The following is a 58,714-nucleotide window of genomic DNA, read 5'->3' on the forward strand; positions in this document are numbered from 1 at the left end:
ATAACATTTTTTCAATTTTTGTCTGTCTGTCTGTCTGTTGCTTCCGACTAATATGTGAAACGGCTGGCCAGATTTTGGCGGGACTTTCACTGGCAGGTCGAGAGCAAGCTCTGCAAGCGGTCTGGTAGGTTATGAATGATATATGAACCATATATTATGTGGTACACAAATATGTCCTAAATTGTTTTAATATAATGATTATACGCTACTTTTGCCTGTCTTTGTAAATATTATCAATTTCTACGCAAGCAATGCCTCGGACAACTGCTAGAATTCAAATAAATGCACCTAAACGTCAATCGCAAAATTATATAAGTCACGTTGTCACACTTTATTTACTGTTTACCTTTCGATTAAGTTAATTAGTTTCACTATTTAGTTTTAAATTACGCAATTTACATTTAGGTACACATTTTTCTTAGGGGATTTTTATAACTACGTCCAATTTTTAGAAATATTATTACTATTGAATGTACTGAACTCCTGAATGTATTATGTTTGTCCTAATTTCTAAATATTTAATTTTAATGCCTTTATTCTATAATATGTACAAAGCGGAATATTTATCGAAAATTATATTTTCCTCAAGCAACTCAAGTCACGAGTTTGTTAAACCGAAAAAAAACACTGTTATCCCGTGAAAAGCCTTATAAGTGACCCTCATTAGCCTCATTGTTGTACTTTTATCGTTCCCGGCGCCCTCGGCTCGGGCTAGCATAAATAAATCAAATTTAATTAACTCAGATTAATTTTCGCGGCGCCGTCTCACCCACAGATGAACGTCCCTTTCTATTCGCCCCGAGGTTAAATTTTTAGCTATACAAGTTTATACGGATTCCTTAATAAAAAGTTTACATTTAACAAATTATACTTGTCGTCCAATACTTACAGCGGGGAAGCCGCACAAGAAATGTAAGATTGAAATCACATTGATTTTTAACGCCACATGATTCAGTAATCATGAAATAAACTAAGTTCTTAACAATAAGAAATTAGTTTATTTAATATGTACAATTTTATTTTTGTGTTACCCACACATTAGGAATTCTAAACATTTTTGAATATCATATCAAAAATTGACCGCTCTAGCGGGACTTTTTAAAAATAGCATGGTGTCGTCTCCTGTCAAAGATTTTCATTGTAATATGAAACTTTGAATAGTCACGGGTCTCTGTAAAGAACTCACTATAGACTGCGCCACGGTTCGCTTAAACCGAAAATATAAAAAAAATCATCATATCAAAAATTTCGCTCTAGCGAGTACATCGTTCCATAGCTTAATTGGCTAGAGCGCCGACACGGACAGTCGGAGACGCGGGTTCGAATCCCGCTGGAGCGGTCAATTTTTGATATGATATTCAAAAATTAGTTTATTTACTCAATGGTTATCTATTTGGTGTCCAGGAACTGAATAATACTAGATACTATTATTATTATAATAAATAATGAAACATTAAACGACTCAGAAACTAAATTTAGCATTAGTATTCAGCCCGTCACATCTTAGTGCTGGACACAGGCCTCTTTCTCCATATAGGAAAAGGATTGGAGCTTAATCCACCACGCTGATTCATTGCTGGTTGGCAGATACTGCGGATATACTAATTTCACTTTCCAATAATCTTAAATAGAAACAGTATTTTTAATAGCTAAATCTTATATAATATAACATTCTCGTGTCACAATGTTCGTTAAAATACTCCTCCAAAACGGTTGGACCGATTTTTATGAAATTTTGTGTGCGGGTAGATCTGAGAATCGGCCAACATCTATTTTTAATACCCCTAAGTTATAGGGGAGGGGTTAAGGGGATTAATAACATGGCAAAACAACGTTTGCGGGGTCAGCTAGTACCAATATAAGAAACAAAATAAACTATTAAAATCTTTATTATTTAGTCAAAATATTGATCGAAATATCGAAACTCGATATAAATTCTAATTTTTTTTTTCTATTTCTATGCACATGCCTAACGTAGTGAAATGATTAATTACAAAACTATAATGGTAATAATATTGTGTACCTAATGATAATACGACCTATATTTTACTAAGTGCATGTTTCACCACCTCCCATTAACGCTATTGGACAGATGGCGGTATCCAACGGATGAAGCTTTATGACACATTGATCTTTTCCACCATCCAATTTCACTATAGTAATGGCATATTTCTATTGGCAATTGTAAGTCTTAAATGTTATAGTTACTTAATTTAAGCAAAAGGGTTCCCAATGAGCTATCTCTTGCTGTTTAAGTCTATTCGTGACTAATGTGCGGAATTAACTTTACGACAAACGATAAACAACACTCTTAATAGATACATTAGAAAACAGCACTAGAATTTGATTCTTAAATAGCCTGTTCATTGATTAAGGTTATAGACTATGTAATATCATATAACTTGTTACAGGAGCAGAGCCGTTTTTCTAACATTTGCACTAAAATATATTATAAGGCGAAGTCATAGTAAATTAATTTTATGAATGAGAATAAATGTTATTGTAGATATATATTTAAGTAGAGGTAATAAAAAAATACTTGTTGCTAGATTGTCTTTTAGGCCTTTGAAAAGCTTATTCTGAATAACAAACATGAAACTTGTCACTATTTCCGTTTGCCGTTAAAGCTTTCTGACGTTTGACGGTATCCAACAGATAACATTTTAGGGCGTATTTTTCTTTTTCACCATCGAATTCAAATTTACTTATAGAATACTTCTATTAGCGATTGTGAATCTAAGTATACGTTGAAGTTTATTAATTGAGGTGATACAGGCCTTTAAAGATTTATTGATTAATCGATGGGTTTAACGAAACCTGAAAGATTGTTATAAAATATAATTTGTGGCATCTTTCAGCATAAAGTTTTTCGCTACATCTACTGACGTTTTCTCCTTTTCAACATCATAAAATGAATCATCTCATAAAAGATGTCATATGTAAATAACACACCTGAAGATGTTCAGAAGACTTTTAATGTCAATATTATAACTTTCGAGTTTCTATACAATGTCGAAATATTAAGTAAAATTATGAAAATAAAATACTAATTTAATTTATGTTAAACATTAACTAAAACAAGTATATACCTTATACCTTTATAAAAATATACAAGGAATGCTTGTAAAATTAAAAAAAAAAAAATATTTTATTGCTCTTGCCGTTTTTGTGCCTAGTCACAACGTTGAGTTTGCCGTTTCTGCATCTGCGGTTCTTTTTAATGATGCAACATATTATTATCATACTGTCTGTTCGTATACTTTGTACAACGTACGACGTTATGATGAAGCGGAAGATTTGCTTAATAGTTTAAATGTGTTATTCTCATGTCTAAGGTTATTGGTTGTAAAATATGACGCTATTAGGTACTTATATGAGAAGAATAATAAGCGTTAAAGTCGACACAGTCGAGACTGCGCGAAGTGCACAGTAGTACAAAACATTACCACCAAGCTGAGCCAATCTGGAGATTAATGATTGATTAGGCTTTAACCCTTCACCTTTACAGCAGAGTCTTTGGTCAACAGTGGGACGTTTAAAGGCTAATGCAGTACATTAGATTACAGTAGGCATTATAGTTTCACGGATTTCATGATAGATAGTAGGTGATAATTAATTCTATTCGCTGAAGAGATTTGTCGAAGCGGTTTATTTTTAAAGGTCTCATACTATATCTTCTGGCCTAATCAGCTTGAGTATAAGAATATTACAGTAATTCCTTTTATATTTTAGTTTAATAGTTTTCAAAAAATATTACAAAAACAAACAAAATTACAATATAGTACCTAATATTTACTTTCAGAGGGGTGTTTATTTACATTTTTTATTGAACTGTAAGTATTTCTGCCGATATCTAAAATAGTCTGATTATATTTCCTGTTTATTTGTTAATATATTGTATAAGACCTTTAAAAATAAACCTCTACGACAATGTGACGTAAGGCACAGCAAGAGATTTTCTGCTCAAAATATGGAGCAGCCCGACTGGGTTAGTACCTCGACCTTACAGAAGATCACAGCTAAATAATACTGCTTTCAAGCAGTGTTGAGTTCCTGTTGGTGAGGAAGGTGACCAGAGCTTCTGGGAGGAAGTGGGATTAGGGTCGTCAACGCGCTTGCAATTCTTCTGGTGTTGCAGGCGTCTATAAGCTACGGTAATTGCTTACAATCAAGTGAGCCGTACGCTTGTTTTCTGATCTAGTTATAAAAAAACACTAAAACTTATATTCTGTCAACCCAGTTGAACTTAAATGTAGATAAGGACTCTTTATTCTGTCTGTATTAAAAAATGCAAATTAACCATTAAAGGGTACAAGATGGTTGATGAGTTATTAGTTATATATTAAATCGTAGTGTCCTGTAAAAAATTATAATTTGCGCAACGGCACAGAAAAAAGTGGGTATGTAAACAAACGATGAGCTGACTGGGTGGTAGTGACGCACTGGAGTGGACGGTACACACTCGAGCAACACCGGTAGCCCGCAAACATCTCGGTAACAACCGTTGGCCCAAATACTGTTCGGTCAGTTAAACTAGATAAATACATTGTGTAACAGTTTGCTTAACACACTGGATGCCAACTATTAGTAGCAATATTGCTTCATAAATTTCGTGTAGTACCTACGTTAAAAGAATGGCAATTATAACGACGTTAACCTGTTTACCTACTCGTTGATGGTGTATTTTTGAAGTGTCTGTAGATTTATTACCTTTGATTAAGATTTCATTATTTAAATAACAACAATTTCATAGTACTATGTACCGCTAATAATAGCTAGTACGTTTAAACAATGTGTTTAAAATAAAATCATAATCTACGTTTATTGATGAAAATCTAGTATTTAATAATTAGACTAACTCTGAACAAGTTTGTCTCTGTAACTGTATAGATGACTGATTTACATTCTATAAAATACTGATTTATATATTTATTTAAAATACATAATCACAAAAAAATCCGAAATAAAATTAACTGCTCATTTAAACGTAATTTGTAAAGTGAAACACAACACCTACTCCTTTAAACAAATTAGAGATTACATCTAACTAGGGTACTTTAACCGGGATTTATTTTTTTGTGCGGGCCACCCACACAATGTTGGCACACAAAATGTCGCGTCAGCTCTATTGACACTTAGACCCCTTTGCTTCTTCTAAACTTTCCGCCTTGCTACCGTAAGTTTATAGGTGCAATATTAACATTTGAATGATTACGAAAAGGAATTCAGTTATACACATACACAGATCATAACACACACACCTATATAATATCAACATCTAAGTCGTGTCTACGTGCAAATTTACCGTGGGAATCATTATTAAGGGTTGAAAAGGTAATACAGAACTACAACATAATTCTGAAAGACATTATCTATATATGTCTGCACGTAATCTTTAAGTTTACTACTTTTGTTTATAAGTATAAATTATGTACATAGATTATACGATTATATATATTTAACCAATTTATTTATTTGGTACACCAACGATTGTTGCAATGTAACTTAGATCGAGAGTATAATATTTAATTTATTTCTGCCTATGGGCAATTACTGTTTTAAATTCAGATCCTCCACACCTATTTACTCGTATTATAGAGCATACAAATTCGTGAGATTGGCGAGTTTGCACCCAAAACTGTTTTACGAAATGGACAAAAGAGTGGCTCAACCGGCCTGCGAGGCATCCGAAGAGGGATTCTAGACATAAATTTTTCCAAAAAAGCTGGGCAACTTAGATATTTATCATAATTTTATAAAAAAAAAACAGAGATCAAGTAAGTCTCGTCGGCTGTTTAAACTTTGCATTTTCAGTTACTCTAAAATATTATTATAATATACAGTAATGCCTGTGTTTTAGGTAACGGCGACGATATACATACAAATTTAGTTAAAATTCAAGTTTCTTCTACACGAATACAAAGATTAAATTAAATCACTTCGACATTGGGAGTGAATTGTCTATGAGAGATGAACAGTTGCATCAAAGTCACGAGTGGTTATGAATTAATTTTTTTGTTCTATTATATCTCTATACGTTATATGTCCATTATATCTATTCTTTATATCTTTTTTTTTATGTCACTAGGTCAGCAAACAAGCGTACGGCTCACCTGATGGTAAGCGATTACCGTAGCTTATAGACACCTGCAATACCAGAAGCATCGCAAGTGCTTTGCCGACCCAATCCCCAATCCCTCCAGGAGCTCTGGTCACCTTACTCACCAACAGGAACACAATACTGCTTGAAAACAGTATTATTTTGCTGTGATCTTCTGTAAGGTCGAGGTACTACCCCAGTCGGGCTGCTCCATATTTTGAGCAGGAAATCCTGCTGTGCCCTACCTCAGTTAAATCTATTTATTGATATACTAACACAAGGCTCTTACTGGCTGTTTCCTGCAGTATTTTTATTATTATTACCAACATGATGAATTTTGAAAATTAAAAATATTCTTGTGTGTGTATGTGTGTATTTTTTATTTTACTATATTAAAATAAAAAATAATATATGTAGTTTGTATTATAAGAAAAATTTTAATAGCTGCTAAGGGTAACAGTTAGATTATTTATTTTAATCCTTAAGATCCATTTTATAAAACGAAACATTAGCGAAGTTATTTTTATTATCTCTTACATTGACGCTGGGCATTAACATAGCTCATCATTTGGATTAAAGACTTAATTAAAACTTTATTTTTATTTGACCTTAGCCTCCCCGCGTAAAATGGACCTGAATACTTTGTTATAAACTCGTACAAGATTTGTCTTCATGTTAGATCTGAATTACTAAGGGTGGCCATATCTCATCGATCTACGTGATTATAAAGGAATTATGTGTTTACAATACGTAATCAGTAAAATATATACAGAGGTATCTTAATTACATTACATTTTCATTGTTGAACTAAATACGCTCGTTTAGTCTTCTGCGTAAATTGCTATACTCGGTTTTAATGGGTTTATTGCTACCGCTATTTTATACTTACCGCGTAAAAAACAACTGTATTGGGCATTCAAATGCTTGTACGTAGTTAACTATTTGTGTTCCTGTTGGCTATTGACAATGAGTATAATATGTTTATTTATTAAATAACTACATACCTCAACCCGTTCTTCTTTCAAGTCGACCCTCAACGCGAGTTGTTCTCTGAGAACAACGTCGGGATAATGCGTCTTATCGAAGGTGCTCTCGAGCTGTTCCAGCTGTTCTTCTGTGAAGATGGTCCGGTGTCGGCGCTTGCGTTTTGGCGGAGGGCCGGATAGACCAGCTAGGGCGGCCGCAGCGTAGCCTCCGTACAAACCCGCGTAGCTCCCGGCTGACGTCACCACGTTTCCTACACCTGTTTAGTTTAGTTATGATATAAATTGTGGCAAGAAAAACATGATTCTAAACTACTAAAGTTTCAACAGTTGTCATGTAGTCTAAAGTTTCAACATTTTCATCACTATATCACAGACAATTATTTGATAAGTAGGCGATTTCATTATTTGATAAGTGGGCGGTTCAGCAAATGCGGATTTTAGGAATAAAAAAATTCTAATTACGATTTTGAAAATATGGACAAATGGTAATATAAAGATCTACAAGAAAATGGAATGACCGTTGATATATGTTATTTATTAAGTTATAAGTATACTATTATAGTATGCTATACAACGAAAATATTTCTCATTATTATTGATTTTTAAGTTTCTAAGTTTAATTAAATTTTCCTTTTAAAATATTATAAATAAATGATAGTTATGTAAGATAAAATTTTAAATACATGTATAGTAAAAAAATATTGAATATTGTATTATATATGTATTTTGACAAATGTTAATTCCGCGAATAAACTGCCACGCAAATTGGTGGTTAAGAAATTGTAACGTATAAAGTAATAGCGAACCGCTCCAGCTTTGTGCTTCCATGTTTTATACATATAAATCTTCCTCTGGAATCACTCTATTTATTAAAGAAAACCGCATCAAAATCCGATGCGTAGTTTTAAATATCTAAGCAAACAGACAACGGGAAGCGGCTTTTTTTATAGTATGTAATGATTCATTAAGTACTAAGCATAATTATGCATATAATTATATGCACTTTCAGCAAAAATATTAAGGTATAATTCATGACGAAAAATACTATTATACTTTACTTATTTTAAATGCGTAGGTATATGGAATAATATCTTATTATATATACTTGTTTCTTAATCTGAGAATATAATTATAATTGTTAATATAATTTGTTTTTACCTCACAAACGTAAGTATAAAAAATGAAAAAGGTAATGAAATACAATTAACAAACAAAGGATTTTGAAAACAATAATTTTCATAAAGGCTCACTCTCAGCTGGTAAACAAATTTACGTACCTCTGATGGTAAGCGGTGACTTTAGCTATATATGACCAAAATTCTACTGATTATAATGCTTTCAACTCTCCCCAGGAGCCAGAGTGGCTACTTTTCTTACTACAAGATAACAACTTGAAAGTAGTATTATTTTGCTGTGATTTTTTATATGATTGAGATATTTTCCCAGTCGTGTTGCTCCGAAACTTCGAGCAATATACTTTTTCTGTAGCCTGCCCCAGTAATAATGGTGTTTGCTTCCAAACGAAAAAAAACCGACTTCAATTACTTCGACCAGTATTATAACGTGGATAGACGAAAAATTTATTAGGTAAATATGCATCCATAATTAGAAATAACTCAAAAAGTGCTGGTCAGATTTCAATCAAAATGAAATGGACCTACATGAAAAGAGCCAGCTTTTGATTAAAAAAGAATTATCGAAATTAGTACTTACACCTAGTAAAAAGTTATGAGGTCAAAGTGGGTCGACGAAAAAATAGTCAAGCAAATACGCGTTATTAGAGATAACTCAAAAAGCACTCGCAAAGTATCGATTAAATCAAAATGGGACCACTTGACAAGCATTATCTTTTAATTAAAAAAAGAATCATCGAAATCTGTCTACCCAGTAAAAACTTCTGAGGTAACACACATAAAAAAATATAGTCGAATCGAGAACCTTCTTCTTTTTTGAAGTCGGTTAAAAATGCGATATGATTGTCACCTGTCACTCAAAATTTTTAATAGTTTCTAATTATAATTAAAATAATTTCATAGCTTCTGGACTTTTAGAGTTTATTATTCATTTCACTCTTTCTCTTTACAAGGGTTTTTTTCAAATAAGGTATCCCTAAGTTTAATGTAGGTAGTAACTAAAGATGGTGCATGCTAATGCGACCCCATCTCACTCCACTCAGGTGGAGGTCTGCTCACATATGATAGTTTTTAGTCAGTATGAGTCAGACACACCACTCCGGTGCCCCCACGCCGGAATGTGTCCATAAGGATTTCCCCACGTAAAAAAAAGGGTAACTAAAGAATCCATAAAACTAATTAAATTTCGCGTATATAATAATTATATTAACATGTTCAAATATATTCATCACAATTATCCTGAACGCAGGTTTCTAATTAGGAGTCAGTCCCACCTACTTCTACACATGGCATGTTTAGAACATCAGTCAGTTAAACCTATCGCAGTCCACTACTGGACATAGGCCTCGCCAAGCTCGCGCCAGACATCCGGTTTTCCGCAATCCTCATCCAGCCTACAGTCCCAGTGTTCCGGAGGACGTCCCACAATGCATTTGCCAAGACGCGGTCTCCATTCCAGAACACGTCTGCTCCAACGGCCATCGGTCCACAAGTGACCAGCCCACTGCCACTTCAACTTGCTAATTCTGAGGACTATGTCTACTTTCGTTCTCTCGCAGATAGTCTCATTTCTAATCATATCTTTGAGAGACAACCCAAGTATAGCCCGTTCCATTGCATATTATATATTATCTATAATTATATCTATATATTATTATTTCGCGGTGTGGTTACGGCAGTAAAGAATATAGCCACCCCCTCTCAATCTTCCCGCGGGTGTCATAAGAGGCGACTAAGAGATAACACTGTTCCACTACCACCTTGGAACTTAAAAAGCCGACCGATGGCGGGATAACCAACCAACTGCTGGCTTTCAAATACACGGGCCGAAGACAGGCAGCAGCGTCTACGGTGCGACAAAGCCAGCCCTGCGCTCACCGACCCGCCTGCCCAGCGTGGTGACTATGGGCAAAACACATGAGTTGGCGCCACTTTTGGCGCGAACTTAGAGAAGTCTATGTCCAGCGGTGGACTGCAATGGGCTGAAGTGATGATATCTATATATTTATAACGCGACTTATACGCGATATTCACTTTAACAACGTCAACATAATTATCAGTACCATATAAACTACATACGTACTTGCATCTACTAATATGAAGATTTTAAACAAAACTTAATGCGTTGCTCAACATCCGACGCAGGAGGTCCAAACATTATTTATTTTATAACATTGATGCATCCTTTTAATTTTCGCTACGTAATGATAACAAAAAAAAAATAATTCCTTTTCGTACAAAATAAAGATTTAAATTCAAAATAAAAATATGTTGAACACGTCACGGTCGATTAGAATTAGCGAACAGCAAAGCAGTCGACCCGTGAATATCCGGGCTTAAGGACCTATAAGCGCTCCCTAGACGCGGTTGAAACTGCCTGAACGATTCCAAATATAACGCTACGAAGAAAAATTCAATATTTTTGCATGCTTCCGGCATCGGTGGGGTATTACATTGTATTACTTTTGGTAGAATTGTAAAAGCTTTTAAGGCCGCCAGCGTATTTTTAAGGTGCTATCGATGGTTTTCGGTTTGCCGTCTCACATTTTTACGAGTGCGCGCCTGGCTAAGCCATATCGATTTGCAAAACACTAGCTAGCCTACTTGTAACATGACGCGAGCAGACGCATGGAATCAAAGACTTAAATTATTTCCATATCCTTTTGTGTTTGTCGCACTGTTATGTGATTTGTGGAATAAATATTTTATTAATAAGCTGAGTATTCGAATAAAAGTAGCTTTTTTTAGATTTATAAAAGAAAAGTAAAAGTAGTAAGTTATATTTAAATTTAGGTTTGATTGTGATTTAGCTTAGATTGTAAAAATTAACTTTGTGAAAGATCTAATGTGCTTTATATTACTTTTCGATTTTGACACTACGTATTTAAATGAATCATAAAATTTTACATAGAATAATTAAAAGTAAACTTTCCTAATCAAAAAGTTTCAATAAATTTTAACAATTGTATGTAAGTAATAATAAGGTTTTTATTAAACTATCTGTAAAATTTCCGTAGTCCGCAGATTAGACGGATGAATACAATCAGCCTGATGCCTTATTATTTGTTGGATTCCTATTTCCAAAAATTTTTGGGAAACTCCAACTGTATTTTCAACCGTACATATATATATTTATGTGTGTTCGGGGATAACTTCGTCGTTTATGAACTGATTTTGATAATTCTTTTTTTTGTTAGAAAGGAGATATTTCTGGTGTAGTAACATAATAAGAAAACCAGGATCTGATGATGGGATCCCAGAGAAATCGAGGGAAACTCGAAAATCCGCATAACTTTTTACTGGGTATGCCGATTTTGATAATTTTTAATTTAATCGAAAGTCGATGTTCATCATGTGGTCACATTTAAATTTCATCGAGATCTAATTACAACTTTTGGGGTAATATTTGATAATGCGTATTTACTTGACTAATTTTTCGTATACCTACGTTGTATTACTTGTCGATATAATTAAAGTCAGTTTTTTTTCGTTTGCCTGCAAACACAATTATTTATTTAGTGGACTGGCCAATTTTCATCAATGTAGGACGTAACAAAAATGTTATTGTTTACATTCTTAATTTCCTAAAAAATTTAAATTTAGTTAGAAACAGAACGGCATAATAATCCGGAGCAAAACCAGTCGGCCGTATAATTTATTAAGATTAAATTTTAATCGAAATGTAAAGTACCTAAGTTACCTACAACTTTTTTTACCGATATGATAATAAAATAAATTTTAAAATAAAAATCGAAATTACTAAATATATTTTATTATTTATCTTCTTTATCAACACACTAAAGTAATCAATAACGAAGAAAAAAAGAATACAGTATTATTTTTAGCTCGCTTATTGTAGACTTCATAAGATGAGGAGGTTCTCAATTCGACAGCATGTTTTTTACTAGTTGTACCGATTTTGATGACCCTTATTTTAATGGTTTTCTGGTAATTGTTGTGTGGTCCTATTTAAATTTAATCAAGATCTGATGAGTACTTTTCAGTTAAGTATCTCTAATAATGCGTATTTATTTGACTGTTTTTTCGACTATCTACGTTCTATTACTTGTCGATGTAAATTGTAGTCGATTTTTATCGTTTGCGACCAAACACAATTATATTATTTTTTTCAGTCATACATTAAATTTAGTAATTATTTTCGGAAACAAAACATTTAATTCATAATAATAACTAAGAAAAAAGACCAGTAAAATTAATTTAAAATACTGTTTACGAGAAATAAAGACTTTTAATTGGGATAAGCCCTGTCTTCGCCGATCCCTTCGCGTGGGTAGCTCGTAGCTAGAGGCGCTTTACGCTTCTTACCTAAGGTGTGTATTTTGTTCACTAAAAATATCTTTAACTAATAGATATTACAAAATAAATTTAAAAATCTGTAGAGTTACGAAGTGATTTACAAACTACTTGCATAGATTATTAAAATTTAATATCAATTTAAGTATAAGTAGTTTATTACGAAATTTACTTTACCTAAAAATTTAAAAATTAAAACGTGGTAATAAAAAAAATTAAAACGTGGTAAAAATTTAAACGTGGGTCTCCCCACCGTGCCTCGGAGAGCACGTTAAGCCGTCGGTCCCGGTTGTTATCATGTACACCTGATAGCGATCGTTACTCATAGTAGGGAATATATCCGCCAACCCGCATTGGAGCAGCGTGGTGGATTAAGCTCTGATCCTTCTCCTACATGGGGAAAGAGGCCTATGCCTAGCAGTGGATTATTACAGGCTGAAGCGAAAAATGTAAACTATTTCTTATAAACTATAATAACATTTATCCATTAGGTATTTAATTAAGTATCAATTAATATATAACAAGGGGATGGACGACGGCAAGTCCGACTGTTTTGTACGTTCTATTGTATCAAAGTGCCATGCGATAAAAAATCATCTGTTTAAACACTTCGAATTAATTTCAGCTGTTTCAGATGGTTAGCTGACCTAAATATCAAACAAATAAAAGTTTACGATATGTTTTTTTTCCATTTAACAATAAAACACCACTTTTTCTGTCAGATATATTTATTTACAGACTGAAACTAAATGAGATAGTTTATCTTTCACAAAAAGTATTGACAGGCTATCACAGAGGAAATATATCTATTATCAGAAAGTAAAAAAAACCCTAACACTCAACGAATTTAAAAACAAACATAGAACTAAGAACCGTACAACCACTCACGGTTAAATCTCTGATATTGTCACTGCAGATATTCGCTTTGTAGAATTATACTCATTATACTTGCATTTGTAATACTCGTCCTTAGGTATACAAAGCAAAACTCAACTACATTTCGAAAGAACTATAAATTCTTTGTTTTAATTTATAATAAGGTTCAAAATTCTATATAAGAAATCGTGATGTTAGTGACTTCAGGATATTATTTTATTTTAGTTTTAGTTACAAGATAAGAGGTGATACTTGCAAAGCCTAAGAGGTTGCGTCTAGGATAATAAAAATTAACCTTAAAGCTCTCTAGGGCTAAAGCCACTTACTAAATTGAGGTAAACGTATGTTAAAAATTGAAGACTATTTTTTTTTACAAAAAAAATTAAAAAAAATTAATAAATGAAAAACAAGAAAAAAAGGTAAAGTAAAAACAAATTTACAAGATCTCACAAGTCAGAGGCCTTACAAGGAACGGGTCCGTAACAAGGCAAAATCGGTCAGTTCAAATGTTTCTCATTTTATAATTTCGGCTAATTAATTTTACGTTGAGGTAGGACAGAGCAGGAAATATCCTGCTCAAAATCTGGAACAGCACGTCTGGGGAAATACCTTAACCTTACTTCAGAAGATCGCACCTAAATAATTCTGCTCTCAAGTAGTTTTGTTGTTCTGTAATGAATAAGGTGGCTAGGGCTCCTGGGGAGGGTCATGGGTAGAGTCGGCAACGGACTTGTTATGCTTCTGATAATGCAGCGTCTACAAGATACGGTAACCGCTTAATATCATGTGGGTCGTAATCTTATTAGCCGCCTTAGTCGGATAAAAATAATAATTATAGATATTAGTCGCTCATCACTTCAGCCTATCGCAGTCGACTGCTGGACGTAGGTCTCCACAAGTTCGTGCCAAAAATGGCGTGAACTCATATGTGTTGTCCAAAATCACCACGCTGGGCAGGCGGGTCGGTGACCGCAGGGCTGGCGTTGTCGTACCGAAGACGCTGCTGCCCATCTTCGGCCTGTGTATTTGAAAGCCAGTAGTTGGTTGGTTATCCCGCCATAGGTCGGCTTTTTAAGTTCCAACGTGGTGGTGGAACTGTGTTATCACGCAGTCGCCTCTTACGACACCCACGGGAAGAGAGGGGGTGGCTATATTCTATATTGCCGTAACCACACTGCAGACCACATAACATTGCTTTCAAAATATTTTTTTAAAAACATAATAAACGTAAAAAATAATTGTTTTTTCTATTATTAAAAATCAATTAATTTTTAAGGTTGACCTACTAAACCATGCTGCATCCATTGGTCCCCGCTATTTAATAATTTTGTCACTAATGCTTTCAACATAAGTCCGAACGCTGTCATAAAAGAAAATAGCTTTGTGTTGTCTTTCCTAGTGGGTATACTTGACACTTTTTTCGTAAGACCTAGTTCAAACGTGTGCAATTTATAACGAATGCCTTTGAATTAATATATAATAATAATAATAATAATAATAATAATTTTATTTCAGACAAAGTCCATACAATTAAACAGCAGAATACAAACATAATTAAGAAACAGAGAAAAAACCAAAATTAAACATAGGAAAATAATAAAACATAGGATAATTATATCAAAATACACACAAATATACAATATTTAGTAATCGATTAAATAGAATTCATGTCAATAATATATAACAAACAATACTTTTTTTTTGTCCCACCAGATCAAAAAACATTTCCTTAAAAACGTGGATTTGGTTTTGGTGCTGATATTGGAGTTGATAACAATAACTGAAGGGCTTAACGTACTCCTTTTTTCTCCTTAGAATCGTCATAGAATATCCACTTTATATTTTTGTTATTATCAAATGAACAAAACCTGTCTTTTTGCCTTTGAAGCAGTTGCTTACAAGTGAAAAATTGCATCAACTATTATGTTTAATTTTTTGTCTTTGAATTTTTGGGACTCGGTGGACCAGGACTTTTTACAACCTTAAAATACCGCTCTATACAACCGCTCTTGAAACAGCGAAACCTCTGTGTAAATTAGCAGTAGGAACATTGTCAGTGTAAGGTTCTATAAGCATATTATGCGCTTCAGTTGCACTTTTCTTAAAATAAAAGTAGCAAATTAAAATTCCCCGCAAATGCCACTAATTACAATAAATTTTATACAGTTTCAAATAAATAAAAAACAAGTATTTTTTCCAAAACTCAATTCAATATGGGTACATATTGAGTTGAGTATAATTATTATTCACAGATGTGTAGCCTCTCAGAAACCACCGCAATCTTTTATCCCTGAACAACATACACAATAAGCGAAGCCATCTTTCAAAACCGTATTAAATTGTACACCCAATAATTACACCGCCTTCGCTAACAGATTATCAATAAATTAAGGAAAGAATTATATTTAACCCAGTTACAAAAGTAAGTCATGTCATGAAACCAACCATAAGGATGCATAGTATCAAGTGTCTTCAATACTAGCAAAAGAAACTGTAGCTGGCGTAATTCATGAACTCTTTGATCATAATGATGTAAGAAAATTTAATTATTATTTTTTTTATTTCTCAAGCACCTCTAGTCTCTGACACAAAAAAAAATTAAGTCACTCTACTTCCATCGGCACGAAATGTAAATTTGAGAAATGTCAGCAAGAAATTCAGTACTTAGTTATTTTTAAAAACTTAATGAAATATGATAATTAAGCCAATACGTATGTGCGTCTATGTATAATTCAAGTAACTAAGGTTAGGTAGGAATACTATATTTTGTGGGATTTTCTAAAATAAATTTTAAGCTTATTTAAATGCATGTGAAAATATTTTGACTGAATTTTATTATAAAAAAATTGATAATAGCATTTAATAAAAAAAAAATTAAATTTTAAGCTTATAAAAAGACGTACCAAAGATATCGTGCGCCCTTTGAAAGGGGGAATGGGCCAAATGATGAAGCTGCAGCGGTGGCATCGAAGGCTGGGGTCTCGGCGCCAGGATGCTGTCGATGGTGAAGAGCGGCGGCGGCGGTCGGTCGACCAACGAGGCCGCTCCGCCCGCGCCGCCTAGCAGCAGCGCCGTGCTGAGCAGCGCGGGCGCGTCCCGCGGCCAGCCGCCCGGCCCGCCCATGCCCTCGCGCCCTCGCTCGCTGCTCGCGCCTTCCGCCACGCTGCTTCACCGTGTCGACCGCGGCTCGCACCACTCCGCACACGGTATCCTCTCGTAAACACCGCACCGCATCATACTCCCTTCGCGCTACTTGCGACCATTCTTTGATCACGATAACACAAGATTAGTCCCTACGATACGATTACGTTCCGTCAATCGAGGTTTTGTTCGATATAAAAGAACTTATCACAGGAGTTCTCTCATGACGGCGGCGACCGGACGAGAGACCAAAGACTATGATAACTATAACTAAAATGATAGGATAATGGGGTGAACGCGTGATGCGATTGCGAGCAAATCGTTTTAGTGAGATGTCGCGTTGTGATTCGAGTGGAGGGCGAGCGGCGCGCGGTGTGGGGTGGCAGCGCCGGGGGCGTGCGCCGGGGCGTGCCGCGGCCCCGCCCCTCGGGCAACTTAATGGATGTGACAATACGACGCTCCCAAACACTCACTAATAATAGTAATCTTTATCCCTCCCTTTCGTTAATATTTATATCTGCTCTGCACTTTACGAATACCCGTTTGAGACAAATGTAAAATTTAAATTTATTGAATCAAATATATTTTCCTTGCGTGTTGCGATTATTTTGTAAAAGTTGCAATGGGACCTGCGTGTCCTTGTAGGACAAAAATCCCTAAAATCAGTAAAAGAAAAAAATATATATTTTCTTTGTTTAACGTTTTTTAAAATTAAAATATCATTGAAACATATTACTTCAGCTATATAAGTACACATTTGCAATGTTTTGAAATTAACAATGGCATATTAATTTAATAAAGGTATAATATTCGTTCCATAGCAAAGCGCCGACACGGTCAGTCGGAGACGCGGGTTCGAACCCCGCTGGAGCGGTCAATTTTTGATATGATATTCAAAAATGTAAAGGTATAAGGGCTGTAGGTATCGCAGATGTAGATGCTAAAAACGAGTATTTACGTAAATAAAAATACTTAGATATACCTATAAGGGTCAGAAACTGATTTAATTAGTTTTTTATGAGTCTTACAGCTCCTTTCATCACAGGAAAATACGTAAGATAGGTATATACCTATCTTAGGTATTATATTATTAATTTACGTATTATCTTACGTATTATTACCATTTTGTAATGATTATAAATGCGAGTAGATATAATAATGGACATCGTTTTATACCCACTTTTAAAACAATAACTAAGAAAAATAAAAACAACAACGCCTAATATTCCCAAAGGCCAAGTGCCGAAAATTTCAAAGTGAAGAAAAAATTCAAAAGAAAAGAAAAACAAAGTAATGCCTAGAATCCGAGATTTTCTGAATGTTACCTATCAAATAATATATTAGATTCCATTTAAAATCAGACTCCACCACACACGGCTTATTGTCAATAGTAAGACGCGAGGATTAACATCGTCTAACAACCAACAAATTGAAAGCTTAGTTGCTGAATGTTGCGCCCCCGGCGTTCACGAAGTGTTCGCCTTTTTGCAGCTTAAGAAACAACAATATCTAAAATAGACGTACCTTCATGTCAACACATGACACATGTCCTTTTTAACAAATGTAGAATCATACCTTAAGGATTAACGTAAAAAATGCCTGAAGAACATGGCAACACTTGAAATGCTTTTTAGGGAATCATGTTGAGTATAATACAACACCTAAATATACCTACCACGTTATTATAATTGACTAATTGTGCCCGCGACTTCGTTCGCGTGGAATTTGACAAAAAAGTGATTGTTAAGTTCGTAGAGCTATAAAATATATATTTTTTAAACAAAAATAGCCTAAGGTACTCCTAATTACATCAGCTATCTACCAGTGAAAGTCCCGTTAAAATCGGCCCAGCCGTTTCAAAGATTAGCTGAAACAAAGAGACAGACAGAAAAAAATTATAAAAAATGTTATTTAGCTATATGTTGGTTATGTTTTGGAGTAATCTTTGATAAAGCGTATTTACTTGACTATTGTTTCGTCTACCTACGTTGTATTACTTGTCGATATAATTGAAGTCGGTTTTTTCTCGTTTGCCTGTAAACATAATTATTAGGAAAAACCTCACAATTACAACACATACATTTTATATCATTTTATAAATAATTGCTTGCCCTAACGACATATACAACTAAAAAATTTACTATTGCTTATATTTTTGTAAATTAATAGATTATTAAAATAATATATATGACGGCTTTAATTTTGAAATAACGTCACCATGATTGACGGTCGATAAATGTTTTGTTCAATTTCAAATAATTAATATACTTATAATACTTATTATTATACTTATTTAGTTCGAATTATTCGCACGGGTATTGCTAGTAATAACTTAATTTAATAAAAATAATCTAGAATGACTTACAATAGTATTTAAGATACCTGTGCTATTTTAGTACGTAACATAAACTACTTAGGTTAGGTAGGCTTAACATAATAATGTAAGTAAATGTACTTAAATCTTAATGGAGCTACGTCACGACATCTTTCCTACAATATTAAGCGTATAAATAAACGAACTGAGCACATAATAATTTAAGATTTGAAATATGATTTATCTCTGATGAAATAATTAACATGTTATCGAGGTTAAACATGATGGGACAAAATTAAATAAATAGGCACTAAATAAATAGAGATTATATATCGTATGTAATAATTGTGTTTAGGTAAGTATGTTAAATTAAAAACTTGCTTTTTCGACATTATTGTTACATGAATAAAACATGCTAATAACGCTGTTAATCCAATTTAACTACTAAGCTTTTGAAGTAAAACTTCTTTATGCACGCTGGATTTGAAGAGTAAGCTGGTGAATGCGTGACGAGAGAATTACGAACAGTGTGATCGGAGGAGGCGAACGAAAGTTGAGAGGGAAATGTGTAAGATGAAGCTAAAGCAGTTTTACTTCAGTTGTGTGGTCTAAAGCACTCTCGTTTGTTTTTTTAAATAATAGGCACAAAAGGTAATATTTTTATGTAGAAAATATTAGTAAAATATATGTAAAATATTTTACTTATTTTATTAATGTTCATTTCGTTCTAGTTCTTCGTAGCTGTGTGGCTACGGCACTAAAGAATTTAGCCACCCCATCTCTTCCCGTGGGTGTCGTAAGAGGCGACTAAGGGACAACAAGGTTCCACCACATCCTTGGAACTTAAGAAGCCGACAGATGGCGGGATAACCATCTAACTGCTGGCTTTGAAATACACAGGCCGAAGACGGGCAGCAGCGTCTTCGGTGCGACAAAGCCAGTACTGCGGTCACCAACCCGCCTGCCCAGCGTGGTGACTATGGGCAAAACACATGAGTTCACGTTATTTTTAGTGTAAACTTGTGGAGGCCTATGTCCAGCAGTGGACTGTATAGGCTGTAATGATGATTTCGTTCTAAACTTAACAAGTTAGAAGTTGGACAAAATAAGTCTAGATGAGTAGGTAAATTAAAAAAGTGAAATTATAATGTGTTTTAGCACCGAATTTCTTCAAATTCATAATGAACACTCAAATATTAAAAAAAGGATTAGTACTAAATATTTTAAAAGTTTTAATTTAAATGCCCGACATATCTAAGTTATTTTTGAAGTTGACCGCAATAAATAAGTATACTTAACTGACTGTTGATTCAAGAAAAAAAGTAATCGAATAGATTATAAAATTTATCGAAAAGTCTCATAACTGCGGAACGATGGAGAGGCGCAAGGCGGCGACGGGCGGCGCAACTCTTCGCAAATATTTACAAAGGTGGGAGCCAGAAACCCGAGCGCGGTTCTGTTTGCCTATAATTGATGTAATTAGTCGTGTCGACCAGCTGCCACGATAAAACCTCACATCTAATGTTTAAATAGTTAATACGATACTTTCACGGACCGGAAACATCTTTACGGTGTCCTGTTCTGGTAAATATTGGTCACCCTCGACGATGCGTGATAACTACCGAAAATAGCTTAGACGATATACCTCCGCAGGTGAATAATATAAAGTTAATCGCTTTGCAAACATTCGTTACGATTAATAACATTTAATAGTCACTAATTTATTTATTTATTTATTTATTTAAGATTATATTAATAAACTATATTTTAACTTCACTACAAGTTTCTGAAATGGGAAAATTTAGAGAAAACTTTCGTATAATCATTAAAAAATCTTTTGTTTTTTAACCGATTTCAAAAAAGGAGGAGGTTACTCAATTCAACCGTATATATTTTATGTATGTTCGGGGACGTCATGACGTGACGTTCGTGACGACTACTGCGTTAGTTAATTTTTTTCGTCTACTCACGTTGACATATTACTATATACGTATTACTTGTCGACGTAATTGAAGTCGTTTTTTTTTTTCGTTTGCGAGCAAACACAATTATTATTAATTAAAACTTTTAGATTATTTGTTGGTATATATATATATATATATATATGTTTTTTTTTTATAGTAGTGTCTTCGCATTTTTTCCATCATTCTGTATGTAACTTTAAATGTAAACTTGAGTAAATAAATAAGTATTTCGATGTCAACGATTTGTGTCGCTAAACGGGCAGCTGCCAATCCCGTTGATACAGGCAATGGAAAATTAACTGCGTATAATGCGGCGATTATCCGCGTATAACTTAATACGACCGTTCACATAAAGAGCATAACTATTAAAATATCTAACAATGGGCTGGATTATCCCGGCTAACCTCCCCCAGTGCCAACAATATGTACGAATTGCCCCACCATTTTGGCAATTTGAATAGTACATTTAGAAAAAATTAACGATTAGACTTGGCTGATATTTAACTTACCGTGTTGCAAATAGTGCGAAACGATACTATATTTTTTTAATATACGTAATTTTAAAGTAATATAAAATCGATTAGATTTTTGGATCATTGCATTGTATTCATACATTAATTTCATTTTACATAACAATGAAACGTTCTCTGCACGCGGCCTCACTTTGTAATTGGGCCGAAATATCAACAATAAGTAGCTATATCGTGGTATCCGTGACGTAAACTTCTTTTTTTATTACGTGAAACAACATCTATAAGTTGATAGTTGAGCAACCTTACTTAATACCTTTTTATACAACATGTTTACGAGTACTTCTTATCGGCGCGGCGTGCGCTCTACGTTATCTTGCGGTACTTTAGCCCTCTAGCCCTAAGAATGCCTACAAAAGCTAGAACATGGTTCGACACAGACGGTTTTCCTGTTACAAATATATAATTATTTATTTATATTTTGATATTTTTGATTAATTTTATTTTAACTTTTCTTTATATAAAGTTTATATAAAACTCATTTACTACTACAAATGACATATTGTCATTTGTAATGTTTCGAAATAAACTGGACCGCAAAGAAAAAGGGTCGGTTGAAAATTTTCAATATCTTCATAACTACCTGACCTTGCTTCACGAAATAAAGACTAAATTAAAGAATATTTAATTCCGCATAAAACAATACACAAAACCTTTTTATTTATTTTTATTTTTGATAATTAATGAATTTTTGCAGTCCAGTTTATTTAATTCTTAAGTAATATTCCAAAATGAAATAATAAAAAGCTCTTATAGGAGAAGCTGAGATTCTCACACTGAACTGAAACAGTTTGTTATGTTGCACTGCCTGAAAGCTACAATTATACAGAAAAAGGTTGTATGTATATTTTCAAACATTTATTACATCGCATGTATTTTATTTTGGAATGAGTAAGGCTTGAGCAAGCCGTTTTTTATTATTATTATTGATAGTCTCTCGATTCTTTTAGATGAGATACATTGACATACTTTCGGTAGTGCTTTTCTCAATACAATAATTTTAGTTTGAACGTATTTGATGATAAATTACTCATATAAAAAAAGAAATGACGAATTATTATTTATTATATTGTGCATAAACCTAAAATATGAATGTAAAATATTTTAACAAAACATAAACAGTTCTAAAATGAATATTGCTCAATATTACAAACGTAATAGTATTATCGTGGTTAGTCTAATTGGATTTTGTGATGTAGTAGACTAGGCTTCTTAACTATCTGCTAGGTAATACTCGTAAGTATGACGCCCTCGATGCTATAAGAGTATTAGCACAGGATTTAGTTAAAACTAGGTCTTGCTTGAATTACAGACTCGTAAATATGAAGTTTTGAAGTGCTTGACAAGTAACTGATATCTATTTTCTATAAACTTATCTATAAAGTACACTAAAATTTTATGTGTCACTAGCTTTTCCCGCGACTTCCCGTGAAATTTAACAAAAAAGTTATTGTTCAGTTCGCAGAGTTATAAAATAAATAAATTTCTAAAATAAAAGTAGCCTAAGTTACTCATTATTACATCAGCTATCTGCCAGTGAAAGTCCCGTCAAAATCGGTTCAGCCGTTTCAGAGATTAGCCGGGACAAACAGACAGACAGACAGACAACAATTGTAAAAAATGTTATTTTTGTAATATGTAACATGTATACATCAATACGCATTAAGTAAAAAGCGCTTATTTTAATATTACAAATAGACACTTAAATTTTATTTATTTGTATAGATTAGCGCAATAAAGTAGCTGATCATTGACAAAATGTTCCATCCCTTTTTGGTATTGTTAATAGCTATTAACCATGAATGAAATATGAATGAATGAAATGAAAATGAAATGAATGAAATATCTGAACAAAAAGTCATTAAACTAAGAAATGAATTCGCAAAATTAAATTATATGAAATCAGTAAAACAGAGGAAAAAAGAATTAATCATTTATCGCCTCTATATTCTTACAGAATAATGAACGCTAGACATTAAATATTTTTTGTCGACATCAGTCCATCATAACTAAAAAATCATATTATAAAATCTTACCTTGAAAACAGTGCGTCTAATGAAAGCGAACCTTTAGAAAAGCACTCGGCGAAGCGTGTCGATCGTGAACTTATTCAGTTGTGTAATCTAATCAGTCGACTGTCTCATGTACAGAATTGAATTAATAAACTTTTTGATTATTTTAATGTCACATTAATAACTCATGAAATAAAACACAATCGACTCATTGTATTTCATAAAACGATGCATCGTGCAATTTAATAAATTGAAGTGTCTCTTCAATTATATGCTGTTAATTACAGAACCGATCTAGGTCCTAGCTAGATTTCTGATGTAATAGAGTGTAGGTATTATGAAAGTTTAGATTGTTTGAAAGTTTCACTTACATTAGCAAATTTACTTGAAAATTTTACAATATTACACATACATACAACATCGGGTATTTACAATTTATAACTAAATAAATAAACATTTCATCCCCTTTGAATCCCTATGTCGATTCTCTAGGCAAAAAAATATACCAGATCTCTTGAACGTTGTGGAGGCAATACGACAAAGTGAAATCTTTTTTTCTTAGCACCTCTACTCCAAGGTCTAAGTGTTGTATGTGACCAAGTTTGTAATTAGTGACGAATATTTGTGCTGTTTAGTCGTTTCAGATTACACCGCAGCAGTCCCAGCTTGCCCAGTCCCAGTTCTCTGAACTGGGACTGGGCAAGTGTGACGCGCAAGTTGTACTATTGTATTTAGATATTTCATCATAAAACATACTCATTGATTATTTATTAGATATTCCCGCGGTTTTTTCGTGTCTTGATTGCATTAAATAAGAATTTATTATTTTATGGTATATTATGTAGACTAACAAAAAAATATAGATAAAATTGATTTTGAATTTTAAGTTTGGGGCCTTTTTAGTTATAGTAGACTACCTTCCACCCACCCGCATACCTAAATATTACGCGTATTTTTCATGCAAAGTAATAATAAGTAATTCGTCAATACAGGTATAATCTGATTAATTTTTGGAAAATAAAACATCTTGATACAAAATTCTAGGCAGGCATCAAGGTTGCAGATTTTTTTTTTTTTTTGTTTTAGAAATCGCGCGCTCAATAAAATATAAATTCACGTCATATTTCAATATACCTTGCTATATTTAGTGATATTTTTCTGAACCCCTCTCTTCCTCACCTGATATAGCCCAAAATAGCCTCGACCAGAGCCAAATACGCCTCTATGTGACATTCCCATGTCGAGCCCAACATGGCATCCTACGGAGAACCCTATTGGTCGCACATTAAAATCTCTCAGATAAATCTAGAACATTTTATATTTGTAATTAATTCTCGCATAATCTAATTTAGGTGGAGCACAGCAGGAAATATCTTGCTCATAATTGGGAGCAGCTCGACTGAAGAAGTACCTCAACGTTATAGAGGATCACAATAAAAGAAGATTACTCCCAAGTAGTGCTGTCGTCCTGTGGTTAACAATACTAAGTCGATGATAACAGGCTGGCAACAGGCTAGCAATGCATCTGGTATCGCTTACCATCATGCGGACGATATGCTTCTTTGCCACCTTTTGGAATTAAAATTAAAATAATGTTGACAGAAAGAATAGAATAAATAGAAAGAAGTATTGGCAGGTTAATGTAAAAAGAATTTGTTAATTTTTTTTAATTACCTTAGGTACGTGTAATCAAGTGATCATTTTTATTTACTTTTAACCTAAAGCGTTATTTACTTTTTCAGTTAGGTATGTTTTGTAGCTTAAGAACTCTGTAATTATATAAAGTTATATAGAAATAATATATTTATATCTAATCTGTGTGGTTACGGTATCAAAGAATATAGCCACCCACTCTCTTCCCGTGGGTGTCGTAAGAGACTAAGGGATAACACAGTTCCACTACTACCTTGGAACTTAAAAAACCGACCGATGGCGGGATAACCATCCAACTGCTGTCTTTGAAATACACAGACCGAAGACGGGCAGCAGCGTCTTCGGTGCGTCAAAGCCAGCCCTGCGGTCACCAACCTGCCTGCCCATCGTGGTGACTATGAGCAAAACAGATGGTTGAAGTTGTGGAGGCCTATGTCCAGTAGTGGACTGCGAAAGGCTGCTGTGATGATGAATATATTTGAAATGATTGATACATTCAGCCTTTTGGTATTTTGTAGTAAAACTTCTTTACGCATGCTTGACTTGAGCATTACCTAAGCTGGTGAGTGAGTGACGAGAGCGTTACGAAAAGTGTAATCGAGCGAGAAGAGCGGAAATTGAGAGGGAGATATGAGTTAGTAAAGATGGAGATATAAATTAGTAAAGATAGAAAGAGAGAGAGAGTATATCACAGAGGCAGCAAAACATTTACTGCAATACATACCTGCTTAGGTATCCGCTTATTATCACTGACCTTAAGAAAGTATTTGTAGTTGTTGTTTTAGAAAACTAAGAATGGACTAGATAGCGTTGGCCTCCAATTTTTATTATACGCGGTCAATGGACTTTAAGATCTAGGTAACCTCTGAATCGCAAAATCGATCTTTTTAAAGTCGCTGACATAAGTATGAATGTTGAAATAACTTATTCTGTTAACATAGAATATACGCATCAGAATAGCTTAAAAAAATATACATATTTGGCGTTTTGTTACGCCGTTTTTCATCATAGCCTGAATAATAATGGTGTTTGCAGGCAAACGAAAAAAACCGACTTCAGTTATATCGACAAGTAATACAACAATGCACTGGTTTAACCATTACAAAATAAATAGATTTTATATTATAATAGCTCATCGTCTTAGGTCGGGATATATTTCATCAAAAAGTTTTGGATAATTGTGATACATGTGGAACTAAAGAAGATTTATATCACTTGTTGATGGAATGTATCAAATTGCAGACTCAGAGACAAGTATTGTTTAGGAACTTAAAACTTTGTTCGTTCGATGTTGGGGCGGTGCAAAATATTCTAGCGGATCCCTTATCAAACTCTGCTAAAATGATTTTTGATTTTTAGAAATTATCCTTTATTTGATTTATGTAACTAGATTTTAGTAATTGAGGTATTTTTGTTTAAGTTTTTTGTGCGTGTTGCGATTACTTTGTAAAAGTTACAATGGGACTGGCGTGTCCTTGTGGGACAAGAGTCCCTAAAATCAATTAAAGAAAAAAAAGGTAATACAACGTAGGTAGACGAAATATTAGTCAAGTAAATACGCAGTATCAAAGATTACTCCAAAAGTTGTAATCATATCTCGGTGAAATTTAAATGTGACCACATGATAAACATCGGCTTTCGATTAAATTAAAAATTATCAAAATCGTTACACCTAGTAAGAAGTTATGGGAATTTTCGAGTTTCCCTCGATTTTTCTGGAATCCTCTCATCAGACCCTGGTTTCCTTATCATGGTACCACATCAGGGATATCTACTTTCTAACAAAAAAAGAATTATCAAAATCGGTTCATAAACGACAAAGTTATCCTCGAACATACATTAATATATATATATATATATATATATATATATATATATATATATATATATATATATAAAAAACAAAGAGGCAATCGAACCCACCAGGGCTAGTCAAACTGTAAAGTCACAATGACACAAGTACTTACTTATATTAATTGCAGTAAAACATATTTATTAAAAATACAGTACATAATAAAAAATATATACCTAACTAAACACGTATGAAATATATAATAAGTGTTTGCTCGCAAACGAAAAAAACCGACTTCAATTACATCGACAAGTAATACAACGTAAGTAGAGGAAAAAAATCAACAAACGCACTAGATTTCTCTGGGATTCCATCATCAGATCCTGGTTTCCTTATCATAGTACCACAGTTGTGATATCTCCTTTCCAACAAAAAAAGAAATATTAAAGATAAATTATTAACCTAATTTTGCATTTAATAATACATACATATGTATTATATACATACACATGAGTACTATAGAGCTCGCGTAGAGCCCGTAAAGTTTACTCATAGGTATTCGTGGAATATCTTAAAACTGTAAGTTAAATTTTATCAACTAAATGTAAACCTGTATAAAGCCAAAATGTATATATGATATGATATTTAAGCAACATAAATTAAGTAATTAGCTTTTGACAATATATAATTGTATTTTATTGGAAACAAACAAAACAAGAAAATTACAATAGAATTATATTATCACTCATATAGATATATAGTAAATATTATAAAAAAATAAATTGAAAGAATAAAAGTACATCCATCATTTTCAATTTCACATATAGTTAATATCTTGTCATAATCTTTTACTATTAAAAAAAACCTTTCCGATATACTCATAGGCGTGTGTAATCGAAATGAATGTGCAAACACAGAGATAATGTTAGAGGACGTATGCAGGAAGGGAGTACATTAAACAAGTTTAGTCGCTCGGAAGAATTGTTTAACGCTAACCAAATAGCGATCTTTCAAAGAATCCACTAAGCAGATAATTTACGATTGGTTCAGGATTATACGCCTTCAATCAACAACCATCAATTGAGATCTACGAATATGTTTAACTTTACGGAAAAAAAAAATTAATACTATCTGATTATAATAGAAATGAATTTCAATGAAAGTACAAGTTCTTTGAAATTACCGCTTAAGTTCTCACATGTGTCACCTTATTGAATATTCATTGAAAGTGCATATAAATATAAACAGTAAAATTTAGAAAACAATGACTAAACAACTATTTGATGCGTTGGTGCAACGGTCACAGCACTGGTTTGTGGCTGTTGCGGTGGCGGTTGTGGGTTCGATCACCGCATATGACAAACATCTGTATGGTGGGTCGTGGTCTGGATATTTGTGCAGTCCTTGCGGGAATCCCCACCGTGCTTTGGAGAGCACATTAAGTTGTCGGTCCCGGTTGTTATCATGTACACCTGATAGCGATCGTTACTCATAGTAGGGAATATATCCGCCAATCCGCAATGGAACAGCGTATTGGATTAAGCTCTGACCCTTCTCCTACATGGGGAAAGAGGCCTAAGCCCAGCAGTGGGATATTACAGGCTGAAGCGTAGCGTAGCGAAACAACTATTTATTTCATTCAAAAAAATTAACTTATTTTAAATCGTCATCTTTAGATATCCAAGATTCAATAATAAATAAGTTTTACACATGAAAAGGTATAAAATCAAAAATTATGGTAGATAATTACTGAATGACACAAATTAAAACTACTGTAAATAAAAAGAAAATAAAATAAACATACATAAAATAAAATAAACATAAAATATGTAGGTAATACAAATTTAAGACACAGAATTAATACTAAAAAATTGTCCGTGAACCAGTACCGCTAGACGGTTGCGGAATACTTATATTTCTCCACCGCAGTAGATCACTTTTTGATATAAAATAGACAATCAGCGATTCAGATGTTAGTTACAACCGGACTTCCGATAGAGAGCGACCAAGAATACCTTATCATGAGAGTGGTGATATTGTTAGGAGTGCTATGTGTGGCGGTGGCGTGCACCGCGTACGAGGCGGATGACCTCGCCGTGGCCGCCAGCAAACACGAACATGGGGGTGGGCATCATCACCACGAGCATCACCACCATGAGCATGGCGGTAAAGGACACAAGGGCCACAAGGGACACCACCACCACCACAAGGGCGATGAGGGCCACCATGGCAAACACCACCACGAGGATCACCATCATGAACATGGTGGTGGACACAAGAAACATTGGGATGAACATGACCACCATGGTGAACATCATGAGCACGGTCACCACCATAAGGGTGAAAAACATGGTCACCATGAACATCACGATAAAGGGGAAAAGGTCGACGGCTACCACAAGAAACACCATAAGGACCACTTCCACAAGGACCATCACTTCCATGACGGTCATCACCATGAAGGCAAACACCACAAGCATGGACACCATCACGGACACCATGAGAAGAAAGGAGGACACCACAAGAAAGGTGGTCATCATCATTCCGGACATCATGAAGACCACTATGGCAAACACGGACACCACGACAAGCATCACTACGATGAAGATCATCATGGCCACAAGGGTCACCACGGACATGACGAACATCATCACCATCACCACGATCATGGCAAGAAAGGCGAACATGAAGACCACAAACATTGGGGATTCCATCATGGAAAACATTAATACTATATTTAACTATAATTGTTATGAATTTTTGTTGCCAATTATGAAGTTTGTTATTGCTATTTTTCATATGTTTTATACAGTAATTATTAAACATTAAACCTGAAATTTCAATGCTGACTATTTTCTTTCTATCTTTAATAATTATTATTGAGATAAAAGGCCCTACTTGTTATTTTATATAATCGTAGTGTACTATCGCTTTATTGTACAAAAAATAATAACAGCAGTCTTCTTTTACGTTTGAACAAAAACGCTTTTGTAATCCAAGAGAAAACCTATTTATTAACATTATAAGTATACAAGACTAGTATAATAATAAATCGGCTACAATACAATGTAGAACATATGACGTGATGGCTGATTAATCAAAATGGATTTTTCTGAATACTTCTGTAGCAATATTAAATCACAATTATACTGTGGGTTAAAAGTACACAATTCTGAAACTTCACAAACGAATTACCTACATAATATTATTTTTTTCTACTAAGTGCGAGTCCAACAATAATATCAGAATACACAAGGATTACATAGTAGGATACATTCATTTGATACTTTTGTAAATTTGAGTAAAAACTGCAAATTTAGGCCTAAAATTTAACCTTATTTCTCAATTTTGAGGATACATACTCCTTTCCACAAAAAATGTTACCTCAAAGATTGATTTTTTATTATTTGAACGTGATATCTTGTATCAATATTTGCTACGATCTCAAAGAATTTCTTAATAGGTTATTATCAAAAACCGTGAGTTGGATTAAATTGTATAAAATATTTATTGCAATTAATAAAAATAGTCAAGTTAATTCGGTTTGGATAAAAACTACTACCTACATTTCTATTACTGTAATCGTTTAAATAATAATACTCACTTTCATTCATATTCACTTTTATTTATTTTCAAAAGTCATACTTACTTTTGTTTTAGTCTTAGTTTTTATATAAGCATGATATAAATTTCGTACATTGTTTTATCAATGTAGACGCCAAAACGATACCCTTAAAAACTTTTTATAAAGTAAAACTTTGTTTTTTTTTCCTAAAGGCTTTTCATAAAAACTTCACGGAACTCTTAAGAACTCGAAATGATTACGGAAACTTATTATTTATTTACACTGTGTCTTTTGTATAAAACAATTTTATTGCTGACCTTTAATTATTTTCATTTACGTTAACGCCTTCTACAATATAGTGGCAAAGTTTTAATATCGAAATTACCTGATATTCTAAAATGAAACTTAACAAATCTGGTAATTTTAAACGATTCTATGAACTAATTATATTTTTCATACATACGTTGTTTCTATGAAAAGTTTATGGTTTTCTCCGATTGACTCTCTGCACGGTCCACTATATTTTTCGCTTTTAAATAAACAAAAATATGTTGTGCAAATTTGTTAAACATAGCCTACGCTTAGTTTCCAAAAGTAGTTTTATTATTATAGTAAATAAGATAAGTCAATAAGAAATATAAAATATATTATTGTTATTTTTATCAAAAAGGTAATTTGCACTTCACCTTGTGACTAGAAAATATAGAAATAATTATCTCTTCGGCTTACCACATCGACACATCCCTTGATTCGACATCGAGACACATACTTTGATTAATATATTTAATATCGGTAAGTGGATTATAATCTACTGTTTTTAACCGACTTCAAAAAATGAGCAGGTTTTCAATTCGACTGTATTTTTTATGTATGTATGTGAGACCACATAACAAGCACCACCTTTCGATTAAAAAAAATTGGATGTCTGTAAAATCGGTTTACGGATGATAGTTTTACGTGATAAAGAAACATTGATGAATAGTTGCATAGGTAGGTATGTAAATTGATTAAATTATTATTATTGAATTATCATTATTTTTTTATAATACAAAGAAGGAGTTAATTGAAAATTACAATTTTTTCGATGAATCAACATTTATTTATTCGAACTAAATGTTTCACAAGCCAATGCTTGGGCCGATCGTACCTCTCTATCGCTTGTACGGTCAGGGTCAGGCGGAACGTGACATTTTTTCATGCGTGTTGACGGTATTCATCGCCTTATAAGACGTTATCACGTTAAAAAGAATCATCGAAATCGATCCACCCAGTGAAAAGATCTGAGGTAAAATACATAAAAATACACTCGAATTAAGAACCCCCTTCTTTTTTGAAGACGGTTAAATAGTATCTACCTAACTTTTTATTGTATTTAATTACAAGTCTCTGATCTTATAATACAAGATCATACGTCATCGTCTCTATTGTAACGCGTTGCATTGCCTTTATAGCTGTCGCAAAAATATACTTAAGTATTTTCTTTTTTTAAGTTATACTTCTTTTTGCGCCTTATGGAAAAATGATGAGAGTAAATTGCTCAAAAAGACTTGAAGTTAGCTAGTCAACGAAGAAGAAGTTAGGCAACGTTAAGGTAGATAGTCAATAAAGTATAACTATAATATAATACGTGCGCGTACATAAGTAATTAAGTACACTTTTTTTGCAAGGTTAGCTTTTTGAATATATCAATAGACTTATTCGTAATGACAGAAATAGAACTTTAATTTTTTTTTGTTTATAATAATATCGCTGTTGTTTCAAGTATGTCGACTTTCTATTATTTTTTGCACATTAATTTCGACACAGTAGTTATTAAGTACTTATATGACACTAATAAAACTAGTATAGCATTGTAGTATAGCTTTTATTGTTATAGCTTTACTGGTGACTAAATTATGCATGTTACTTTAAATATCTTACAATCGTTTACAAGTAAAATGCTAAGAGATGTTACAGATGAGATATAACAGGAATTTTTAGCAGTTAACTACCTACTTTGATTACTAATTTGAAACTATTTAATTTCGCATGATATTATTATTAAAATAATATAAAGTGCGTTTTATGTCGTAATAATCAAATGCTATGGGCGTAACAGTTGATCTGCGTCCTTGTCCGGTAATTTCACCAGCTGCAATCAACTACTTTAATGATTTATATAAATGCCCTCTCAACCGGTAGCAAGTCAGTTCAGTCCCAGTGGTAAAACCTTAAACAGAGTAACCGAATAAAAACTTTATAATGAGGACGCTTGTCGCCCTTACCTTTTTAGGATGTGTTTTAGTCGTTTGCTCAGGCCGCGAGACCGGCCGGGGCGAATCGGACCTGGTGGCTGCTGCAAGTCATCATAAAGAACACCATCATGAAGAAGGCGGTGGCAAGGAACATCATGGCCACCATCATCATGAACATGGTGAAAAGGGTCACAAGGGTCATAAAGGACACCACCATCACCACAAAGGTGAACATGATGAACATCATAAACATCATCATGCCGGTCATCATCACGAACATGGCGGTGGTCATAAGAAGCACTGGGATGAACATGATCATCACGGTAAGCATCATGAGCATGGACATCACCATAAGGGTGGAAAACATCACCACAAAAAACATCATGACAAAGGTGAAGAAACTGAAGGTTACCATAAGAAGTACCATAAGGACGAATATCACAAGGACCACCACTTCTATGATGACCACCATAAAGAAGGAAAACATCATAAGCACGGCAAACACCACGGTCATCACGAGAAAAAGGGCGGTCATCACAAAAAAGGAGGTCATCACCACTCCGGTCATGAAGAACATCACCATGGTAAAAAGGGACATCATGATAAGCATCATTATGATGAAGATCATAAGGGTCATAAAGGACATCATGGTCATGAAGAACACCACCACCATCACGAGGGACACGGAAAGAAAGGCGGCCATGAGGACCATAAGCACTGGGGATTTCATCATGGAAAGCACTAGACATACTCCTTCTAAGACACAAATAGGTTATAATCTTTGTTTACTTCTTTTTTGTTATTACAGTACTTTTGTAAATAAATAATTTTAATGAATATTATAATTATGGTTTTTGTTTAAGACAGTATATTTTTATTACTTACTAGCTGAACTTCGTAGCGCCTTATTTTTTTTTTCTCATATACATGTATAATAATTACGTATAATATTAATATAATAATTACGTATTATATCAAAATAAAATATCCTATCTTTCAAGTTGGATCAAACTGCACAAGGTGCGCAAATTCGATTAAAATCGGTTAAGTAGTTTAGGAGTCCATCGCAGACAAACGAAATGCGTTATTTAATATTTAGATTTAGTATTTTCAGATATTTAACTTAATTAATTAATTAAACGCTTCACACTCAACAACCCCAAGTAGTTATGTCCTGTTTCGGGGGTCCGGACACACACAATACACAAGCACAAACCCTCAGACCACGGCAAGTATCTCTATGGCCAATACAAATGTTTGTCATATGTGGGGATCGAACCCGCAACCGCCAGTGCAACAGCCACAAACCAGTGCTGTGACCGTTGCGCCAACGCGTCGTCAAATTAAAATTCATGTAGTATTTATATTAATTAGTACTTATTTATGAAATGTATTCATAATAAATCAATTCACTCTATAATATAATAGGCGTTGTAACGGAACTAATTTTGTTCAACCGTTAACTAAAAATGATGTCGTCACATTAACCGACGAAATCACTCGTCCAGAAATCTACAGCAATGTTATTGCTAAAGATCACTCTGTAATCGACAACAGATGAAAGCGACTTTATCAATATAAATGCAAACTGTTGAAACGATTATAACATAACGGGCCCAGATCAGCGCGCAGCTACACCTTCTGGTAAGACAATAAAATTAAATCCAAATATTAATAATTTTTTAACATTGATGATTTATACTTAACACAAATTTATTCACAGCAAACATGAAGGAAATATTTATTGCCGTGCTGCTAACCTGCAGTATTATACTTGTAAACACACGCCATGTACAAAATGAAGAACAAAAAGTAGGAAACTCAAATTTACAACAATCCGTGGATCAACTTCCTGCTGGAACCGAAAAAAAAGAGGCGAAGAGCAGTCATAAAGAAGAAGGCGGTGGAAAGGAACATCACGCACATCACCACAAAGATGAAGGTGAAAAGGGAGAAAAGGGATACAAGTCGCATCATCATCATGACAAAGGAGATCACGGCCATCATGACAAACATCATCATGAAGGTCACCATGACGAACATGGTGGACATAAAAAGAAACATCACGACGAACATGATCATCACGGGGAACACCATGAGGCAGAACATGGCCATAAAGGAGGTAAATTTGGACATAAAAAAGGTCACAAGAAGGGTTCAAAGACTACCGGTTTCCACCACAAGTCTCACAAAGATGAATACCATAAGGAACATAAGTTCTATGATGACTTCCACAAGGGTGGTCATCATCACAAGCATGGAGACTTCCACGGTCATCACGACAATAAGGAAGGACATCACAAAAAGGGTGGTCATCATGAGAAAGGTCATCACGAAAAGCATCACGGCAAGAAAGGAAAACATGACAAGGGACACTATGATGAAGACCATAAGGGACATAAAGGGCACCATGGTCACGAAGAACATCATGCCCACCATCACGATCATGGCAAGAAAGGGGGACATGCAGGAGGGAAGGAGTTTGGCTATAGTCATGGCAAGAAAGCCTAAAAATATCTTTACACAAAATCTTATATTCTTTACGTTGTTGTATATTTTTATTGAATCAAGTCATTTTTTGAATCGTTATTTAAATTTTTGTAAATAAAAGAAATTATAGTTAGAAGTTTGCTTTTTTATTATTCTATCATAAAAATATTAGACACTAGCTGCAACAAATATTCTTTTTCATTTGTTTAATAAACGTGATTTTATATCACTTTTACAAAAAATATAAACCTATTATGCGGACACTAAAGTATAAGTAGAGTATTTGAAATATTTTTACAATACTTCTACCTAAAAATTGTAGTACTTTTGTGTTTTACAATGCTTTTCTACATTAATTTATTAAATCTTTTCTTGGTACATGATAGAACATGTTTCACTAAAAAAGTAAATAAATGCCAGTTACTTCATAGAAATATTTTTATGAAAATATACTATGTGAATATAAAATATTTAATGAAGGGTGTCGTAAGAGGCGACTAAGGGATAACAGTTCCACTACTACCTTGGAACTTAAAAAGCCAAACGATGGCAGGATAACCATCCAACTTTGAAATACACAGGCCGAAAACGGGCAGCAGCATCTTTGGTGCGACAAAGCCAGCCCTGGGGTCACCAACCTGCCTGCCCAGCGTGGGGACTATGGGCAAAACATCAGGCCATTTTTGGCGTGAACTTGTGGAGGCCTATGTCTAGTAGTGGACTGCGAAAGGCTTATGTGATGATGATGAAAGAAATTAGAAATAATCTGTACAAAAAGTAAATCTCAAATTAATTTATTGTTGTACATAAATTAAATTTTTTTACAAAATAGCCATCAGTGGAGCTAAATGCTCAAATTCAATTTTTTCAGTAATATTCTTCGTCTTAATATTTTCATCTTGATTAGCTATGAAGATAAGATCACCTTCATCACGCCAACCATATTTTTTAACCCAATGTTTTAATGTTATATCTGAAAACATTAAAGTATAAGTAGATAATACTTTGTAGTTAGTGATTATCTTAAAAATAATACATTTTAGAATATCATATCAAAAATCGACCAATCCAGCGGGGATCGAACCTGCATCTCCGACTGATGTGTCGGTGCTCTAGCCAATTAAGCTATGGAACGATGTACCCGGTTGATTTTAGATATGATATTCAAAAATGTTTAGAATTCCCAATGTGTGGGTAACACAAAAATAAAATCATACCAATTAATAATACATTTGTTAAATTAGTTGTATATTATGTAATAGGGCTTCCAATTAAATTTCACTACTGTTCATAGGGCTCTAGTGCATCCACAAGCAGTTTGCCAGATTCCAAGGAATTAAAAATTCTGAATTCCACCAATATCGAGAGTAAAGGCTACAGAATAAGAAGCCCTATTACTAAAATTCAGTATTTTTCAAAACAAAATCAATTCCATTTAAAGATTTTTTTTTATACAACAAATACTTGAATTGAAGTTTTTTTTATTTACCAAGATTTCAATAATTTGAATACTAACCATCAATTCCTCCGAGAAGATTGGCCAGATTGTTTTTATCAATAGTCTGGAAGGTAATGCCTACAACATGACAGACAAATTTGCGAATAGAGTCATGGAAGCCATTGATGCGATTACAGAGTTCAGGCATCTGATGTACTCTATTCCAAAATTGTGCAAAGTCACATTGCTCTAAGATATCGGCCAAATATTTGATCTGTGATATAGTCTCATTTTCAACCTATAAATTAATAACTCCATGTATTACTAAAGTAACATTTGTAATATAAAAATACGACTTAATGTTCCTTTGAACTTACAACAGATTCCAGAAGTAAACATTTGCACAGAGTAAAATCAGTATGGGGAAAATTCGTGAGGGCTTTCAGTAATATTTGACACGTGATATCAGGATTGAACTTTTCGGGATTGAATTGATACAGTTTCAGGACGGCTAAATTAGCTTCCAAGTCATAGGTGTTTTCCTTCGATTGCATTTCCACGTAACGTTCTAGTGTCTGAAGATTAGCTGGGTTATACCTTTCAATACTTTTCAATATCGTAGCAACGGTTTGTCGCATTGTTTCTGCCATTTTCAACTTTCAAAATTGTCTTCGTTTTCTATAAACGCTCACAATTAATAACTTCACTACAAAGTACACAATACGGAACGCGTGGTACAAAGGAGAATTTCTCTATTCTCAAGTTCTTGACATTTGAGAAACTGAGAACACAAAAAAAAAGCCAAAATGGCACAGACTATTTACTTCACAGACTGTTCTAAAGAATGTATCGATAAAATGTAGCGATAAATTGTGTCACAAATCAAAACCGTCGAGTAATAAATCTATTTAAGTTAACCCTCAAAGTCAAAAAAAGGTTGATTCTTGAGAATCAAAAATAGATAACGACTATTTTGTCGATTCACTTTGTTGATTCAAACTATTACTATTGAAAGAAAATATTGTCAGCGATTCAAAATCAGCATTAAAGCAATAAGTTGCTAGGCAATGATGGTGAAATGAATGTAGATCTCCTGATCTTACGTTTTCACCAAGTAGAATAAAGGCTTAGAATATACACATTACATACATTAATATCTGATCGGTGTGTATATTCTAAGCCTTTATAGATATTATAAAGTCAGTGATCGTGAAGTAGGCGTGGTGACAACAAGTTGGGAAGTTTTTTTGTCGAAGGCACAGTACTGCCTGACTTTTTATTCTTGAATAGTGGTTTCAGTTCTAAAATATAGCAAGTGAAATGTTTGTTTTGGGCATAATGAACAATAGTACAAAAAATAATAATAGAGAAATATTAGTCACCCTCAGTAGGGCGATGGTGATAATATATTTTATTTTCTTACCTTCTTTCTACGAAATGAAATTAAAAAAAATTAAAAGACGTGTAGAAAAATATTTGAAGTTAACATATGGCTTAATGAGTGTGAAAATTAAGCTTTCCTTAAGGGCAACTCTAAAAGACAATCAACGACATTGGTGACAATAATAATTTATCACAATGGGTGCGTTCCACCTAAAAGGTCCACAGTGCCATCGATCACGACCGCAGAAATTGCTTTTTCACTAACGTAAAAAATGACGCAGTCGTTGTGGGCGAATTTTAAAAGAGGAACGGATATTTGGGCGCTGTCAAGTGTCAGGTATCAGCTGTGTACTCGCAATATGGTGGCATGGTGAAAGCATGCAGCTGTGGGGGCTGTGAGTGAATATTTCGCGTAGATTGGAAAACTGAATGCAACATGGATTACCTGACATGGATTGAACTGAATGTGAGATAACATTCACAATTTGACATTGACAGTTGTTTTTTTAAAATTCCCGACACGATTTGATGAAAGCCAACTTTGTCCCACCTATATTTTGTGGGCGATGTGGTCGTGAACATTGACGTCACCTATGACGTCGGGCGATCGCTCGCGACGACTACGGGTCTTAGGTGGAACGATAGAATAAGCTTTGCGGGCGTTGCGGGCGCATTATGGAACGCGGCCAATATAATAGGCCCGTTTCGGAGACGGTCCGTTTTAGAGAAACACCCTAGAATGTACCTTAGAATGAAACTGTAAGAAATAATAAAAGAATTAAAAATTACACTAGCTATGATACCCGGCTTCACTAGGGTGTTGATATGAGATTACATGGTAGTTGAAATAAAAAATAAACTATGACGTAAAAAGTAAAAAAAATATTGAAAACATGTTCTCATTATTTACACTACTTGTTTATAAACAACATTTTTCATTTTATTGTCCAAGGTTATATTTGAAATTTTGCGTTATGGCAAAACAACGTTTGCAGGGTCAGCTAGTATATATATAAATTTTAAAATTCTCGATTCCTCAATACTTTTATTTTCTTTTCTTTCTTCGCTTTTTCTGCTTATCAGGGTGCTCATTCTGGTTCATTGATTTTATAAACGTCCTTTGTGCTCTTCTTCCGTTTCATTTCGTCGATATTCTTTTTGTTTCCGCCGCTTCGCTGCACAACTGGCAAGATCTCCTCCTCTTTTACGCCTAGGCATTATATTGTGTAAAATATAAATTAAATAAACATTTTATAGACAAATATATTGTTACGTAGACGTAGGTTACGTTGAGACAAAGAAAAAATTTATTTAAACTTCAAGCGGTCGCGCGATATTTTGTTTACGGCCAAAAGTATATGGGGGCGTTCAAGTATTACGCAACGCAAATTGGGGGGAGGAGGGTCTTGTAAAACGTTACGATGCGTTACAGGGGCGGTTTGAACAACGCGTTACGTAACATGTATTTTATTTAAATAAAAAAAACTAGGGTATTAAAATCTCCCAAGTTGGCAATCCTTTTCGTTTATGGTTTACGAGGAATCCCCCGATTGTATTGTACGATATTTTTATTTTGCTCTCCCAAGTTGGCAACTCACGGGGAATCCCTCACTGAATTGTTAAGTGTAAGTTTATTAGGACTTTGAGCCAATTTAATATATATTTGAAACTTTAGTAAATGTTTATTAGGTATGTGCGATTATTTATTAAATAAATATAGGAATAAATAAAATACGCATCTATTGCGAATTAGAAATCTAATGTTTTATTCATTAATTACTACCGCAAACGCGATTAGAACAATAACAAAAGTAATTTAGCGACTTTCCGGTAGTTGGTTCAAAAAAGATGTGACATTTGGATAAAAATGGTCAGTTGGGTGTTACGTAACGTTTAGGGGGGGGGGGGGTACAGGAAAACGTTACTGCGCGTTACATGGGGGGAGGGGGGGTCAAAAATCTTCAAAATTTGCGTTACGTAATACTTGAACGCCCCCTATAGAAGTCATCAATTCAACATCGCGCGACTGCTTGAAGGTTAAGGAAATTACAATTAAAAGAAAAGGAAAAAAAAAAACATTAGAATTAATTAAACACACTATTAAAAATACTCACATTTGATATTTCACAATAAAGGTTCACAGAAAACTTTTTTCTTCTTCGCTTCTAAATCGAGAATTAATTAAACACATATTAAAAATACTCACACGTACTTCATCTCATACTCATACTTCAAAATAAAGGCTCACAGATAACTTCTTTCCTTTTCGTTTCGAAATCGCCCGTTTCGCTGTTCAAATCGAAGTAACTCTGGCGGACGACACCGGGCTCTTATATATTCAGAGAGCTAGGCTCTAGGATATTCGAGAAAGTTTGAGAATATTTTCTTTCTCATACATAAAGTGCATTCATCCAATGCACTTTACATTACATATTGAAATCGATCAAATACTTTCACAAACTTGAATCGAACTATCGTTAGTATCGAGTAGAGTACCGACTCGTATGATTACTTCACTATTAATATCGCGATGACAAGTGTCAAAACGGGCCTATTATATTACCTATATGATGACTATAATTGCCAAATGTGAAATGACAATTGACAAAATGCATTGCAAACACAGAGTATAGTAATACTTACAGAAAATTGCAAACCTATATAGCAAAGAGTAAAATAACTTGCTTTTACAGCTATATTGAAGTGCTCCCCTGGCACAACACCACAGCACAACGCGTAGTAACTACCTATCACTTAATCTGTGGGCATAACTGAAAGCCATTAAACCTAAGAATTAATTAATTAGTTAAAAAATCCTATACTGTAACTATATTCGCCCGTTAGTATTTTATCTAAAAATGGTATGTGACGGTCCAGATCCTCCTGACGATTCTCCACAAAACTTAATACCACCTCCTAGACATGACCTAATGGCAAACGGCAATCACGACGAAAGCGATGATGAAAATAATGACCATTTCGGTTATGAACCTTTACCACAAGGTCCGGAGTTAATACATTCAGATCGAGATAGTGAGGAAGAGCATGAAGTAATTTTTTTACTTTTTTTTATATTAGAATACTTCTTTTAATTGATGTTTAAACAATTAATTATAACTATGTTCTAGAGCAATGAAGCAAATGAAACTCCACCTAGCAATGTACCTTCAATAGAGCCGATGGAAAATGCGTTAACAAGAGAAGTATGGAGCGTTCCTCGGTCCAATGACCCTATTGAAATGAACAATGAAAGAGCACAGCAGGTACTACCACTTATTTATTTAAAGAATTGCCAACAGATGATTCACAAAAAAATATACAGAAATTACTGTCACAGTATGCTCATTCATTTGCAGGCAACCACAACTAGCACAATTTAATGTTAATGCTTTTCGACTTATTGTTATTTTTTTTTTATATCACTAGGTCGGCAAACTAGCGTACGGCTCACCTGATGGTAATAGATTACTGTAGCTTATAGATGCCTGCAACACCAGAAGCATCGCAAGCATGTTGCTGACCCAATCCCCAATTCCCCCAGGAACTCTGGTCACCTTACTCACCAACAGGAACACAATACTGCTTGAAAACAATATTATTTAGCTGTGATCTTATGTAAGGTCGAGGTACTACTCCAGTCGGGCTGCTCCATATTTTGAGCAGGAAATTCCTGCTGTGCCCTACCTCAGTCAGTAGTTGTTATAATATAAAGTCCCTAATAAATTAAGAAAGTATATTATCTAGTAATATTATATTTATTTTTATTTATTTATAAAAGTTTATTGCACACAAAAAAGAAGATACATTTAGAATGATTAGATACAAAAACAAATAATGTATGCAAAGGCGGCCTTATCGCTTATAGCGATCTCTTCCAGGCAACCTTTATTTTATCTATTTTTTATATTATTATATCTATTCTTTTTCTAACTATTTTCTAGGTGATGTCACTAATGGCTAATTTTGCTCTACCCCAAAACTCTATACCAGAATGGGCACAAAGTATCTCAGAAGAACAGTGGAAACAAACACTCAATGATAGGATAGAAAGGTTACGTGGCAATAGGTAAATCTTTGGTATATCTTGTTCAATTGGTTTAAAAATCCATGAGAAATAAATAATTTCCAAAACCTACAACCAATCATTATAAAAGGTATTAAGGTTTAAAAAAATACCATATATTATTTAGTTATAAAATAATATTAGTCATTCACATAACAAAAGTGTACATTAATTTATTTATATGTTATAAAGACTTAGAATTCTATGTAGTGGGATCAAATATAACAGCACTAAATGTAACAAGTTTAGTCACTTCATTTCTTATGAACATGTAAAATGGTGAATCTGCATAAAACAATTCTGCTGATCTAGCTAGTATTCCGCTGGTTGCAGCAACTGCTTCAGTTCCATACTCTGTAAAAAAAAATTAAATACTATATTAGGTTTATGGGAGATTATGTATATTATCACCGAGATTTACTTATTAAGAAGGTTTAAAATATTCAAACATCTTTAATACGATTTTCACTATTATTTTAGATATCATTATTACATATGATTATGCAACTTAAACCTTCTTGTAGGTAAAGTAATCTAATTTTTGGTATATAGCAAAGAAATATGTATGTAATACATTCGTTTAATTTAACGCCTATCACTGTGTATCCTTTAGGAATATTTTTTTTTTATTGCAGTGCAAAGAGGTAATTCTACTTTGAATTGAAATAAACTTAATACATAATAACGTATATACTGAGTAAGCCAACAATGCGTTAAAAATTTTCTTTGTATCTTCTTTTTTTTAACCTTCTTTAGAGTTGTTGTGATTTGAAACTCGAAACTTGTTACTACTCAAAACACGTAAAGGAAGCGTTTTGCATGACGCTTACGACCTTTTTCAAGAGAACACGGTCTCACCGTGGATAAGATAAATCGCAATGGCCTACCTTCGTACAGCTTTTCAGAAGTTTAACTTCTGCCGTGTGTGATATGAACACACACTTTCTTTATATGTGTTGCACTTCATTTATTACTAGTTGACATAATTTAATAGAATATTGCTGCTAAAAAGTTTTGTGATAGAGAGTAAAAGCGCAAAAATTGTTATTTTAAAGCTGAATAAATACGTGTAATTATTTATCGATGTATTATTTTTGTCACTTACCGTCTATCTTTATCCTAACATCGTGTATGATTGAATCCACATGAATACCAGGGTTCGGGAGATTATCGATTACATCTCTAATGCTTGGCTCTAATTTTTTTGCACTTGTTATTGTTTCATTTTCTGTTTTGTTAAGATTATTATCAACATCTATCATTAGAGCGAAGTTCGCTATTTGTGGTGTAAAAATAGATTGAACTCCTAAAGCTTGGAGGGGTTCTTGCAAACTAGTTCTGAATTTTAAGTCCATTTTTGGAAATCTTATGATAGTTTTTTTACTTTCCAACTTATCTATTAGTTCCGAAATCCGTGTATAATTTAAGTTGTTCATAACTTTTGTTAGACTAGTAAATTGGTTTCTTCGAGGTTTTAGAGCATATAAAGTTGTGGTGTCATTATAAGGAATCGCTATCAGGTGAATATCTAAAAGATAAAAAAAAATTTAGATTAAAAGCCTGTTTTACCGCTTAACGTTAATGCTATTTAAATAATTGTGTTTGCAGACAAACGAAGAAAAACCGACTTCAATTACATCGACAATCTGACAAAATTCTGACATCGACATCAACGTAGGTAGACGAAAAAATAGTCAAGTAAATACGCATTATCAAAGATTACTCCAAAAGTTGTAATCAGATCTCGATGAAATTTAAATGTGAGCACATGATAAACATCGGCTTTCGATTAAATTAAAAATCATCAAAATTGGTACACCCAGTAAAAAGTAATGCGGATTTTCGAGAGTTTCCCTCGACTTCTCTGGGATCCCATCATCAGATACTGTTTTCATTATCATAGTACCAAACAAGGGATATCTCCTTTCCAACAAAAAAAGAATTATCAAAATCGGTTCATAAACGATGTAGTTATCCCCGAACATACATTAAAAAAATATATATACGGTCGAATTGAGCAACCTCCTCCTTTTTTGAAGTCGGTTAAAAATGACGGTATGCAATAAATAAAAAATATATTATTCTTTTTCACGGGGGAATTTACTATTTTTAAGAAATTACAAATAAACATCAATTTTTAGTTAGTCCATTAATGCAGTGTGCAGTAACCGAGTAAGTTTACGGGTCCAGAGTGCTCCAGGATCGTTGGTTCGATTCCAGCTCTGACTTATATATATCATATACAACAATACATATACAACAGAAACAGTATTAAATTGCCTGCCTTAGGAACAATCGACTGTGTGTTTATATTAAAGATATTTTTCACATTTTTCTTTTTATTGTGTTTGTAAGTTAAATATATTATAAATAACTCTTTATTTTTAAGTATAGATATGGGTATACAACGTGTTATCAAACTAGCGTCCTTCAGGTCGTTCGTACATTCGTCATTTCGTAGATTTAAAATCGACAAATCGGATTTTTTTTTTTTTGGAAAAGTCATGGAAAAATTAGCTATAAATAACCGATTTAAGTGTGAAACTCAGTTAACTCGGTCATTGATACGACCCTAACGTACATTAGACGATAATTTTATAAATAGTAATTATTTAATAACTACCTAATTTTATTTTATTTTTTAAAGCCTTTTTTTAAGCCTTTTAGGGTAAGTAAATTGCATATTCAGGTTATAATATCGATTTTCATATCGCAGTTAAATGGAAGGACCCCAGTTTAATGACACTTTGTATGAATATAAATGAAATATATTTTTTAAAAAGTTACCATCTTTAACAGAATAAATTTGATCGAATTGCCCCGCATTCATCATCAAGTCTGCCATTACTTGTTCATTAGTCTTCTTGAATGGTAATCTAGAACAAAAAAAATGTAGGTATTGTCATTATAAAACATCGTAGATCTTTCTGGTTTTAATCTGGCAAGACCGGAACTGAGTATCTGAAGAATTAGAGAATGTTAAATTTAGACGGACGGTACCTATATGACTAAAAAGGCTGTATAGTTCCGTTCACGTTTACCTTATATACTCTGTTTCCATCGCGTTTAGAAGAACGTTTTTTAGCTAACCAAGTCACTTAGACCGACATTTTAAAGACTTATCCCATCTCCCAAGTTAACTGCTAACTTTTAGGATAAAAAGTATCTATTGACCTGGCTCGTATGGACTCTAAACATGACAAGTTTTGTTTTGTTGTTGTTAAAAAAAATATCATTAATGTACAAAATTGAATCTTTTGCTGTTTAATTATAAGTATAGATATTTATTGGATATTTGGAAGACAAATAGTATTAAATTACACCAATACTAATATTATAAAGATAGCATATATGCAGAATTTGTTTGAACGCCAATTATACCAACGATGTCCGTATACTTCGTATATCATATTTTAGTAAATTTTTTGCTTCTAAAATAAATACAGCTAGTAATAAACTCAATAACAACTAGACCTAGTTTTAAGAATTATTTCCCCAGGAGAATGATGCGGTATCATTGCATGGCAAGCTATATTTTGACGGGAGAAAATGGAATAACTGAAATCGTATATTAAAATATGTAGAATATAAAATTAAATAAAAACATTACGTTTTACAACGTAAAATTAACGATATCTCGGGTATTAGATATGTTATTCTACATATAAGTGATGTGATAAGTTATTAAAAACTTTATAATTTATCCTGTTATTTGAAGAGTTGCCTAATAAAAAAAAACAAATGTTAAAACTTTGTCACTTACTTCAGTGTGTATTCTGGAAAAAAGGGATATTTCCATTGACCACTAAAGTACAAGGCACTCAATAAGACCGCTTTGGAATTGCGTGGAAGAGGATCTTTTAAAAAATCCGGTATTTTTCCGCCAGTGTTTTCACTCACCCATCTAAAAAGGATTTAAAAAAATAAGTAAAACATGCTAAATAGTAAAATAATATAAAAAAAAAAACTGTAAACCGGAAGAGCAATCCTGGGCGGTAGTTTATTGATTAATTTCCATCATAATGCGTATAGCAACAAGCGCATTATTGTGGTTACTCACAATTTATCTCAGACGTAGGGTTCAAATAAATATATATTCCGAATACAACTTACTCATTTATTTTAGTCTTAACATCTTCGTCGGCGAAGTTAACTGATCTCGCTTCTCCATTGTATACCTCGTGTAAATAAGTTCGATAAGCTTCTCGAAGTGGAGATGAACTGTCCACAAAGATAGCGTCAGCGTACATCGTCTTACTTGAAGTTCCGTTCGAATTTAAACTCTTTAATAGGTCCCCGAATTGTTCGTGATTGACTCGATTGATCTTTAAATCTGTGTTGAAATGCACATATTTTAACAATAACATCAAATCTGTACAAATATTAACTTTACAATTAGCAATGCCTATAATTTCGTTTCAAATAATAAAATTTGAAAATTGCAAAACAAATAATCCGCGAGCTGTTATACCTATTTCACTAAACACTCGTACGGTATTTTTAAACTTATATCAAATTTAGATATTTAGAAGTACCGTGTCTTTAAACATAAGCCATATTCTTCAAAGATGTACATATCTATTACTCGTAATAAAACTTGACAAAACCCAGTAAATTTTGTGATATGTAGAATGTAGTATTTTAATTTTATTTATTTATTACTATTTATATATTTTATTTTATAATTTAAGCCTTTCTCTTTTAACGCGGTATTTCCTTCGTAAACTCCGATTTCGAATTCCGGGTTAAAAAGTAGACTACCTAGGTATATGTTAGGCTATTTTCCTTCTCTACTCCTCTACCTTCCAATAAAAAATCAGTCAACCGTTTCGGAGACTAGCCCGGACAAAAAGAAAGACAGATAGACAAACATTTTAAAATCGTTTATTTCTATTTTAGTATATTGTAAATAACTATATGTATTTGAAAAAAAAAACAGTTATTTTGAAATCACAGACAGAAACTTCAGTTTTATTTATATGTATAGATCTATATATTAATACGTTAAGCAAATTTTTGTACCCCTTTTCACGAAAATTACGCAGATGGAGGTGTATGAAATGTTGTTAGTTACTTAGCTCATTATTGTTCTAAAAGTAAGTGTAATTAAAATTTATGATCAAAAACCTTGTACAATAAATTTCACTGCCTGTTCAATAAAACCAAGTAAAGCACTACCTGGACTGCACTGAGTATGTGTAGTTGGTATTTATTATCAAAAAAAGATTTAAGGAAGAGTAAATGAAAATATTGCGGACATGTTTGAATATTTTCAGACTGTCTGGCTTTTGATATCGTTTTTGGTCGTGCGGTATGCATATTAATTTTTTATTGTTTTTAATCATTGCTAAATGCTAAATACATGTAGATTGAAAAAAGTAATATTTGCTAAGATTATGATAATTTATCGCAAGTTTAATACACATTGCTTAGTTCAGTGGAGTAAGTCTTAACAAAGTACCTACGTCGCTATAAAAAAATGGGTAAGCTACTTTTGGCTAGTGAAGATACAGTCCGGCTGTAGAGGCCAAATGCCTGGCCACACTTAGCATCGATTGCGGTGGTTGCATACATATAAGATAAACCGCCCTAGTAAAAACCAAACGAACAAAAATTTCCTATTACGAGTAACTGACAAAAATCCAATATCGTGAAACACGTTTCCGCAAAGGTATATGTATTGTGATAACAAGGATGTGTATATACAAATAATTATTTTGCTATAAGTCAATATTTACAATAAATTCCATTACGTACTTGTTAATTTTCGAGAATAAGGCGCGAAAGTATTTTTTTTAAATAAGTAGAATAAGGAACATGAGAACAGTAGGTAGGTATGTTGAAATTTTTTGAGATACATCAATAGAAAAAACCAGTGAAGATATTTTATTTTCAAGTATGTATAAGTAATGTAAAGTGTAATAATGTTTAATGTAAATATTTTTTTTTATTATGTAACTAGCTGTGCCCGCGACTTCGTCCGCGTGGAATTAATTATTGTTCAGTTCGCAGAGTTATAAAATAAATAAATTTCTAAAATAAAATTAACCTAAGTTACTCGCTATTACATCAGCTATCTACTAGTGAAAGTCCCATCAAAATCGGTCTAGCCGTTTCAGAGATTAGCCGGAATAAACAGACAGACAAAAATAGTAAAAAAAAATGTTATTTTGATATATGTATGTATGTGTATATATATGCATTTTAAAAAAAATAATATTACAAACAGACACTCCAATTTTATTTATTTGTATAGGTGTGTATTGACTGAGTGAAGTCTACTATGGATAATTATAGTGAGGTTACAGGCTTACCTTGAGAAAACCCGAGTATCTCGGCCAGCTCATCGTATGACTTTCCGACAGTACCCAAGAGTGTCATCGCTAGTAACCCTGAAATATACACATATTCTTATTATCATATATATAATATAAAAAATGGAAATAAAAAAAATGTAAAATGTAACACTACTCATTAAAATTAATTATAATCAAACAATTAAAAAAAAACTTTTTTTATACAACTAGATCGACAAACAAGCGTACGGCATGCGTACAGCTCATAGACGCCTGCAACACCAGAAGCATCGCAAGCGCGTTGCCAACCCTATCCCCTCTCCGAACCTACCACCTATCCGACCCTACCCCCTAGCCGACCCTACCGCCTAGCCGACCCTACCCCCTAGCCGACCCTACCCCCTAGCCGACCTTACCCCCTAGCCGACCCTACCCCCTAGCCAACCCTACCCCCTAGCCGACCCTATCCCCTATCCGACCCTATCCCCCATCCGACCCTATCCCCCAAAAGCTCTGGTCACCTTACTCACCAAAAGAAAAACAATACTGCTTGAAAGAAGTATAAATTATTTAGCTGTGATCTTCTGTAAGGTCGAGGTACTTCCCCAGCCGGGCTGCTCCAGATTTTAAATAGGATATTACCTAGAATTTAATTTGCAATAATGCGTTAAATATTAATACTAGATAGAGAATAAAACGAATTGAATCATAATTAAAAAATCGTTTAATTAAATATAGGTAAATATGAAAGTAGATTATGCTAAAAGCAGATACCATAATCTCATATCTCCGCAATGTATTTTAAATATAAAAATGTCCAAGTAAACGAGGTCAAAACTCAGTCTTCCGTTACCCAGTTAAACTGATTCATATTCTTTGTGTCCCAAAACAAAAAGTGAACTCAATACATAATGACTACTTTTATTCATAAATTATGTTTTCTTTGTAATGAATTTTTGTCTATAAGCTGTACATTACATACTTGTCAGATGTTGATCATTTAAAACAGAGTTTAAAAAGAAGTATTTTTTGTGTAGGTACTGATAGTTATTGTGATTGCGAAGACACGTAATATAACGCGTCCTTACAATTCTGTTCACTGTTCACGGAAATTGAACAATGACAATCGTTTGCAGTAATTAAAACGATCGAAGTAGAGATGTTTTTGTATATTATGTAAAAAATAAAAAATAAAATTATTTATCTATACAATTAAGCCATTATATTTTTTAACTTGTATCGATATTACAAGATAACAACATCTCATCGTCAGAGAAATAAATGGAGTGCAATCTGTGCAATTAATTTAAAAAAGTAGGTATAGCTATTGTAGGTAAGTGTATGTATAATGTCTCATTTATACTACTACTACACTAGGTAGGTAGGTACTGTAAGTATAATTGTAGTACTTCGTCTACAAATATTGTGATGATTGCGTTAACTTAGTTTATAGTATAAATAGGGAACTATTTTTGTATAGTTGATATTGTATATCTAAGGTATTATATAACGGCTGTCATTTTAAACTAACAACATTTGTTTACAGTCGTGTCTTTTTCGTAAATTCAGATATCAATTAATTTCATCACAATATTCCACTACCGAAGACCAATATACATAGACAATAAAAAAGTCTTAATATACCTATATAATGTATATATTCCAAAACATTCGGATTTTCTCGTGGGGTTTCCTTAATTGTTAGAGTACGGACAAAACTTTTAGTACTTTACATGAAAACTAAGCCAGCTAATGGTTGGATTCTATTCACCTGTCTAGGAATTTTTAATTATTTATTTATCAATCCAATGGCTTTAGCCTCCAATGATTATCAGATTTGCAATCAAAATATTTATGTACTCTATCTATTTCCACTTATTGTTAGCTTAGCGGTCTCTTGTGCTGTAGGGTACTCCGGATTTTCCAAATTCTCCCGGATTCACCAATCGTTAATATTTCCTTTATTTTTTTTAATTTGTTTATTTTTTACTATTTAGTATCTGAACTATAGTTTTTTCTGTAGTTTGTAGTTAGTACCAAGAAGCCTTTTAGGAACTTAATTAATTAATTAATTTATTTATTCATTTTTATGTAAACAGACAGTACATAATAAAATTATTACATAGTATATATTTAAGAAGCATTACCAAAACAGTTTCCCATGATTATTTATAAAATTATAAATAACGGTGTAATAATTGAGATTATAGAGAGAGGATGAAATTATTCAAACTACCGATTTTTTTTTTTTTTTTTTTTTTTTTTTTTTTTTTTTTTTTTTTTTTATAAATTTTGATCCACGGGCTCAAAATGCCCGTGCCTTTGTTTATCATGCATGCATTATAATACTACAGGCGATTTTTCTACTTATTATACTACAGATCGACAGTCCTGTGACTGCCTAGTAAAACTAGGACGTGGCCCGACGCCGACGGTTTTTTTTTTTTTTTTTTTTTTTTTTTCTTTTTTCCTTACTAAATACTGTTTATGCAGAAGTATACACATAATTGCTTTCTAATTTCTAACATTATTATTTTTCTTATCTATGTCTATATTTACACTTATTTGCCTAGTTATCATATATGTACACTTATTTCCTAGTTACCATATATGTACACTTATGTTCTACTTACAATGTACACTTAACCTATGTTACTGTTAGTAAGGATTTTTTTTTTTTTTTTTTTCTTATATATATATTATTTTTTATATAGTTATTATTTGTTTATCTATGTATAAGTTATCTATTTCTGTTATTTACTTAAATTTCACTACATAACTATTTATTTATCTATTTTTTTATTTTATTTTATAGGTACATCCACAAAATACATATGGAACATTATATATAATTCACTATTACATTATTATCTAATATGTATCCCATCACGGGGTACACAACATTCCACATTATATTAATGCCGTGTAGCAAGTATAATTAAAATTACTTCGCATAAAAAATTAACAGTAAAGATGCTACATGTTAATAATAAAATTCATTTAAAAAGGTCATCAATCAAATTTATATAAAGTGTAAAGTTGAGATAATATTAATAATCAAACTTAGCTTAACTAAAATTTAAATAAATATATCAACATGCAAAATAACTGCTATTTGTAACTATTTGATAAACCAAAAGGATATAAGAATTTATATATTTATATATCTACTTTCTTATTACTATATCATGAGCCACGCCTGATCCCAGCATCTTGAGCAGAGCCCTTGCCAACGACATATCACGCTTGTGGATGGTTCTTTTCAGGTTGTGCTCCAAGATTGTTTTTGTCGAGGCACCCAGCGCTCGGCTAACGAACCTGCCGATTGCGTCATCACCGTCGTCAGTGTAGTAGACACAGGTGTTAGTGTGTCTTGTTAACGCTACTACCGCATGAGGCACACTGTCGTGGATTTGTAGCCTCTCGGTCTTTGTCTGGACGATGATGACCTCGCTGTAGGTTTGCCCTTGTGCTTCATGAATGGTCATGACGCGCGATCCCTCTCCAGCACCGTATCCCTGGTCCATCAGGAATTTTTTCTCTTCCTGCGTATAGACCAAGTATAGGGTGGCCTTTTGAAGTTTTGGTATTGGCGCGCCAGTGTATCCATTCATTCTGAGGGAGTGGATGGTGGGATTTGCCGAGTACATGTTTATATATACCTCGCAGATGGCATATACAACGTCCATGGGACTCCGGTATGTGCAGGACAACTCACGTGAGATGTTGATTGTCAGGTAAGGTCTACAGTACCTTATTTCGAACAGATTTTCTCTGTCTATATAAGGCAACTGGTTAACATCTCCGATGAGAACAACTTCGCTTGCCCCCGAAAGCCGAGCCGCCATTACTATAGCTCCAAAATGGTTCATAAGGGCTTCGTCCACCGTTAAACGGTTACATTTCGTGCCCCTTTTGAATCCATTTGTTAAAATGGAGGCCATAGTACGTACCCTAGACCTGATTTTGTCGCCAAAGCGGCGGGCTAGTTTCTCTTTAAGATCTTTGGCAGCTTCGACCGTCGTGGTAACTACTATTTCCACATTCTCATCGAAGTTCCTAACTATGTGTGTCGTTTTTCCGCACCCAGGTACCCCGTTTATCCACTCCAGCTTCGGCAATTGCCAGCCCACGAGGCCCGCGTCGACATCAAGATCAACTGAAATGGATTTTGCCATCTCAAGCATCCTGTCATCCAGCATTACTCTCGTGCACTTGGCAACTACCAAAACCGGGTCCCTCGGAGGTGTTAAAAATTTTGGTGACGTGTTTTCCCGCCCCGCAGCCTCGGCCGTGCCCACAAAACCACCCGTGCCGCTATAGGCTGCCATATATTTTCCTGACATGTGTCCTTTGATAACCTGGGACGTGTCGTTATTATATATGGCTGCCTCTGCCCCATCGAGCAGCACCATTAGCAGACCTTCGCTGCCTCGCTGATGGGCCTCCAAGATCTTTTTGCATGTGGCCAAGTTGACTTCTCGATTGGCTTTTACTATGGCTAGGAATTCAACCATTGCGTTAACTGCATGGTCTAGCGGGTTCGATGCCGGTCTTAGCCTGGGCGGGGTTACTTGTCCCTTATCGGCCCTAGTTCGGTGAGTTTTCGGCTTAACCGGTTTTCCTAGATGGTCAGCCCTCAGAAACTCCCTTAGAGCCATAGCCTGTCGGTCCGTCGATGTTGAAGGTCGAGGCGCGCGGCGAGACGAATTAAACGTCGTCTTTATTGGAGAGACCAATCTGTGGATGGAATTCTGCAGTGCCACCAAGCGGGTATCGGAAGTCCGCTCACTGTTATTGGTCATGGAAGTGGTGTGTGATCTCTGTGCTGCTATTTTCAGTTGTAGGCGTTCGGATTCACTCAGTGGTGGCTCACTGAGAACCGGCCCCTCAACTGGGGACGATGGCTTAATTTCTGCTTTCAGGAAATTCAGATCTTCCCCCCTGTCTTCATATACTATGATTTCGTGCCTTTCTGATGCTATTAGGCATCCATAGTAATTTGTTATGTCCCCTTTAAAGAAGCCGGTCCTCATGGCATCCACACTAATTTTTCGCGGGCCACTGTCTTGGCCTTCTCCGCAGAGTTTTGAGAGTATTGTGCATGCCCGCGCGAATGGGGTCTCCTCGCCCCATTCGAACAGTACGATAACCTTTTCTTGCAGCTGTACGCATCGATAGTCCAAGCCACTCACCATCCGCAAGTCCAGAGCATCAATCTTGTCACGCTTAATGCTCGTTTTTGCGGTACTCCCTTTTAAGAGCAGGGCGAGTCCCGGCGACACCGTCACCCGATCCGAACTCTCCGAGCGACAGAAACTGATACCTATTTTTTCTGCGGTGTCACTCATGAAAAGGGCTACACCCCGCGTCCTTATACTTGGGTCGCCACGTTCTCCTCTTTCTCTAATTAGCTCTTCAAACGTGGCGTATAGGGTGGTGTGTTGAGACGTTGTCGGTGTTTTTGCCCTCCCAAGAAGTCTCCGCAGCAGTTTAGGGACAGCTTGCAGTGACCTCGCAATTGGATTTTTTGGAATGCTGGATTGTGCAACTGCTGCATTCTGTAATGTGGGCTGTGTTGTATGGACGGCAGATAGTGCAGCGACCGAACCATTTGCTCTGGCAGCCATTTGAGCGACCGTTCTCGCGAATTTGAGAAAAGGCGATCTTGTAGTCTCTTTCTCCAAGATAGTGTTTAGAGAAATTTGGTCTAGTTTTATCTGTAGCTGGGTTTCCAACTCCAGTCTCCTTTGGCTAAACCGTGAACATTCTAAAAGAATATGGATCACCGTTTCCTCGCACTCCGAGTCGCACAAACTACCGATTAAAAACATTAAAAACAAAAAATATTAATTAACAATTGACAGATATCTGATACATTTTTGTGAAAGCAAAATGATGGTGGTGGTGACAACATCTCCACACTTAAACTTTCAAATAACAGAACTTATTTACTGGCTGCGCCATCTAATGATTCTTTACTATATTACATTAACCCATCCTTAATAGATTTTATTATTTACCTACCCCTCACATGATAACTTTGGATTGTTAACTAAAATTTAAATTAAAAAGAGATATTAGATAATGATATAGTAATTATTATTATTTCAAATAGGATTACCATTAAACAAAATATTTTTAATATAAAAATTAAACTTGTTAATGGACAAGTAAATATGTCACATTCTAGGAACAACTTGTTGTTTTTATAACATCTTCTACTAAGAAATAAATGTTAGTCTTCGTTGCAGGAACGCAGAATGTTTCCTTTTGTCAAGCACTAATTCGCGGACAATTCGGATTCTATAAATAGCGGAATTCTATAAATTTATTGAAAAATTAAACATTATTAATAAATCGCTTGAAATAAACAGACTGAAGACGGGCAGCAGCGTCATCGGTGCGACAAAGCCAGCCCTGCTGGTGACCACCAACCCGCCTGCCCTGCGTGGTGATTACGGGCAAAACACATGAATTCGCGCCATTTCTGGCGCGATCTTGTGGAGGCCTATGTCCAGCAGTAGACTGCGATAGGCTGAAGTGAATAAATTACTTTATGTTGTTGAACGACTTTCTTATGAAAACAAACGTAAATAATGTTCACCGTATAGACATAGTCATTACATGACAGAATTGAAGCAATAAAATTAAAGTTCCTCCTATTATTTGGGGAACCTTCTTAAAATTAACAAGCAAAAATTGTCGTTTACAAATTACTTTATGCTCAACACTGTGTCCATTATTTATTTTATTTATTTATTTATATATGTACTTATTGTACACCACAACTACATTTTAAACAATAAACTCATTTAAAAAAATATTTACAGACTGTGAAGTACAATGGGCGGACTTATGGCTATTTAGCCATTTCTTCCAGACAACCCAAGTCCATTACCAAGTATCCTAGGTGTTAATATCTCTCGCAATTATCAAAGTCATTATATAGACGTTATATGTTTTCGGTATTTGATATAGACACATATTTTTACTTCTTCCGCATGTATTACTTGTCACAAAAATTAAAGCAACACTTTTTTTGTTTAATAAGTTCATACAGCAAAGTTAAACATAATTCGCAAAAGCGTAAAATGTGCACACATAACGTGGGAATTACCTAAATGCTAAGCAGGAATACAATAATAAAAGTAAAAGCATCTAATTTGTACAGTTCCTACACCTTGTGTTAGTTTATTTTACACCTGCTTGCTTTACCTGCAATTCCTGCTGGGGATATGATAACATTTTTATCACTGCTTTCAGATATCATTTGTTGGACAATTTTGTAACCGAGGCTATTAACGGCGTTAACTAAGTCATCTTTTCCAATACCTTGTTCCTTTGGCGATGGTAATGACGCTGGAATGCTAAAAAAATATTTTATTATTAAGTAATATATCTGTATATTTTTAGTGGTAATACCAATAGAAATAGATTATCTCTAGGAAAAATAGGTTTTGAAAATATATGAGTAAAATAGTGGAAATATGGAAAACATTTAACGTACCCACTTTGGTTATCAGTCACCAGTTGTCCGAATACAGTAAATAAGCCCAACAGGCTTAGAGTAGAAATTATTTTTACTATAATATACATTTTGAGACTTACTGAAAAATTAAACATAACAAAATAATTTAAATACTTATTCAGCTAGAAATGTAAAATATAGTCTTTAAAGAGACGTTATTGTTAATAACTAATTACATGTACGATTATAAAAGAAACTATTTTAAGCTACTCAATAGATTTAGAACAGCGAAACAATCGTGATAAATCTTTATTACGTTAATGCAAAACCACGGTGATCTGTGTGCAAAACACAAGTAGATACGTAAAACAAATGCAAAGACCATCATGAGATGGATACGGCTTCACACTAAATTTTATTTGCATTCTTATAATTTAAATTTGACTGATTTTATAAGGTTTTTTAAATATATTTACAAACTGCCGCAAATCACTATATTATAGATTCGAAATCGAATAATTGTACTAAATAAATTATTCACTTTTTTTGCAATACGTAATATATACCTGTAGTATACTTATATTCAGTTCTGAAAAAATTACCATTGGCGTAATTATATTTTAATTTCATTAATATTGGAATTTAATATTTATTTAATAAGAATATTATTTGGTTAATCGTACCTCAATAAAATCTATTAATTATGTCATTGCCAAGCTCGAGTGATTTAAATTTCAATAATATTACGTATTCTCTAACACAAGTATGAATAGGTTTTTCCCAGCAATGATTTGTACTTACAATGAATAAAGATTGGGTTCCAACCGCAGAAACACAAAATAAATTCAAAGGAACACCTATTTTTGACATTTACCGAAACTGTCTTAATCATTGTTTATTTTTATTTTATTTTTTATTAGAAGTTTATTATACTTATTTAACTGCAGAAAACACCAGCCATATAAGTATTTACGCTTGATAGTCCTTCAAAAAAATCTACCGGGTACAATAGCAATAAAATTCCTTATAAATAAAATAAAATTACTTATAAAATTTTATTTACGATCACGACTATTCAGCCTGTTACATCCCACTGCTGGGCATAGGCCTCTGTCTCTATGTCGGAGAAGGATCGTAACTTAATCCGCCACGTTGCTTCACTGCGAGTTAGCAGATAATCCCTATTATGAGTAATGATCGCTATCAGGTGTCTTGATTACAACCGGGACCAACTGCTTAACGTGCTCTCCGAGGCACGGTGGGAAGATCCTCAAGGACTAAGGACAGACATTTAAGCCGGAAATAAATATTTATACAAATACAAATATCCATTCCAAGCGGAAATCGAACCCGCAATCGCCGGTTTTAGTCGCCTACAGGCACTATTCCACCAAAGCGGTGTTTTTAAATCATTAATAAAATTAATGCACGCTAAATAAATTATTTATATGTATAAGATATTTAAGTGCACGTATATTTTTGGGTATAAATGCTACTCGTGAACGAAACCTTGAAATTATCTATGTAAAAATCCTTCTTAATTTGTATAGACAAAGAGGAAGAAGTGATAGCACTTCTTCCTGGTTTGTACGTACATGAGTTGAACATCAAAGTTTTGTAATAATTCCTAATTCCATTGTTATTTTCCCACTGTACGACTCTTTAGATTTATCCTTATTATAAATTTAGTATCTACTAATAGACGCCAGTTTCCCTGTTAATGAAGAATAACAAAATAAAAAAATAGGTAATTCGTCTACACTAATATTATAAATAGGTAAAGTTTCTAACTTTGTTTGTTTGTAGCGGGCAATCTTCGCAAAGTCGGATTCGATCATGAAAATTCTTTCACAGAAAGCTACACTCTTCAGGAGTGATGTAGGCTATATTTTATTGTTATTGAACAAAAAATTCACTAAAAAAATATTAGTATTACATATACACAATCAAGTCGGAGAAATGCGAGTGGGATGAAAACTTTACTATCAATTTGCATCACAAAAATAATAATTAACGCCCCAAGAAGTGGGCACGGGTTGGCTAGTATGAAATAATTTGATTACAGTTATTTTAACATTTTAAATCTTGTTACGTATTAAGTTAATATAGCACACGGAAATATAAAATATGAAAAAAATAACGCTATACTCGTATTCGGGTAAGACAGCGTAATTCTCTCGGAAACCGTCACAAACAATGTGGAAATTTTCAACATTCATTTATTCGTTACCATTATTTATGCTTTATACCCAAATACAAAGCTTAAATTGTTTCAAGCGTACTCAAACACATACGATACAAAAATTAATTACTTTTCGTATGTGTAGTACTTGATATTCAAGTTTTAGAGGAGAATCTCCTTCTTTTTTTAAATATTAATACCTACCTTTGTACATTTTCTTTTTAATTACGTACAACATGTTCTTACGACTGGTTGGTTGTAACGTAATGTGTGTGTTAAAAAAAAATCCGTCAACGTCGGACCACGCGTCCTAGCTTTACTAGGCAGTCACAGGACTGTTGATTTGTGGTTTGAATAATAAATCGCCTGTGGTATTATAATGCATCTTGTTCAACCAAAGGCATAGGCATTTAGAGCCCGTGGATTTTAATTTTATATAAAATAATAAAAAAAAACGAGTGATTGGCGGAATACCTGAATGAATTTATTCTTCACAACAGCACTACTAACGGTCGCTGATTCGATTCAAGCTCAAGTAATATTATTATCCATGGCGATTATTATCGAAGTTTACTTATTCATGTTTATGTTGAGAGTTGGTAACATATAACCCAAAACATTTATTTAAAATTACCGCCTACTTATACCTATAAACGAAACAAGCGATAGTATACAATATATCCAACATACAATTTTTTATAGTTATTAAAATCAGCTTCAGCCTGTAATATCCCATTGCTGAGTATTGGCCTTTTTCTCCGCATAGCAGAAGGAACA

General features: G+C 33.8%; 7 protein-coding genes across 7 annotated transcripts; 4 read left to right on the forward strand and 3 right to left on the reverse strand.

Annotated features, from left to right (window-relative positions):
* Positions 1-5,125: 5,125 nt before the first annotated feature.
* Positions 5,126-16,532, reverse strand: LOC123656023 (visual system homeobox 1-like). Its single transcript, XM_045591745.1, has 3 exons — positions 16,313-16,532; positions 7,105-7,343; positions 5,126-5,167 (listed from the first exon to the last, which is right to left on the reverse strand). The coding sequence occupies exons 1-3, from the start codon at positions 16,530-16,532 to the stop codon at positions 5,126-5,128; spliced, it is 501 nt and encodes a 166-aa protein (XP_045447701.1).
* Positions 16,533-28,785: 12,253 nt separating this feature from the next.
* Positions 28,786-29,544, forward strand: LOC123656024 (histidine-rich glycoprotein-like). Its single transcript, XM_045591746.1, has one exon. It carries the CDS (start codon positions 28,786-28,788, stop codon positions 29,542-29,544), a length of 759 nt encoding a protein of 252 aa, XP_045447702.1.
* Positions 29,545-32,621: 3,077 nt separating this feature from the next.
* Positions 32,622-33,359, forward strand: LOC123656025 (histidine-rich glycoprotein-like). Its single transcript, XM_045591747.1, has one exon. It carries the CDS (start codon positions 32,622-32,624, stop codon positions 33,357-33,359), a length of 738 nt encoding a protein of 245 aa, XP_045447703.1.
* A 983-nt stretch (positions 33,360-34,342) lies between these two features.
* Positions 34,343-35,125, forward strand: LOC123656026 (histidine-rich glycoprotein-like). Its single transcript, XM_045591748.1, has one exon. The coding sequence runs from the start codon at positions 34,343-34,345 to the stop codon at positions 35,123-35,125; it is 783 nt and encodes a 260-aa protein (XP_045447704.1).
* A 757-nt stretch (positions 35,126-35,882) lies between these two features.
* On the reverse strand, positions 35,883-37,345 carry LOC123655488 (eukaryotic translation initiation factor 3 subunit K). Its single transcript, XM_045591266.1, has 3 exons — positions 36,920-37,345; positions 36,621-36,840; positions 35,883-36,077 (listed from the first exon to the last, which is right to left on the reverse strand). The coding sequence occupies exons 1-3, from the start codon at positions 37,190-37,192 to the stop codon at positions 35,926-35,928; spliced, it is 645 nt and encodes a 214-aa protein (XP_045447222.1). The 5' UTR covers positions 37,193-37,345; the 3' UTR covers positions 35,883-35,925.
* A 3,234-nt stretch (positions 37,346-40,579) lies between these two features.
* On the forward strand, positions 40,580-42,028 carry LOC123655709. Its single transcript, XM_045591461.1, has 3 exons — positions 40,580-40,975; positions 41,054-41,188; positions 41,867-42,028. The coding sequence occupies exons 1-3, from the start codon at positions 40,784-40,786 to the stop codon at positions 41,993-41,995; spliced, it is 456 nt and encodes a 151-aa protein (XP_045447417.1). The 5' UTR covers positions 40,580-40,783; the 3' UTR covers positions 41,996-42,028.
* Positions 42,029-42,110: 82 nt separating this feature from the next.
* Positions 42,111-55,915, reverse strand: LOC123655710 (serpin B8-like). The gene is made up of 8 exons (XM_045591463.1): positions 55,795-55,915; positions 55,503-55,654; positions 48,303-48,380; positions 46,102-46,321; positions 45,752-45,892; positions 44,776-44,864; positions 43,094-43,516; positions 42,111-42,342 (listed from the first exon to the last, which is right to left on the reverse strand). Exons 1-8 carry the CDS (start codon positions 55,908-55,910, stop codon positions 42,191-42,193), a joined length of 1,371 nt encoding a protein of 456 aa, XP_045447419.1. The 5' UTR covers positions 55,911-55,915; the 3' UTR covers positions 42,111-42,190.
* Positions 55,916-58,714: the final 2,799 nt, after the last annotated feature.

This window comes from Melitaea cinxia, chromosome 8, assembly GCF_905220565.1.
Source record: "Melitaea cinxia chromosome 8, ilMelCinx1.1, whole genome shotgun sequence".
Lineage (NCBI taxonomy): Eukaryota > Metazoa > Arthropoda > Insecta > Lepidoptera > Nymphalidae > Melitaea > Melitaea cinxia.

Coding starts and splice junctions, on each gene's coding strand:
- LOC123655710 (XM_045591463.1), bottom strand. CDS start 55,910: ATGTTTAATTTTTCAGTAAGTCTCAAAATGTATATTATAGTAAAAATA. Junction 44,865..45,751: donor TTTCCAGAATACACACTGAA/GTAAGTGACAAA, acceptor TTTTTGTTCTAG/ATTACCATTCAAGAAGACTA. Junction 42,343..43,093: donor TGTTAGGATAAAGATAGACG/GTAAGTGACAAA, acceptor TTTTTTTTACAG/AGTATGGAACTGAAGCAGTT.
- LOC123655709 (XM_045591461.1), top strand. CDS start 40,784: ATGGTATGTGACGGTCCAGATCCTCCTGACGATTCTCCACAAAACTTA. Junction 40,976..41,053: donor ATAGTGAGGAAGAGCATGAA/GTAATTTTTTTA, acceptor ACTATGTTCTAG/AGCAATGAAGCAAATGAAAC. Junction 41,189..41,866: donor ACAATGAAAGAGCACAGCAG/GTACTACCACTT, acceptor ACTATTTTCTAG/GTGATGTCACTAATGGCTAA.
- LOC123656024 (XM_045591746.1), top strand. CDS start 28,786: ATGTTAGTTACAACCGGACTTCCGATAGAGAGCGACCAAGAATACCTT.
- LOC123656026 (XM_045591748.1), top strand. CDS start 34,343: ATGAAGGAAATATTTATTGCCGTGCTGCTAACCTGCAGTATTATACTT.
- LOC123655488 (XM_045591266.1), bottom strand. CDS start 37,192: ATGGCAGAAACAATGCGACAAACCGTTGCTACGATATTGAAAAGTATT. Junction 36,841..36,919: donor GTTTACTTCTGGAATCTGTT/GTAAGTTCAAAG, acceptor ATTAATTTATAG/GTTGAAAATGAGACTATATC. Junction 36,078..36,620: donor TCTTCTCGGAGGAATTGATG/GTTAGTATTCAA, acceptor TAATGTTTTCAG/ATATAACATTAAAACATTGG.
- LOC123656025 (XM_045591747.1), top strand. CDS start 32,622: ATGAGGACGCTTGTCGCCCTTACCTTTTTAGGATGTGTTTTAGTCGTT.
- LOC123656023 (XM_045591745.1), bottom strand. CDS start 16,532: ATGGGCGGGCCGGGCGGCTGGCCGCGGGACGCGCCCGCGCTGCTCAGC. Junction 7,344..16,312: donor AAGGGCGCACGATATCTTTG/GTACGTCTTTTT, acceptor TAAACTAAACAG/GTGTAGGAAACGTGGTGACG. Junction 5,168..7,104: donor TGAAAGAAGAACGGGTTGAG/GTATGTAGTTAT, acceptor TACGGTAGCAAG/GCGGAAAGTTTAGAAGAAGC.